Source organism: Diadema antillarum, unplaced genomic scaffold, assembly GCF_040938485.1.
Source record: "Diadema antillarum isolate AM-2024a unplaced genomic scaffold, OU_Dant_1.0 seq00000539_RagTag, whole genome shotgun sequence".
NCBI classification, from domain to species: domain Eukaryota; kingdom Metazoa; phylum Echinodermata; class Echinoidea; order Diadematoida; family Diadematidae; genus Diadema; species Diadema antillarum.
In genome coordinates, this window is record NW_027271487.1 from 706,743 (window position 1) to 778,831 (window position 72,089).

The 72,089-nt window shown below is 39.5% G+C and overlaps 1 pseudogene; it reads left to right on the forward strand.

Moving 5' to 3' along the window:
• The first annotated feature begins 8,580 nt into the window (after positions 1–8,580).
• Positions 8,581–50,233, forward strand: LOC139734679 (uncharacterized; annotated as a pseudogene).
• Positions 50,234–72,089: the final 21,856 nt, after the last annotated feature.

Below are 72,089 nucleotides of genomic sequence, written 5' to 3' on the forward strand. Positions count from 1 at the left end.
CCACCGGAATTCCTTATTCATTGCGGGGTCAAATGTCAGAAGTGGTTAACAGATTTCTATTCTTGCTGTTTCACCAACCAAGTCATCCCTAAGATATGGAGAAAAGCCACTGTAATTGCTCTCCCAAAACCAAACAAACCAGTTGATGACCCCAAGAGCTACAGACCAATCTCCCTTCTCTGTGTCCCTTACAAGATTCTGGAACGTCTTCTTCTGGCGAGGATAGAACCTGTGGTTGACCCACAATTACCAGATGAACAAGCGGGCTTCCGCCATGGTCGGAGTACAGTCCACCAAATTGTCAAGCTGACCAATGACATCGAAGACAGCTTTGAGAAGAATCACAAAGCTGGCGCCATCTTTGTCGACCTCACTGCAGCCTACGACACTGTGTGGCACCAGGGTCTGACTCTAAAATTATTAAAGACAATCCCTGATCGCCACATGGTGAGGTTCCTCTGCAACATTCTAGCCAACAGGAGGTTCGTTCTGAAGACTAGTGATGGACAGTCCAGCAGACCACGCCAACTGCGGAATGGAGTTCCTCAAGGCTCTGTACTATCCCCCTTGCTCTTCAACGTATACATTCAATTCAATTCAATTCAATTCAATTCAATAGTTTATTTATTTCCATCATCACAAAGAAAAGAAAAGAAAAAGTTGACATAATCCAAAGTGATACAATTTTTTTTTTCATTTCTGTTACACTCGTCCGATAAAGGATTTTTTGTCAATACAATATAAATTATACACGAATGATGTCGTAAAAAAGAAACAATGCACTTTGTCATGGCAACAAAAATAGTAAATAATCACAATGATGGAAAACAGTGTTCCACTAAAAAAGCCACGCTTGTAAAACGTGGAACACTGGAACAAAACAACAACAGCACCAATTTGTTATACCAATAAGACATATTCATTTTAAATTCTTATATATACTATTGTACATTTTACTCATTGCTATAATGATGTTGATACTATGAACAATACTTACTAGGATTTTAGGATGCAAACGTATAAACTATATATCATATCACATTTGTGGCACAGACACTATGGGGCCAGGTGTGCCAGGAAAATTGAACTGAAAGGAAGATATGCAATCGGCCACAAAAAAAAAAAAAAAAACATAACGACGACAACAACAACAACAATAACACAATACACAGAAACAACAGAATTTGAGGAAATGCACTCAGACAGATACTGGACAACGAAGAACGAGGAAAAAGGAGCAGGGAAGAATAGAGAAGGAAAAGGAGAGGGATGGAAAAGGTCTGTGGACACACTACAAAATCTCAAGGAAAAGTGAAACATGACGGGTTTTTTCATTGAACAGAATTCAGTGACATCAGTGACATCCCCTTCACAACCTCACGACAGTATGGCTATGCAGATGACCTTGCCCTTCTTCACTCTGACAGAGCCTGGTCAAATGTAGAGAATACCCTCACTGCAGATATGTCGCAAATCGCGAAGTACTTCAGGATCTGGAGACTCAAGATTAGCATGTCCAAGACAACGGTAACAGCCTTCCACCTGAACACCAAGGAGGCTAATCGGCAACTCAGTGTCATTCTTGATGGAACACCTCTTCCATACAATGCTACACCAACCTACCTTGGAGTGAAGTTGGATAGGCAGCTGACCTACAAGGAACAACTCAAGGCCATAAGTGCAAAAGTGTCTTCAAGGAACAACCTCCTTCACCGACTTGAAGGCTCAAAATGGGGTGCCAGTGCAACCACTCTCCGCACTAGTGCGCTAGCACTGGTATACAGTGCCGCGGAATACGTCTCCCCTGCGTGGTGTACGAGCTCTCACACCAAGAAACTTGACTCAGTTCTGAATGACACCATGATATTAATAACAGGATGTCACCGGCCTACACCAACAGAATTCCTACCTGTTCTCAGGCATCGCTCCTGCCCCCATGCGCCGAGAACATCACACACATATGCTGGTAACCATAAGGCCTCCAGCAACCCGGACGACCTCCTCCACGACGTAGTTGAGGGCTCTGTAACTCTGGGTCAGCGGCATCAGCGACTGAAGTCTCGCCGCCCTTTCTCCCGCCATGCATCAACGCTGGGAGGATCAGACTTCAACATCTGCCAGACATGGAGAACAAGCTGGGAAGACACCCAACGACCTGCCCAACTCGTTGTCACGCCCAATACATCTGTCCCCCCAGGAGCAAACCTCCCAAGGAGTGAGTGGGTGTCTCTTAATCGGATTCGAACGGGAGTTGGGCGTTTCAATGCAGCCATGCATCGTTGGGGGCTACGCCCGTCAGCAGCTTGCCAGTGTGGTGCACCAGAACAGACTGCTCAACACATCTTGAGTGAGTGCCCTGATCTCTGCCCTCCTGACAACATGGACCTGACACACCCTACTCCACAGACTGTAACTTGGCTACAACAATTGAGGGACATTATTTAGCTGCTGCTGCCTCATAAGCAAGAAGAAGAAGACTACAGTGAATCGGACTTCTTCGGACTCGGGGAAGTGGGCCACAGCGTAAGCGCTATAAAGAGGAGTCGATAGCGTAGGTCTCTATAGGAAACTTGCGCCGTGCGCCCGCGTACGCATTTGACTACAACACCGGGACCCTGCACCTTTAAAATATACCTTCTACTTCAATAAAGTAGACAACGGCAATGACAATTCATTATCCCCACTGCACCGTGACTGATATTGGGGATTTCCCAAAGGCAAATAAAATTAGCGCGTAGCTGCGCGTAATGAACAATGGGCACTGCGTATGAGCTTTGCTCGCGACCGCGTGATGGACTTTGGTAACGACATGGCACCTGTAGATCACGGGACCAGCTGTTGACCAATCACAGGCTTCTAAACACATAAGCCAAAAACTGAGTTGGCCAGAACCTCTTTATATACGGCACTGGCGGAGGCACTGGCGGAGGCCAGTGACCACTTTTGACCAATCACAGGCTTCAAAACTCATAAGCCGAAAACCGAGTTGGCCAGACTCTGTTTAAAGGGGCACTGAAATCCACAAATTTGAGCTGTGAGAGGGCTAAGATGTGTTTATTCTTTGATATTCTTTCACCAGTTGTTTTTTTTTTTTTTTGCCACCCTGCACATTTCCAAGTTCCTAAGCCCCGCCCCTAAAAACAGTCAACTTTCGACAAACGCGAGTCAGGTGACCGCATACGTCATCTCTAGAATGAAGCTTTAGTATAGCAGATGAGAGCTGACAACATTTAGCCAATGTTCGAGACACCTGTACCGCGTATACCCGGCCTTACCCCGTAGGCCTACGCGTACCCCGCTGTTGCTGTTGTCGTGTGTTGATTGCTCACAAGACGTTGGGTTGTCAAACGTTTGATTGCAAGAAAAATGTTGTTTTAGGAGATCTTAGCTTCACCTTGTAAACCATGCCTAGACGATGCATCGTTGCAGGATGGAGTAACACGGCAAAGGATGGGGTGAGTCTTCACTCCTTTCCCATAAGATCCAATTTTACGGAAAATTTAGACAGCAAGAGTATTAAAGGGTGTGTACAGTTCTGGTGGAGGTGAGGATTTAGCTTTTAACATTTTGCGAGATATTCAGAAACCACTCTATGAGATGTCAAAGAGCATGCAATTCTAAAGGGTATCAACAGTTTATTTGATGAAAATCGGTTTTGAAATGGCTGAGATATCCAAAAACACGGTGAAACAAAGAGATCCTAATAAAGTTGTGGCATGTCGCCTTTTCTTATTATCACTTTTTTTTTTATATCTCAGCCATTTCAAAACCAATTTTCATCAAATAAACGTCGAATCCTTCTTAAAATTACATGCTCTTTCATATTTCATAAGATGTTTCTCATTGTCTGACTTAGAAATGTTCAAAACATGAATCCCTTACCTCAACCAGTACTGTACAGTCCCTTTAACGCTGACGAGGGCCGACTGGGATGGGCCCAGCAGCTCAAGCTTGGTATGCAGTGCCCACTTTCTTCGAAGTGGGGCTGCACACCTAGATTGTTATCAAACGAACGCATAAGAAGGCTGAAACCCGATGCTGCGCCTGTCATTCCAGGCATGGTTTGCAAAAAGTTTATGACAAGTTCACCCGTCAATACTTGCAATGCCGCCCCCCCCCCCATAATGCATGTAATACACTACTAATGTATATCATGTGCCACGTTCCCACGCCTGACTCAGTCCACGCGACGTGCCAAGTTCGCGTATTCCGCTCAAACGCACAAAAACGCTCAGACCAATCGATAAGTCCCCAAATTCCAGTGTACGATGGAATAGTTTCTTTAGATTCTATTCCTGTCACGTGTAGCTTGCATTTTATGTGGTGACTATCAAACGATGTTTCGTACTGGCTTTGTGAGTAAATTCCAGGTTTCTGTTATTTCCAGGTTTCTGTTATTTCCAGGTTTCGCTGTTTTGTGTGCAAAAATCTGTGTCTCTACAATAATGTAACTATTGGTAATTTGAAAGAAAAAAAATCATAGATTTGTCATACAATGTACATCGAATCAAAGCTTTGGATTTTCTGTTTAACTATGTTCATTACATGTCCAGGGTAACTAACACTAATATTAAAAAAGAATAAAGTTACATCAGTTTCAAACAGAATATTTTTCAAAAAGCATGACTACGTTGCAGTCTCAGAATAATGTGGTACACAGGGGTTTTGCACCATGGCATACCGACAAAGAGTTGATAGAAGAAATGCATGTATGTTAATCAATGAAAATAGACGAAGTAAAAAACAAAATGATGATACTAGTATCAATACAGTGGACGTTACTTGTAACAATAAATTGGAATGATCAGATTTTGTCTCTTGTGTTGATATGAATAATTATAAAAAAATCATTACATATATTGCTGAACAAACAAAAATCCACATATAGATCTACACGTATCTTGCTGTAATATTTTCAGAACCAATAAAAGGTCTGATTAAAAACTCTGAAATGAAATTTATTCATATTCCACATAGTGGACATTATATGATAAAATATACAGGGTAAAACACATAGTGGACATTATATCAAAACTATACAGAGTATATTACATGTATATAAAAAAAAATATCGTGATATTCTGAGATAAAAATAACACCATGTACAAATGTGGAGGGGACTACTTAGAAGCACTGCTTGTTAGATGTAGTCCCGCTACAGATTATAGACAAAATAATATCAAGGATAAGGCTGAGTGAAATAACAAACACACCATATATACACTATTTACAAGGGCACATGAACCGTACTATGGATATACAACAAGTCATGTATACGTTACAAAGCACAGGTTTATGTATAAAGTGTTTACAATGTACATTATATACCATTAGAATAATGAATGAAACAGAAGATAACCTCCCAAGTATACTTAATGAAAGTGCTTCTAGAAAACATTGATTGAAATATACATACGTTTTATTACCATAAAACTGTTTATTAATACTTATCAAGAAACAAATTTTTTAGCTTATACTTAAAGGGATCGTATAGTTTTGGTTGAGACCTAATTTCAGGTTTCTAACATTTTTTGGTGAGATAATCAGAAACCTCTTATGAAATATGAAAGAGCATGTAATTCTATGAGGAATTCAACGTTTATTTGATGAAAATTGGTTTTGAAATGTCTGAGATATCAAAAAAGAGCGATTCTACTAAAGTGTGGGACCCACACTTTATCACGATCGCTTTGTTTTACTTTGTTGTTGGATGTTTCAGTCATTCCAAACCCGATTTTCATCAAATAAACTTTGAATTCCTCTTAAAATGGTATGCTCTGTACTATATAATAAGTGTTTTCTTGGTATCTCGCAAAAATTTAAAAGCCCAATTCTCATCTCCACCAATACTGTACTATCCCTTTAAAGCTATTCAAGCTCTGAGCTTGTTTTAGTGAACGATCAAAGGAATTCCAAAGCTTAGGACCAGTAAACATGAAATTTCTGTTACCAAAACTAGTTCTATTTTTAGGAAGATGATAATCATTCGCATACCTTGTTGAGTGATTATGTATAACATTATTTTTTCGAAACATTTCCTTAAATAGAGGGCGCCGTGTCAGCTGCAGCCGTACTTCAAAATGTGTCCTGGATTTGTCTTGGTTGCCTTCTAATATCCAACTTTCTGATACGCAATTTGTGGATGTTATAGTTATGTGTTGTTCCTCGGATCTCGTCGTTCCGCGTAAGTCATCAACATTGTGTTTTCTGACGACTTTTGTTGAAAACTATGTCTTCGCTCATCCCCGCACTAACATTGCTAACAACATACGCATGCCTGATGCTCTGCCTACCCGAGAGCTCCCGGTACTCGGGCCGTTCAGGAACAGTGATGGTTGCCCAGCACTGGGGTCATTCGATTTCAATAGGCCCCGCGACACCAATAAGGTACACAGTAGACCAATTGCACCTATTACGTAACGCATCAAAGCCAAGGCTACCCAATGATGCGTATATAGCAGCAAAGGAATGCGGGATCCTTAGATACCGTGGCCGCCGTGGCGGCTCTAACACAAGGAGACCAATCAAGGTTATACATCTGGACAGACCCCAAAGGATCGCCACAGTGAACAATGATCATGGCTCTTGCTCTTCCTTAATACGTGTCGTGACAAATCGAAACCGGTGTCAGCATGATCTAACATTCCCGTCGGTGCACTTGTGTAACCCGCGGTCACTGAATAACAAACTTGATGAATTCGAGGCTGTTATTAAGGACCTGGATGTGGATTTGTGCGCCGTAACAGAGACATGGTTCAAAGGTGATCAACCGGAATACTCCTATACGATAGATGGTTATGCTGTCTTTACGAAATGAAGAAGTAGCAGACGAGGCGGGGGAGTAGCGATTTATGCGAAGCCCGAATTCAAGCCAGACTCTGTCGGTTTTCTACCAGTCCCACCGGAGCATGAGGTGGTTTGGATACAACTCCGTCCAAGACGCTTGCCTCGTACAGTGTCGTCCATTTTCGTGGCAGCCGTATATTCACCACCGGCAAATGAAAATGAAGAGGAGCTTGTCCGATACCTGACAGATTCAGTGGATGACATAAAGACAAGACATCCCGACGCCGGAGTCATCATACTGGGTGACCTTAATAGACTTGATATCTCGCCACTCGTCCTCGGAGAACTGCGCCAAGTCGTCAACAAGCCCACTCGTGGAGACGCTATATTGGATCAGATCATTACCAATATCTATCAGTGGTACAAGGAACCTCAAATATCATCTCCCCTTGGGCGCGGTGGCGACCATAACGCTGTCGTATGGACGTCAAAGTCACCTATCGCCAACCAGACTAATGCTGTCACGAAGCGGTTGACCAGACCCATGAAAGACTCCTCCATTCGCGGATTCGGCACATGGATTGCGCAGCAGGACTGGGCAAATGTAGCTAAATGTGTTGATACACAACAGAAATGTGATGCATTTTATGAGACCCTAACCCAAGGATTAGATGTCTACTTCCCAACCAGAATTGTCAAACTGCATGGGAGGGACAAGCCATGGATTACTCCACGCGTGAAATCACTGATACAGCGGAGACAAGTTGCCTTCCACAAGAACAAGAACGAGTGGAGAAAACTACGCAACAAAGTCCAACGGGAAATCGTGAGCGCCAAATTGATGTTTTATCGCGATCGCGTACAGAACCTAAAACGCGAGAACCCGTCTGACTGGTACAAATTTCTGAAAGTTATGACCTCCAAAGAGAAGAAGGAGACTATCATAACGGTCCCGGGCATCTCATCCTCAGACAAAGCCGGGATAGCCGATGCCGTCAACTGCCACTTTGCAAATATCGCTGACGATATCCCCGAACTTGATCTCTCCAGTCTTCCTGCGTTTCTTCCCTCGCCTGTGCCGATCCATCGCGTTCAACCCTGGGATGTTGAAAGGGAATTGAAGCGAATCAAGCCTGGCAAATCCGGTGGGCCAGACGATATCCCTGCTCGGATTATTCGGACTTTTTCCGTTGAACTAGCTGAACCATTGTGCGAAGTGCTAAACTCGTCATATGAAACCTGTTACGTACCACACCAATGGAAGGATGCAATTGTGTGCCCAGTTCCTAAAGAACAATCACCAGCACCTGTAGACAAACTCCGCCCTATTTCTCTAACTAACCACTTTGCAAAGATCCTTGAGCTGTTCGTCTACAGACGCGTTATGTCGGAGTTAGCCCTTCATCTTGACCCAAAGCAATACGGGGCACGTGCTGGGCATTCTACTACGCATTGCCTGGTTGACCTGATGGACTTCCTCTACAGGAACATGGAGACCGCCGGCCAAGAGATGTTGTGTCAACTGATTTCAGCCGCGCATTTGATCGGGTCGACCATACAATCCTGGTGAGGAAACTCATAGACTTACAGCTATCCCCATCGATAATTAGATGGATCTGTGAGTTCCTCACTAGACGTAGATGTCGTGTCCGATATCAAGGAGCGTTGTCACCATGGCAACCTGTCACAGCGGGCGTCCCACAGGGTACTCGTCTGGGTCCTGCATTGTTCCTCGCTCTGATCAATGACGCGTTGTGTGGTGATCTTGACAGCAGATAGAAATACGTGGATGACATGTCGCTCGCCCTGTGCTCTGATCGCCGTTGCAACCCATACAACCGCGTGGAGGAGGTCCTCACCTCTTTGGAAGATTGGTGTGACAACAATCGCGTAAAGCTCAACCCCAAAAAGTGCAGCGTCATGAGGCTATCCTTCGGGAAACGAAGCCTCCCAGATTTCGATTTTACACTTTGCAACGAAGTGATGAACGAAGTGACGTCAGTGAAGCTCCTAGGCGTCATGATACAAAGTGACCTCAAGTGGGAATGCCATATCCGTACTATAGTGTCGCGGGCAAACCGTCGCATGTATATGCTCCGAATGTTGAAATCATTCAACATGCCTACTGATGATCTTGTGTCTGTGTATGTTGGATTCATTCGACCGCTTCTGGAATACGCATGCCCAGTGTGGCACTCAGGTCTCACGGTCGCACAGGCAGGTCTACTTGAACGGGTGCAGAAGAGAGCACTGAGGACCATTTTACCGCACTGCAACTACGAGGTAGCACTGGAAACAGCCCAAATCTCCAGCCTAGAAGTGAGACGCGAGGAGTTGTCTATGAAATTTGCGCAGAAATCGGCAAACTCTGTGTACTTCCAGAAATGGTTTGTGCTGAATGCGTCCTCTCGAAAACTCAGACACACAAAGCGCTACATGGAAAAAAAATGTCGCACTAAGCGTTTCGAGAATAGTGCAATTCCTTACCTCACAAGGCTGTTGAATTCTACATCAATGTAAATCATTATGAATTGTTATCCCGGGTTAAGATTACTGACAAGTCTCTGTGTGATGAATGATGACACGCCCCTCATACTCATACTCATTCCTTACAGTCTTTTTTTCCCCCCTCTCTCCTTCAGCCTTTTACTTCTTTCTCTCCTTTTAACCTCCTCCTTTCCTGTTCAGAAAAGGTTATCAAGGTCATCACCTCTATATCATTACCCTATGGCATAATACAAATGAGTTTTATTATGTTATTTTCTTAATGGATTACTTTTCTGATTACGTCACTATTGGATTCCTGAGTAAAGTTGTACATGCATATGGCTGTGTTTGTTTGTATACCTATGTGTGCATACACACATTCACGTAGTCCTTCTTTGTCTCTCCTTCTCCCTCTCTATCTTTACTAGACCCCTCTTTTACCCATTCTACCATGTTCTTCCAATCTGCTCTACCAGGTGAAAGCTTTCATTGACTCTGTTTTTATTTTGATGGGGCCACCTTCCCTATCACGTTGCTGTATCTCCTTATCTTTACAATTTTTATATGTGCGGTCCACGATATGTATGTATTCATTCTTGTGAAAGTTAAATAGGATATAAATTTGTTATTTTCTCATTCTGCACCCCCATACAAACGTCCGTAGTAATGTATGCACATGCATAAGTCTGTGTATGTATGTATGTATGTATGTGTATACCTGTATGATGTATTACATACACATCCAAAATTTGCTAGACCCTCTTTTTTTTTTTTTGATCCAATTTGTTTTGTCCTTCCCATCTCCCCCGGCAGGCGAAAACTTTCACTGATAATGTTATCATTTTTGATGGAGCAACTTTTCTGACTATGTTGCTGTTCATCACCGGGTATCTTTCTATTTTCCCAATATCTATTAACAAATATGTGTGGTTTATGATATGTATCTTACTGAGAAAGCTACGCAGAATATAAATATGTTATTTTTGTAACCCTGCCCCCTTATACAAAGGTTCGCACATGGTATGTGACTACATGCAAAAGGCTGTGTATTTGTGCGTATTGTGCATGATGTAGGCCTATTGTATACACATACTTATTGCCTTTATCTCTCCTTCTCCCTCTATCCCTCTCGTATCTCTATACTCTACATCTCTTCCGTATATTGCTTTGAGAATCACCCCCATAAAGCTATTTTTTAAATAAATCTGCAATTCTAAATGGAGAAATATGACATTTTTATGTATATTTTTATGTATATTTTTGGACAGTTAGAGGAACTATTCTGTGAGTTTGATGTTGTTATTTGGATTATGTTTAAAGAAGAATGTGGGTCACGGGTATTTTTAAGGGGTCGGATGAGAGTGCTAGGGTATATGTTTCATTTGATAATCTAGTCATTAGAATAAAATTTGGTTATGAAATATACAAAAAAAAATCAGTTGATGTAATTATATTGGGGTTGTGCAATCACATTTTTAAATTTTTAAATATTTTATCTTTGGTTATCATCAGTCATGCAAACCTGATGTTTTGTGTATGATGTTTTGTAGTTTTATTGGAGTAGAGGCAAACCAGCCGTCACAGTATTTTTATATAGTTCTGCTTGTTTTGACAAATGTGGAATATGTTCTTATCTTGCATGATATATTATATCGGATAATGCTCAACTTATTGATTTGCATACTTATGATATTTTCCCACTCAATTCTATCACACGTGCAAATGCTTTACTCTGTAACCGTCTGAATGTTTGAATTTGTATGTATATATTTTATGTGATATTATACGCAATTTAGCCCTCGGGCTACGAGATGTGATATGAATAAATAAACCTTTCAATAAATAAAAATAAAAATACAACAGGGTAGCGTTAATTTCTACATTGTACATAAAACAACCCAGCTGAAGACGATATAAATCAGTAATCTTAAGAATACGGTTTTCTTAAAACAAGACATCAGTGTGTCATCTGTAACCAGTATTGCATATAGAACGCATCGCTTTTTTTCTGCAAGAGAAGTACCCTGTCCGTTTTTGTTTGTATTGCATTACCCCATGCCATTACGCCATAATTAAGGTAAGGAAGAATAAGAGTTGAATATAACATAAGAAGCACTGACTTGGGGAGAATCCGTTTAACGTGATTAATAATGCCATTATTTCTTGAAACTATCTTACAAATATTATCAATATGACAATTCCAAGTTAGCTTATTGTCAATTGTATTACCGAGAAATTTTGTAATCTCGACTTCTTTAACGACAGAATTGTCAAATATCACTTGGTCAGGAAGTTGTTTAACAGAGTTACTAAATAACATGTAATTGATTTTTTGTTTGTTTAAAGATAGTTTATTTGCTTTTATCCAATTTGTTACATGTGTAAGTTCTACATTTAAAACTTCTACTAACTTATTAGGATCACTGTGAGTATAGAATAAGTTTGAATCATCAGCAAAAAGGATAAAAGAGAGAACACTCGAAGAACATCGAATGTCATTTACATAGATAGAGAATAACAGTGGACCAAGAATTAAGGCTTCCTTGGGGAACTCCACACGTGATTGGTACTGTAGACGAATTATATCCATCAATGGTTACAAATTGCTTTCTTCCAGAAAGATAACTTTCGAACCATTCTAGAGCCTTACCTCTAATACCATAGTGCGCAAGTTTGTATAACAGAATCTCGTAATTTATAGTATCGAATGCTTTAGAACAAACCGATAGTATGACAGGATTTTTCGATTGAGGCTGATATGGTATTTATCAAACTTAGAATGGAATGAGTTGTGTTATGTTTTTCTCTAAAGCCAAACTGTGAGTCAGATATGATGTTGTGAGACTCAAGGAAGGTAGTTGTCCTTGAATGAACAATTTTCTCTAAGATTTTTGATAACGAAGTTAACAAGATATTGGGCGATAGTTGCTGATACATAATTTGTCTCCGTTCTTGAATATTGGAGTCACCTTTGCGACTTTCATTTTAGATGGTACTTGACCAGATTGTAGTGAAAGGTTATATAAAAACAAAGGATCTGCTATACAATGTATAATGTCTTTGATAAGGACATTGCCAATGTCATCATAGCCAGGGGCTTTGTTTGCTTTGAGCTGAAGTACAATTTTGATTAATTCTTGCCTGTCAATTGGCTTGAAAAAAATAGAGTGGTCGTTCGGTGAGGAAAGAAATTCGTAAAAAATTTAATGATTTATCACTTGAAGTAATAGTTTGTGCTAAATTTGAACCTATTTTTGAAAAGTATGAGTTAAAAATCTCGGCAATTTCAGACTTGTCCTCAGTCATAGGCGCCGGAAGTGGGGGGGGGGGGGGGGGGGGGGCGGCCGCCCCCAATCCAAAAAGTGGGGGGGGGGGGGGGGCAAAACGCATTTTTGCCCCACAAAAAGCCCCCCCCCCCAAAAAAAAAAGAAAAAAAGAAAAAAGATAAATAGATAAATGAATAAAATGAAATGAATATATATATATATAAATAAAATACACATTGGAAAATTCGTTAGCTAAGACTAGTAATTCTAACTCTCATAAATGTTTAGACATTCATTTTTCGTCGCGTGTAAGCAGATTATCTCAACCGCATTCAACGGTAACCGTTGCAGTTTTTAGAGGCCTTTGGCTATGGAAAATCGTGTAAATATCAAAATTTTAGCTTTAAGCACTGGCGGATTTAGAGGCGGGCACAGCTGGCCTATGCCAACCCTCCTTTTGAAGCAACTTTTTAAAAATTCTTCTTTGTTTTGTAATTTTTATACGTGTGCCCCCCCCCCCCCCCGAGAAAAAAAAAATCTTCCATACGTCCCTCTTCCACCGCCAGTTGTTTCTAACGTGACACCTGACGCTCCCGGAAAATAGTTTTAACCCCAGCCCGCACCGCCCCCCCCCCCCTTCTTAATTTCCAAAGCAAAAAATATAGCTACAAACGGCAGTTTTGGGACTGTAAAATGTCAAAATTTTCAAGCTCGCTCGCTTTGCTTGCTCGCATTCAATCGCTATGCCATTCTCTTGATGTTGCTGCCAGTAATTGCCAGCAGTTGCGCCCGGTGCGTCCCCCCTTAATTTCCAAAGCGAAAAAAAAGTATAGCTACAAATGGCAGATTTTTTACTGTGATGTCAAAATTTTCAAGCTCGCTCGCATTTAATCGTTATGCCATTGTAAAAGAGAATGTTACTGCCAGTAATTGCCAACAGTTGCGCCTGGGCCGCCCCCCCCCCTTAATTTCCAAAGCGAAAAAAAAATAAAGCTACAAACGGCAGTTGGGGGACTGTAAAATGTCAAAATTTTCAAGCTAGCTCGCTTTGCTCGCTCGCATTGATATCGTTATGCCATTCTCCTAACGTTGCTGCCAGTAATTGCCAGCAATTGAGCCCGGTGCGCCTCCCCCTTAATTTCCAAAGCGAAAAACGTAGCTACAAACGGCAGTTTTGGGACTGTAGAATGTCAAAATTTTCAAGCTCGCTCGCTTCGCTCGCTCGCATTGATATCGTTATGCCATTCTCCTAATGTTGCTACCAGTAATTGCCAGCAGTTGCGCCTGGTGCGCCCCCTTAATTTCCAAAGCGAGAGATATAGCTACAAACGGCAGTTTGAGGACTGTAAAATGTCAAAATTTTCAAGCTCGCTCGCATTTTATTGTTATACAATTCTCCTAATGTTGCTGACAGTAATTTATCGTTTCACACCGTCATTCCATAATCCATGTAAGGAAAACTTACAATGGTGCTCAATGACTGCGTTGTTGAATGTATCACATTCCGTAATGTATTGTAGTCCCATTAAGTTTGCAGACTGACAGCGCACACACACATGCACAAATATACACCCTCAAAATTACTTTTCCACAAGGTGCCCCCAATATCTCGACCCACGCTACGCCACTGTACATATATATATATATATATGTGTGTGTGTGTGTGTGTGTGTGTGTGTTGTGTGTGTATGTGTGTGTATCTGTATATTGTGTAACATATGTATGGTCTATCGTGAGCCCCCTCCAATATTTGCCCCCCCCCCATCCCAAACTGCTTCCGGCGCGCCTGTCCTCATTATCAACTTGAACTTTAGAAATGGGATTTACAGCCTTCCCTCTGTTTAAAACGGTATTTATTACTTTCCAAGTGTTCTTGATATCACATTTGAATTGACTCAATTGGTCCGCAAAATATTTCTTTATAGCTAATCTGAGTGTATTGGTAAGAATATTTTTGTATGAAATATATTACATTCGAGAGGTTTCGTCACGGTTTTTGATAAAATTAACATATTATAAAGTACTCTTGCGATTTATTGAGCGTAAGAATGTTTTGGAAACCCATGGTTGCTTGGGGATTCGTTTGTAATCCTGTGTACGACACTTCCTTAAGGGAATGCATGCATCTAGGCAATTATTCAAAAGATAGAAAAAATTATCATATGCTTGGTCAATATCTTCATTTGCGTCATACACAATTGACAAGTTTTTCTTGAACTAGAGCGATATTTTCAGGGGTGAATTTACGACGAAATACATGCCTTCGAATTGTACTATGACTCCTTGGTCCAATATCAAAGTGACAAAATATCATAAAATGGTCTGATATATCACTCACCACTATGCCAGATTTTGGAAAAGGTTTAAGGTTAGCAAAAATTTTATCAATAAGAGTAGCAGAATGACCAGTAATTCTTGTTGGTTTAGAAATAAGAGGCAGAAATGAGGCCTGTAAAATGTTATCAAGGAAGTTATCACAGGCAGCATTACTGCTTGACAAACGATTTATATTGAAATCACCCATGATGATGCAATCCTTGTTGTGGAATGCACCGTTTCAACAAATATCGTTCATAGTATTCATAAAATCATCATAACTAGATTGAGGAGGTCTGTATATAACTCCAAGCAGAATGTTTTTGCCCTTACAGACAGAAATTTCAATAAATAATGATTCTATTACATCATTCATATATTTCAGTTCTTCCTTTATAGCGTAATCATATATTCGGGGAACATAATGATTTGATTTGATTTGATTTATTGGTTTCTGTATCATCATTGTACATATACACATTCATGTACAAACATAGATATAAAAGTATATATAAGTATTTTCTTGTTCATTGACGGCGTACAATGTACGGCAAAATTACAACAAAACATAAAACAATGAATAATACAGAGGGGCTACAGCATAAGCGTAGCTTGATTTGCGTGCAGCCCCCGTAGCATAACATGATATTATGATATACATCGGAAGGAGAATAGGAGGGAGGGATGACTTGCATGGAGATAGGATAGTTGAAAGGAGAAAGGGAAAGGAGAGGTTTGTCTGCTTTCACTAAAGGTTTATACAAAGTAAAATCACCTGTATCAATGATTAGCAAGACATGACAACATATTTCCTCACCGAGGTACAGGTGGACAGTTGATACAGGTCATGGTCGGTTACATAATCATTATTATACATAATAGATTAATTGCGTCGATATTTCTACGAAAGAATTTCATGTATAATACATTAACAATGACAATGGAATTACTGATATTCAGATAACAACATTGTTTTTACAGCCTTCCTAAAAGAATACATGGACTCTAAACTTCGAATTTCAGAAGGAAGATAATTCCAAACATCGGGTCCGGTGTGTCTGACAGATTTCAGAGCCATCACTGTTTTGGGATTATACAATGAAACTTATCAGATTGTCTTGTTGGATAAGAATGTATTTCCTTGTTTAATTGAAATAGTGAGTAAAAAGAAGATGGCAACTGACCTTTATGTAAGCGAAACATAAAGAGTGAGTTTTGCAAAAAAATTAATGTAATTTACCTTAAGTGTTCTTAATTCTGCGAATAAAGGATCTGAATGGTCTCGATAACCTGAGTTGGTGCATATACGTATAGCTTTCTTTTGCAATAGTAATATACTATCAATGTGGCTTTTTGAAGTTGCCCATACAATGTTGCAATAAGAAATGTGCGATAATATCAACGAATTATATAATATAAATAAAATATTCTGAGGGATATAATACTTTAACTTCTTACGAGATACTTTATCAGAGATATATCGTACATGAACGTTCCATTTCATATTTTCATTTATATATATATTCCAAGGAATTTAATACTCTCTTTTTGTTCCAATAATACACCATCCACCATGATATTTAAATGTTGCATTTCATTGTTATGCTTGTTGTTGTAGAAATACATAAAATTTGTCTTTTTCAGATTAAGTGATAATCTATTACTCTTAAACCACATAGATAATTTCGGTAATTCAGTATTGAGAGTTCTTAGGAGCGAATGAATATCAGAATTGGAACAAAATACATTGGTGTCATCAGCAAACATAATATATTGCAGTGACTTAGATGAGTTTGAAATATCATTTACATACACTAGAAATTGTGGGGTTCCACATTGTATAGGTAATACTTCAGAGTTAACAGATTCATAGTACACATATTGCTTTCTATTTGACAAGTAATCTTTAAACCATTCAAGTTGAATGCCAGGAACACCGTAAGGACTGCAATTTACGTATGAGGATAGTGTGGTCAAGAGTGTCGAATGCCTTGCTTAGGTCCATGAAAACACCGATGACATGTTTTTGTTCAGCTAAGGCAGTCGACACTCTATCGTATAATTGGGCTAGTGCCATATCCGTTGAATGAAATTTCCTGAAACCATACTGGTCTTCGTTAAATATATCATATTGTGTCAAAAAAATCATGCAATCTGTTGTGTACAAGCCTTTCTATTACCTTAGAAATACTAGGAAGAATAGAAATAGGACGGTACTTTGATACAAGAAAAGAGTTATCTTTTTTATACATTGGAATAACTTTAGCAATTTTACATGCATTCGGAAATATACCAGTTGAGAGTGACAAATTACAAATGTACACTAAGGGTGTCAGTATACTACCAATAATCTGTTTTAAAAAATACATGCTCATTTCATCATGACCAGTTCTATAACTTGATTTTAATGAGTGAACAATGTCAAGAATCTCACCATAATCTGTTGGTTTAAAAAATAATGAATTATCATTTGACGCACCTAAATACTGCGAAAAATCAGTTTGTGCGGGATCTCTTTTTGAAGCTTGACTAGGACCTATATCAACAAAATACTCATTGAAACAACATGCTACATCCCTAGGGTTACAGAGTGTTTGACCGTCACACATGATTTGAAATGTTGACATATTCTTTCGCTTACCAATAACATCATTAATAACTTTCCAAGTGGCTGACATATTTCGAGTAGCATTTTGAAAGGCTTCTGTATAAAACATCCTACGGGAAAGCCTTATAATTTGTATCAATTTATTTCTATATAATTTATATCGATTAACGTTATCATTATTAGGATACTGTAAACTGTATTTATATAACATATTTCTTTTCTTTATTGATCGGAAAATTCCTTTTGTTATCCATGGATTTTTAATCTTTCTATTACTTTTCCTTTCAATTGCGGGGATATGTTTGTTAAAATAAGAAAAAAAAATATTCCTGAACGTATCATAAGCAATATTTGGGTCTGCGCAAAGTAATACATCATCCCATGTTTCCGAGATTAAATCGTCGTTGAGTAATGATATATTTTCTGATGTGAATTTGCGCTTCTTCTTACTTTCTGTTTGCTTGACATGGGAATGTTGTGTCTCGTCACAGATAAAAAATATAGGTAAATGATCAGATATATCACTATACAAAAGACCAGACAATGACAAGATTAGATATAGCAGTTGTGGTTATGCAAATAAGGGTTAAAGCTCATATTTGAAAAGACCAATATTAAAGTCAACATGATCTTTGAAACACTTTATTGTCGTGTTTCAATTTGTTTGTGTCAAGGACGACATGGTACAGATACACTGTACTAAGAAAACCTGTTAATCTATTTAGGCCTACTTGCACACACAGACACACGTACGGGACTTTCCTTTTTGTTTGTCATTGTTATAAACAATTTGATCTTAATTATAAAGGTAAAATCCGACTTTACTAACATTATCATTGCAGCAATATAACTTAAAATCGCTATATATTCGTTGTTTTTGTTGTCGATCACAGATGACCGATAGCTGATGACTCCCAGCGTATCACCTAACTCGTCTTTTACAGTGACGAGTTTCATGTCTCGTTGAATTTTGATGTTGTAAATGGTGCGATTTGATGCATGTTTTAGCGTGTTTTATCGACTTGAAACGGCCCACTTCTTTAAGGTAGCAGGATATTTTGATGTGGATTAATAGTATATTGAACAATATGCCTATATTAAGTGGTAGCATTTAAACAAACTTATTGTATAAATTCTTACAATGAATTTCATGAACGCTGTCAAGCAATCAAACAGAAAAGGCATGCAGACTAGGGTGTACATAAGGGATATTTCTCCTCCCACACGAAGGTGATTCTACATTTTCAGACTTGAAATTCAGCGATCTGGTTCTAACTTTTGGTGCAATACTTGGAATTTTTTCTAGCTCCCCCCCCCGCAAAAAAAAAGAAAATAATTAGGGCTTTTTTTTTCTCAGGGAGAGTGTTAATAGCAAAATCACGGCGTTTAGCTCTTATTCTCCGTGTGCATCTGTGTGTGTGTACAAAGTCTAATGAGGTAGAGGGGGAGGGTGTGGGAGGGGGATACCCCCTCCCTCTCGACGGAGCTTTTGCGTTTTTTTCTTAAATTGACATAAAGCGATCTGAAGCACACTTTTTGTGGGAAATTCGGAAATTGTCATTCCCCAAAGTGTACTAAGTCTATAGAGGGGACTATAGTCGATCAATGGGAGGGTGGCAAGATATCCCTCCCATATTCAAGGGAGCTTTTTTTTTTTTTTTTTTTTTTTTTAAACTGAAATTCAACAATCTGGCGCACACTTCTGTTGGAATATCTGGAACTTTGTCAATCAGAGAAGTGCAAGTCTGTGGAAGGAGACATAGCAGGATGATGCGGGAGGGGATAAGCCCTATTCTCCCTCCTACTTGAGGGAGATTCTGTATTTTCTGATTGCAGTTAAACGTTTTGGTGCACACATTTTGTGGCATGTATTTGGAAAACTCAAAGTGTAGCCAGAGAGAGGAAAGGGTTGATTAAAAGGGGATATTCCCCTTGTACATGAGGGAACTATTGATTTTTCAGAATGTAAGTGATAAGTCTTGTGCACTCAGAATCTTAAAGACCTAATAAAATGGTTGAGGCATTTTTTTCTCAATGATGTAATAATATTAAATGTTAAATTCTAAGTAATTCTATGGTTGTGCGGGTTTTTTTACTGTTCTGAATTTTGTTCTATATTTGTTAACATAATGGATCCAATTTCCTCGGTTTTGGGAAACTTTCTATACTTTCGCCGCATGCGGCGCACTATCACTTCTAAATTGTGATGACGTCTAAGAACGGAGTCGTCGATATTGATTGTCCGACCAGTCTAGGTAGCCAGTGAGCTGGCAAGGCTATGCTAGCGCAGCGCAGCGACAGCCGGCCGGCGGCTGCACTGGCTAGCGCTGGCGGGGGAGCGAGCTAGTGAGCGCATAGCAGGTGCTGCGCTGCACTATTGTCATTGGCCAAGCATTTAGACAAAAGAATATTTAATGAATTGTATCGGTTTTAATACTGCCAATAATACAGATTACAACTGTGGTACGCTTGGATATCCATTATTTTCGGCAAACTCGTGAAATAGGCCCCACCACTGCGCGTAGGACTGTACTAAATAGTAATACTACGGCGACTCGCCTGTTTAAATACTCATGAATTCAGCCCCACCGTGTGGCGTTCATCGGTAGGTAAGCACGGCGGTGGGGCTGCCTTCCACAGTCAATACTCGTGAATGCGGCGAAAATGACTTCATAATATGGCCCTCGACTAATTTAACGGCCAATTTAACCATAAATACGACCCTACCTAACCCTAAACCCTAGGAGGACCTACCCTTGCTTGCTATAAACGCACGGGTACGGTGCACGCGCACTGCGGTGGGACCTATTTCACGATAGCCCCACCACCACTGCGTGTCTGTACTAATACTACGGCGACTCGCCTGCTGTATAGGCCTAGACCTACTCGTGAATCCAGCCCCACCGTGGCATTCATCGGTAGATAAGCACGGCGTTTGGGCTTCCTTCCACAGTATGATTTTTAGCATAAAACAAAAACTACTCGACCAAAACTGACGATCATTCTTGGTATCGTTTTTCTTAGAAAATGGCGCATCTAAATTACTGATAACAAATATTGCAGAAACTATGGGAAACTGGTTAGGCCTTTTTTTTTTTTTTTTGAGCCACGACCCACCCTGTAACAACATAGTTATCCCCCTAACCGTTAATAGGCGTTTAAGAGTGTATAGCCTCTGTACTACTACCACAGATTCTGCTATTACTACTTACTAGTCTACTAGACCTAGTGCCGTAGTGGTAATAGTACTACTACTAGTAGTAGTACTAGTAGACTACTACTAGTAGTAGACTACTATAACTACTAGTAGACTGCTACTAGATCTACTACTAGACTACTACTAGACTACTACTAGTAGTTTAACTTGTAAGCGCCGGCCGACGGGCCAGGCCACGGCCGGGACGCTCCCGCTTGCTTGCTGCGGCCGGAGTAGCCGCTCACTTTGTGAGCGAGCTGGGTCTGTTCTTCTAATCTACTTACTAGACAAACCAGGCCCGTAGCCAGGGGGGGTGCGTCGGGTGCGTACGCACCCCCCCCCCCAAATTCTGAAAGGTCCACTTTTTCATAATAACGGTTTTTAGCAATTCTCAAGATAACAATCCAAATAAATATAAAGACATATTATATGCTACGTAAATGTGGAAGAGTACGTTTAACAATGTTAAAAATAATTGTACGAAACCCTTTTGTTGTATGAACCATCGGATCGTCCCCATGCACACAAACACAAATGTTATGTATCACCTAATTTGTGCGAGCTATCATTATATTGGCACTGCATGCCATGGCCCTTGACGCGTGTGACCGGTGTTTTTTTTCCACTGGCCGCCCGAGTACGTGCGATTCGTGGATGACATTGAGGTTGACACTTGCATTTTTTCACAGGAACAGAGGTAAGTGGATGAAAATCTAATAGCCTCAAGTTTACATATATGATAAAAATTAAAGAAATTTCCTCGAAATTACTATAATCGAAAACCTGAGACATTTTATATCTACGTCTCACAAAGATATAGTATACATGTATATATAAGTACATGTTGGCATGATAATGCCTGGGGATAGATTATTATGTCAACTATTTTCCATTATGCATGCATGCTCCAATCAAATTGTGAAAAGGTGGTCATGAGTTAGCATTTCTTACGAACGATCAGGAGAGACAAAACAAAATGAAAGGCCTGTCTTACTCCAGTTCTCTTGTAACACTCATTGGGCCATTATGCATGCCTAACGAATTATAATAGCTGCTTTTTCTAGCCCTTTTGCTAGTACCAACATTCGAGAAAAGATCATCTATCAAGTAACTGTACGATCTCCGTGCATAATCTAATGCTTTTTACAGTACAAACGATTTCTTGAGCCTGCACCGTTTCAGGCTCTGTTCTGGATACGGCGGTAGAAACTCATTCTTTTTTGTTGTTTATTTTATCATTATTTACTAATCTGTTTTCTAACTTACAGGTAGCGGATTTCTTTGCAGGCCAAATTCGGAAATGTAGTGTTGATTATTACTTATACATTTTCTCATGTTGTGACAGTTCTATTGGTTCTCATTTTAAAGTGAGCCAAAACCTAAGAACATTTTCACTTATAATTTCCAAAGAGTATTATGCAGGCACGCAAACTCATTTTAGTTGTATTTCATTGAAATGTAATGGGTAAAAGGGTATGAGAGAGAATGAAAAGTGCTGAGCTATGAAGTAAAATGGTAAAGTAAAAAGTTTGTCAGATAGTATTACAAAAGAAACTCTTTCTTTTTTGTTTGTTTATTTTATCATTATTTACTTATCTCTCTTCTAACTTAAAGGTAGTGGATCTCTTTGCAGCCCAAATTCGAAAATGCCTAGAGACAGCTAGTAACCAAATATGCTACTATAATTTAATAGATAAGAAATAACCATTCCAGTGTGCACAGTAAGACAGATCAAATCAAATAGGAAAACATCTGAGCACTAAGCCTGAGGTCTGAATTTGCACTCAACTTCTTCCAATGGCTAACGGATGTTTAATTTTTGAATTTCACTGACCTCCAAATTTCACAAAGAAAACCTTCTTAGCATGATGGTTAATATGACATTTGACTGATATTGGAGATGTTTGCGAATCGGATCTACTACCTTTAATATTATTAAATCTAAAATGATTATTTGAAAGTTCGGAAATGCTGGAAATATCCTACCACAAGGAGGCAAAATATAAATGGTTCACATTTACAATAAATTTTTTTTAAAAGTTTTCTTATTTATTTTCGTTTTTGACAAACTCGCATACCAACGGCTGATATACTGTATAGTAAAGTGAATGTTTCATCTTCCAAACAGCATCCAATGGGATGGAAAACTCCAACTGAAAGGTGGACACCGTGACCATACTCGCTAAAGAAAACGCGCAATAGGGGTCGTTTTTTCTCACGGATTAGATGGAAAGTGTGATGTACGAGCGTATCAATGATCAAAGGGTATCAAAAAGGCCGAAATTTGGGAAAATGGTATATTGTTCAATCATGATGAAGTACTTCTTTAGGGTGCAGGAAACATTTAAGGAATACTTGTTTTTAAGGCCCGAAAAAATCATATGATCAATACTCGTTTAGGGGGCATTTTGAAAGTCCATGTATGAGCATGGTGTCCACCTTTTAATTGTCGCTACCCCTCCCGGGACAGTATCAAAGGACCGTTTTGTTAATCAACCCAATCCCCCCTTCCTTTAAAAATCCTGGCTTCAGGCCTGCTAACGCGGGTATACAATAGAAAAAATAAAAGTTAAAACAACACCAGGAAAATCACTATTCTCAATTTTGCGGCGCGCTACGCGCGCAGAGTCTCGAACACAATTAAACTTTGCAACTTCCTGGCAAAATGAGTTTTTACTATTTCCTAGATGAAATACCGTAACGCGATTGCATGCAACAGACAAAAATACAAATTTCCTCGAGACTTTAAAACGTCATTAAAACAGTCAACATTCACAATTTGCGGCGCGCTTCGCGCGCAAATTCTTATACAACTTTTGTAGTTCGGTCGTCCAAATATATATATATATATATATATATATAATTGTGTGTGTGTGTGTGTGTGTGTGTGTGTCATCATTGGTATTGGTACCGAAGGTCCGTTTTTTTTAGTGACCGCACCCCCCCTTGAAAAATCCTGGCTACGGGCCTGACACTTCTCACGTTCAACCCATCATGATTGCTTTCTTTATTTGCTCTGGGCCCAAACAATTCGTATTCAGACTCGTCAATGATTCTCAGTTCCCTATCATCATAATATGATGAATACAATGAATATTATTCATTGTCCTCGTCAAGTGGCTCAACATCATTCCCTGGTTCATCATCACTGACACTGGCAACAGATTCGCCATCAACAAAATCACAGTTATGTACGGCATGATCAACTACCTGGCTATCAAATCCATAGTGGATGCAAACTAGGTGCCAAATGTCTGCCAGGGAAGTTGAATTATTGACAATTGAACCTCGAGAAATGATTGGGCAGAAAGCTGAAATTTGACCTAGCATCAATTCCAACAGTTGAACTTTCTGCGCGGCTGTCTTGCCGCCAGACAAGTCAGAGGAATCATCGACGAAACCGCGCAAACGATTTGCCTTCGACTTCCTTTTCCAAGAAACTCCCTCCGCTAGGAATGGAGAGAATTCAGAGTATGCACGCAGTGTGCTCATGAGACTACTCTTCCACGCTAGGAAGGACTCGGGAGTCTCGTCCCGACATAAGCGCCATTGTGCGGGCGCATCCGCAGCTGACCGCGCCATCGTATGGTATGTATACGTGGGGCTATCAAAGCGTTACCTGTGTGTCGCTAACGCTGATGGAGGTGATGAACAGCCAGTTCAAATCGCAAAAATCACGACAGCTACTGTATCTAACTGTTGATGTGTCAGCCATAATATGTGGCCTGCAAGCCTTGGTTGATGGGTGGAAAACGATCCGAGCGCTGCCACCAGGCCATTACCGTAAAATAGACGAACATAACACATCGGATTTAGGATGCGAAAAGAAACACTCCGCTTTATTGGAGATCCAGGCTGAAACATGGTTATAATACATTTGCCTCTAGATGGCGTCTAAACAACACACAATATATACTGGCGTTGTACCAATGTCAGTATACGTCAGACTTTCGCTGTTGGGCCAATATTGGCCCAACGGTTTATTCAAGTGTGAAAAATGGTTGATATAACAATGGTCTGTCATTGTTCAAAAGTTAGTCAACCGTCAGGCTTTGCCTCTTGGGCCAATATTGGCCTAACCCAAGGCTGTGCCTGCCAACTGTAGCTTTCACTGCAGCCGTGCCAATCATTGCCAATATTAGCCCAATGTGGTTAGCCGATCAAGATCCACCCTTCATCCGTGATAAAAGTAAGATGGTTACCCAGTGTTATGCCAATGTTCCAAATGTAGCTTACCGATTGCGAGCGTGGTGATAATCGCCTACATTGGCCCAATGTAGGCTGGCAAACCAATATCTACCTTAGATTAGTTACAAAAGTAAGACAATGGGCCATGTTGTTCCAACGTAAGCATACTGACTGCGATCATGCCCACAAATCGCCAATGTTGGCCCAACGTAGGATAGCCAACCAATATCCATTTTGCATCAATGACAAAAGTGAGACGGGTGGTCCAACTTTGTGCCGACGTCATCTTACCGGCTGTGCGAAAACAAAAATTGCCAATGTTGGCCGAACGTAGGTTTGCCAAATAATTTCCACCTTCCCTCGAGAACGAAAGCAAATCAATGGCCCAACCTTGTACCGACGTTAGCTTACCGACTGCGACCGTGCCAACCATTGCCAACGTTGCCCCAACGTAGGATTACCAACCAATATCCATCTTGCATCACCGACAAGGTGAGACCGTGGCCCAACGTTGCGCCAACGTTAGTTTACAAATTGTAAACCGTGCCGACCATCGCCATCATTGGCCCAACGTTGAGCCAACGTCATCTCACTGACCGCGACCATGGCGACCATAAAGACATTGGCCCAACGTTGAGCCAACGTCATCTCACCGGCCGCGAACGTGGCGACCATTGCAGACGTTGGCCCAACGGAGAATTGTTATCTGGGATAAGGCCCTTAAAGTTCGTTGACCCCTGCCTGTGACCTTTGACCTTGTGGTGACCATCCACTCCCCAAGGGTCATCTACCATCCAAGTTTGGTCACAAACTGACCTATGGATCAAAAGTTATGACCCATAATTGAAACGTGCCATAAAAACTTAACATTGGGCTCTAAAAGTTCGTTGACCCTGATTGTGACCTTTGACCTTGTGGTGATCATCCACTCCCCAAGGGACATCTACTATCCAAGTTTAGTCACAAACGGACTTATGGATCAAAAGTTATGACCCATAATAGAAACGCGCCATAAAAACTTAACATTGGGCTCTAAAAGTTTGTTGACCCTGCTTGTGACCTTGTGGTGACCATCCACTCCCCAAGGGACATCTACCATTCAAGTTTAGTCACAAATGGAGTTATGGATCAAAAGTTATGACTCATAATAGAAATGCACCATAAAAACTTAACATTGGGCTCTAAAAGTTTGTTGACCCCTGCTTATGACATTTGACCTTATGGTGACCATCCACTCCCCAAGGGACATCTACCATCCAAGTTTGGTCACAAACTGACCCATGGACCAAGTTATGACCCATAATAGAAACGTGCCATAAAAACATAACATTGTTCTCTAAAAGTTTGTTGACCCCTGCTTGTGACCTTGTGACCATCCACTCCGCAAGGGACATCTACCATTCAAGTTTAGTCACAAAAGGAGTTATGGATCAAAAGTTATGACCCATAATACAGAGCTCGACACTAACTTTTATTTTTGGTGGCCCAATCGGGCCACCAAAATCATTAATTTTTATTTTTTGGTGGCCCGAAAGTAAAATCTGGTGGCCCGAAAAAAAATCAAGAAAAACATAAGAAATACTAAATCGGTCCTACTGAACATAGAAAATGAAATATTAAGTATTACTGAAGTGATACATGTACCCATGTCTAAAATAAATGAAGAGAAAATTCAATCATCTTACCGTTATTCTGAGTTCTAAGATTTAGCAAATAGGCTCATAGATTATTATAAAAGTTGATGCCTATTTAGGTGGTCAAAACTTACGTTTGAAACGATAGAGTGGGAGCATTTGCAGACATTTGTGAACATCCGACATCTGTTTTGGCATTATAAAGAGCTGGAAGTTACCGTTATTCATTTCTGATTGTAAAAGCCATTATCCAACATTTACTAGTATTTTAACACCGTACGGAGCCGAATGTTACTATTAATTTTTTTTCAAATGTAAAAGCAAAGAACTGACATTCATTTTAGCATCTTACGGAGCTGAATGTTATCCTTATTCATTTCTGAACGTGAAAGCAAACATCCCCAATTTATTTTAGCATCTAACTGAGCCGATTGATACCGTTAATCATTTCCAAATTTAAAAGCAATAATCTGTTATTCATTTTAGCATCGTACGGAGCAGAATATTACCGTTATTCATTTTAAAATAAAAAAAGCAAACATCCAACATTTGTTTTATTATCGTACGGAGTCGAATGTTACTGCTGTCTACTTCCGAAAGTGAAATGAATTATCTGACAATTTAGCATTTTTTACGGAGCCGAATTTTACTGTTTTTCATTTTTGAACGTCAAGGCAGACATCAGACATTAAATATTTTACCATCAAACGCAGCTGAAAATTACTGTTATTCATTTCGAAATGTAATAGCAAATATCCGACATTCATTTTAGCATCGTATGGAGCAGAATATTACTGCTATTCACTTCCGAACGTAAAAGCAATCATCTGACATTTATTTTAGCATCTTCCTTAGCCGAATGTTATTGCTATTTACTTTCGAAAGTAAAAGCAAACATCCGACATTTATTTAATCATCATTCGGGGTTGAATATCATTGTTATTCATTTCCGAACGTCAAAGTGCAAGGGATCATTCGACATTTATCTTAGCATCTTCCGCAGCTGATCTGTTATTGCTATTTACTTCAAACCTAAACGTGAACATCCGATATTTATTTTACTATCTATATGGAGTTGAATATCATTGTTGTTCATTTCCGAACTTCAGAGCAAAATCAATATCCGACATCTATTTTAGCATCTTCCGGAGCTGAATGTTGTTGCTATATACATTCGAACATAAAAGCAAACATGAGACATTATTCTTATCATTCACCTGAACGTGAACATCCGGTATTTATTTTACTATCTATATGGAGATGAATATCATGTTTATTCATTTCCGAACGTCAAAGGGATCATTCGACACTTACTTTAGCATCTTCTGGAGCTGAATGTTGTTGTTATTTACTTTCCAAAATAAAAAGCAAACATCCGGCATTTATTTTCTCATCGTACGGAGTTGAATGTTATTAGTATTCATTTCCGAACGTCAAAGCTAACATTCCACATTTATTTCATCATCTTCTGGAGCCGAATGTTATCCTTATTCATTTCCGAACGCAAAATCAAACATCCGACATTTATTTTAGTATCATACGGAGTCGAATATTACCGTTATTCATTTCCAAAATAAAAAGCAAACATCTGACATTTATTTTAGCATCTTACGGAGCCGAATTTTACCGCTGTCCATCTACAAAAGTAAAGGCAATCATCCGACTTTTTGGTGGCCCGATTGGGCCACCAAAATCTTCATTTCTGAAATTTTGGTGGCCCGACGCGCGTTTTTGGTGGCCCCGGGCCACCGTTAGTGTCGAGCCCTGCATAATAGAAACGCGCCATAAAAACTTAACATTGGGCTCTAAGTTTGTTGACCCCTGCTTGTGACCTTTGACCTTGTGGTGACCATCCACTCCCCAAGAGACATCTACCATCCAAGTTTCGTCACAAATGGAGATATGGATCAAAACTTATGACCCATAATAGAAACGCGCCATAAAAACTTGAAGACCAAATAAAATGTGACCCTGCTCCTCAAAACAAACAAAAAGTCGCCAGACATGAATTTTTAGATAAGACTATATTCTGAAAGAGCAGACTTTAAGCTTTAAAATGATGTATAACTCAAATCAAATGGACTCTCCTAACCTATATAAATATTGGAAAGAAAGCACAAACTCAGGAAAAGTGTGAACTGAGAAAAGAGGCTCTGAAGTACAGTGTCTATTCAAGCGCTTAATCTTTACTAAACCGTGCTGGCTGTGCGATGAATGGGACAAAAAACAGGAAGTAAACCACCAGAGTAACAACAATGAAGGGATTATCAGATTGAGGTGAAATTAAGCATGCCTCATTAACACATTCTGTCCATAATCAATGCCAACTTTCAAAGCAGTAGCACTATCCTTTCAAAAGTTATTAGAGTTGAAAGTGAAGAGTGTGGACAAGGTTTTTCAGAAATGAAAAAAGGATTCTAAAGACACACATAACCACACTATTCTACCAAAAGTGTTCGAGATAAACTGCTAAAAAACACACTTTCCTGCCCGTTTTATGATACCAAATTTTAGCATAATGTAAAAGAAGACCCGCTCTTTCAGAAAATATGAAAAAGTAAAGTTCGTCTAGGTTGACCTATTTCACTTATTTTCAGTCCTCACGCAAAATCAGTGTGTGCGACTTTATGTTCGTTTTGAGGTGCACAGTCACAAATGGTCTAGACATTTTTTTTTCCTTAATGATGTAATAATATCAAATGTTAAATTCTAAGAAATTCTGTGGTCGTGCGGGGTTTTTTACTGTTCTAAATTTTGTTCTATATTTGTGAAACATAATGGATGCAATTTCCTTCTAAATTGTGATGACGTCAAAGAACGGAGTCGTCGATATCGATTGTCCGACCAGCCCAGCCATAGCCAGCGAGCTAGCAAGGCTAGCGCAGCGCAGCGCAGCGACAGCACCGGCGCCGGCGGCTAGCGCTGGCGGGGGAGCGAGCTAGCGAGCGCATAGCTAGCGCTGCGCTGCACTATTGTCATTGGCTAAGCCTTTGGACAAAAGAATACTCAATGAATTGTATCGGATTTAATACTGGCAATAATACAGATTACAGCTGTGGTACATTTGAATATCCATTATTTTTACTGTAAGGCCATGAAGACTGTGGCGAGAAAAGGATACTTCGCACTCGGACAACGCTAAGCTTACATAGATTTGTAGGCAAACTCGTGAAATAGGCCCCACCACTGCGTGTCTGTACTAATACTAAGGCGACTCGCCTGTTTTACTCGTGAATTCAGCACCACCGTGTGGCGTTCATCGGTAGATAAGCACGGCGGTGGGGCTTCCTTCCACAGTATAATACTCGTGAATGCGGCGAAAAGGACTTCCTAATATGTCCCTCGACTAATTTAGCGGCCAATTTAACCATAAATACAACCCTACCTAACCCTACTAAAACCCTAACCCTAGGACCTACCCTTGCTTGCTATAAACGCACGGGTGCACGCGCACTGAAGTGGGGCCTATGTATAGCCCCACCACTGCGTGTCTGTTCTACTACTACGGCGACTCGCCTGTTAGGACCGATTCAATTTCGATGATCTATTCACCTACCGCCGCTAGCGGCGCTATAACGGTCGCCATAACTGGGGGCCAACGGGGGCTAGCTTCCAGCGAGCTCGCTACTGTACCAGCGAGCTCGCTACCCAACGAGTTGCACTTGCAGCTCAGCAGCCTAGCGTACACATCGCGCATAGTTAGCCGGGCGCGGCCGCTGCGCCGCGCTAATATTGTGATTGTTTACTCACTGTGGAAAAGTCATTCAGCGGCTTTTAATGCCTTCCTTTTGGACAAATTGAGTGATTCAGACATATTGATCTACTTTTAGAGCTTCAAAGGAAGGATCAGGAAAACACATTGTGCAGTTATTGGGTGCATAAAATAATAACAGAAAAAATGGAAATGGAAGCTGCACGGCAGTGTGCGAAATTCAGACACGGCTGACGCATGATAAATTAAAGCAAAATTAAAGACAATTAAGTGAAATACAACGGTATAAAAATGCACAGATTTCGAAACAAACTATGTCTATTAGATTCTCTATTTAATTAGGTTATCACTGCATATTCGTAAAATATGTTGTTCATCTTAGAAGACAAGTTTAGATCAAAGAATTGATAATTCACTGATTTATTATTTTTTTTTAATGCTTGGGTGCACTACTTGCCAAAGTTAGAATACACTTCCTGGCTAGACTCTTTTATTATGACAAACATTTCACAGCCTACACTACAGCTAAATAAATGTTTCATGATGCGTTAAATTCTTATAAATTGTTTTCACTTCCAATGTTCAGCACTGAATTGACCATAGGCCTATTCGATTTTGGCCTGGAACTCTGAATTTGACTCTTGATAAAGTGATACTTATAAATATTAAACCATGGATGGTGGCAAACATCCGTTTCATAATCATACTAAGAAAGTATGATTTAAAAATCACTTTTGTAGATTATAATATTAGGCTTTTATAGCGTGATGTTATGCAAGGTTACTTAGACCTAAAACAGTAGAAGTTTTGGTTGTAGACATCAGGCGACGTAGTTGTAACTTAAGTTTAGGCATATACGGCCTAGAAACGCCTTGATTTAAATTCCGTTTGGTTTACTTAGTTAGGCTTGCCTGAAGTTATCGACAACCGAAAATGATATAGGATGTAGGGTTCTAGAAGTCAATAGGTCTAGATCTAGTCTGGACTCTTACCTATTTCTAGACAAGATCTAACGTTAGATTCTACCCTGCTGGCCCGACACTCCCGAGTAAAGGCAAAAGCCTGCTCTAAAAAGGTTAAGTTAACTGATAGCTTGCAATTTATTGCGCCATATCTACGTCAAGATTCTTATTCATTATTTGTATTCAATTATATCAGTTAACTTGTCAACAGCCTACGCTTATTAGCAAGAAGTCTGCCTGCGCCTAGCAATAATTCTCCCCAGCGGTTTTTATTCTCTTACACAAATGTGAATATACGGGGCTTACACGCGAGTACCCAAGTCATCGCCAAAGAAATAGAGTCTACAAACATTCATGGATCGTACCAATATTTACCTTGAAATTCAAGTTTTGGCTACAGCCGTATGTCATCTACCCATTCGCTCATAGTCGGTATAAGTTGTTTAATTTAATTTTTTTTTTTAAATAAGCTAGCGAAAAAAAAAAATGTAGACTCTAGTTGTCACAAATCCAGATGCGTCGATCGCTGCCAGCGCCAGAGATAGCTAGCTGGCCGGCTGGCGCCGGGTGGTAAAAGCACTGGCTGCCGCTAGCACCCTTGCCACGCACGCAGGGCGCTTGCCGACCCGGCCTGTTTTGGCCCCCAGTTATGGCGTCGTCTTAAGAGGGCGCACTTCCATGAACAGTCGCTTGAATCGGTCTATAGGCCTAGGCCTACTCGTGAATTCAGCCCCACCGTGGCGTTCAAGGGCGGTGAGTTGGCTCAGTCGGTAGCGCGTCTGCCTCACGATCACGCGGCCCGGGTTCGAACCCGAGTCTGGACTGAGCAATGTTGTGTGTAAACATACCGTCCCCTCTAGCAAGAGGCAAAACACTCTGTCCCTCGGATAGGACATAAAATGGAGGTCCCGTGTATGAGAGAGTCACAGCTCATGCACGTAAAAGATCCCGCTTCATTCATTCATCGCAAAGAGCAGGGTGTCTAACCCGGTGCAGGCCCGTAGCCAGGATTTTTCAAGGGGGGGTGCGGTCACTAAAAAAAACGGACCTTCGGTACCAATACCAATGATGACACACACACACACACACACAATTATATATATATATATATATATATATATATATTTGGACGACCGAACTACAAAAGTTGTATAAGAATTTGCGCGCGAAGCGCGCCGCAAATTGTGAATGTTGACTGTTTTAATGACGTTTTAAAGTCTCGAGGAAATTTGTATTTTTGTCTGTTGCATGCAATCGCGTTACGGTATTTCATCTAGGAAATAGTAAAAACTCATTTTGCCAGGAAGTTGCAAAGTTTAATTGTGTTCGAGACTCTGCGCGCGTAGCGCGCCGCAAAATTGAGAATAGTGATTTTCCTGGTGTTGTTTTAACTTTTATTTTTTCTATTGTATACCCGCGTTAGCAGGCCTGAAGCCAGGATTTTTAAAGGAAGGGGGGATTGGGTTGATTAACAAAACGGTCCTTTGATACTGTCCCGGGAGGGGTAGCGACAATTAAAAGGTGGACACCATGCTCATACATGGACTTTCAAAATGCCCCCTAAACGAGTATTGATCATATGATTTTTTCGGGCCTTAAAAACAAGTATTCCTTAAATGTTTCCTGCACCCTAAAGAAGTACTTCATCATGATTGAACAATATACCATTTTCCCAAATTTCGGCCTTTTTGATACCCTTTGATCATTGATACGCTCGTACATCACACTTTCCATCTAATCCGTGAGAAAAAACGACCCCTATTGCGCGTTTTCTTTAGCGAGTATGGTCACGGTGTCCACCTTTCAGTTGGAGTTTTCCATCCCATTGGATGCTGTTTGGAAGATGAAACATTCACTTTACTATACAGTATATCAGCCGTTGGTATGCGAGTTTGTCAAAAACGAAAATAAATAAGAAAACTTTTAAAAAAAATTTATTGTAAATGTGAACCATTTATATTTTGCCTCCTTGTGGTAGGATATTTCCAGCATTTCCGAACTTTCAAATAATCATTTTAGATTTAATAATATTAAAGGTAGTAGATCCGATTCGCAAACATCTCCAATATCAGTCAAATGTCATATTAACCATCATGCTAAGAAGGTTTTCTTTGTGAAATTTGGAGGTCAGTGAAATTCAAAAATTAAACATCCGTTAGCCATTGGAAGAAGTTGAGTGCAAATTCAGACCTCAGGCTTAGTGCTCAGATGTTTTCCTATTTGATTTGATCTGTCTTACTGTGCACACTGGAATGGTTATTTCTTATCTATTAAATTATAGTAGCATATTTGGTTACTAGCTGTCTCTAGGCATTTTCGAATTTGGGCTGCAAAGAGATCCACTACCTTTAAGTTAGAAGAGAGATAAGTAAATAATGATAAAATAAACAAACAAAAAAGAAAGAGTTTCTTTTGTAATACTATCTGACAAACTTTTTACTTTACCATTTTACTTCATAGCTCAGCACTTTTCATTCTCTCTCATACCCTTTTACCCATTACATTTCAATGAAATACAACTAAAATGAGTTTGCGTGCCTGCATAATACTCTTTGGAAATTATAAGTGAAAATGTTCTTAGGTTTTGGCTCACTTTAAAATGAGAACCAATAGAACTGTCACAACATGAGAAAATGTATAAGTAATAATCAACACTACATTTCCGAATTTGGCCTGCAAAGAAATCCGCTACCTGTAAGTTAGAAAACAGATTAGTAAATAATGATAAAATAAACAACAAAAAAGAATGAGTTTCTACCGCCGTATCCAGAACAGAGCCTGAAACGGTGCAGGCTCAAGAAATCGTTTGTACTGTAAAAAGCATTAGATTATGCACGGAGATCGTACAGTTACTTGATAGATGATCTTTTCTCGAATGTTGGTACTAGCAAAAGGGCTAGAAAAAGCAGCTATTATAATTCGTTAGGCATGCATAATGGCCCAATGAGTGTTACAAGAGAACTGGAGTAAGACAGGCCTTTCATTTTGTTTTGTCTCTCCTGATCGTTCGTAAGAAATGCTAACTCATGACCACCTTTTCACAATTTGATTGGAGCATGCATGCATAATGGAAAATAGTTGACATAATAATCTATCCCCAGGCATTATCATGCCAACATGTACTTATATATACATGTATACTATATCTTTGTGAGACGTAGATATAAAATGTCTCAGGTTTTCGATTATAGTAATTTCGAGGAAATTTCTTTAATTTTTATCATATATGTAAACTTGAGGCTATTAGATTTTCATCCACTTACCTCTGTTCCTGTGAAAAAATGCAAGTGTCAACCTCAATGTCATCCACGAATCGCACGTACTCGGGCGGCCAGTGGAAAAAAAACACCGGTCACACGCGTCAAGGGCCATGGCATGCAGTGCCAATATAATGATAGCTCGCACAAATTAGGTGATACATAACATTTGTGTTTGTGTGCATGGGGACGATCCGATGGTTCATACAACAAAAGGGTTTCGTACAATTATTTTTAATATTGTTAAACGTACTCTTCCACATTTACGTAGCATATAATATGTCTTTATATTTATTTGGATTGTTATCTTGAGAATTGCTAAAAACCGTTATTATGAAAAAGTGGACCTTTCAGAATTTGGGGGGGGGGGGTGCGTACGCACCCGACGCACCCCCCCTGGCTACGGGCCTGCGGTGAAGTGGTCCCACCCCACAACCAACTGGACCCCATGGAAGACCAGCTTAGTGTAGCTGAATATGGGCTATCCAGCCATCTTCACAGATGGAAAATGAACAACAACAACAACATCGGTAGATAAGCACGGCGGTGGGGCTTCCTTCCACAGTATGATTTATATCATAAAACAAAAACTACTCGACCAAAACTGACGGTCATTCTTAATCTTGGTACGGTTTTTCTTAGAAAATGGCGCATCTAAATGACTGATAACAATTATTGCAGAAACTGACCTTGGGAAACTGGTTAGGCCTTTTTCTTTTCTTTTTTTTTGAGCCACGACCCACCCTGTAATATACTCTAACCCCCCTAGTTAATGTATGGATAGAGTGTAGCCTCTGTACTACTACCAAAGATTCTGCTACTATTACTACTTACTAGTCTACTAGACCTTGTGGTACTAGTACTACTACTGGCCTAGTACTTTAGGCCTACTACCACTAGTAGAATACTACTAAAGTTAGATCTACTAGTTTAACTTGCTAGCGCCGGCCGACAGGCCAGGCCACGGTCGGGACGCTCCCGCTTGCGGTGGCCGGAGTAGCCGCTCATTTTGTGAGCGAGCTGGGTCTGTTCTTCTACTACTTACTAGACAAACAGTTACAACTTACAGTGTCAATCATGTAGAATACAGTATATCCTTTCTAATGTTAAACTATGGGCGCATAACACACATACCACTCTGTATTTCCCAGGCGATCGTTTCCGTGAGGTCTTATATTCTCGGACTTGGTGCCATGTTCATTCGCTCTTGCACTGGCAGCGGGAAATGCAGCCCCACGATAACGTTCTAGTTCATCGGCTGCCTCTCCCTCCCCATTATCCCCTTCAATTTCATGTGACTCCTCTTCTTCTCCGCTATCGTCAGAGCTGTGCACAGTCTTCATCATCATCATCATCATCATCAATGTCGAAGTTTACCCATATAGGGGAAGACATTATGCTCGAGGTACCAGGTATTTGTGCAAGCTAACTTAGTGATAATGTACGTGGTACTAATGCGTACATGTCGACAGTCAGTGGGTCGATCGGGAGCGCACATCCTGGGCCCGGGCGCCGGGCCTGGCCGGGCTAGCTAACGTGTACGCGCGTGTACCAAGCTAGTAATCTAAGTGCTAGTGCTGAGCGGCGTCTGCTAACTGAGCACACCTCCGTGCTTATACGTCATCAATCGGTTCAGGGGCGTTGGTCACGTGACGTATATTTTCGCAAAAACTGCAACGAGGTCCTCCAAAAATGTGATATTTGGGGGAGTTTCTAGAAGCGATAAAAACCGGAACGACACTGAAAACATATTTACATTGATAATCATGACATATTTGACATTTCTTTTGCATATTAAAAACATTTTGCAAGCATTTTATTAGGTCTTTAACATTGGGCTCTAAAAGTTCATTGACCCCTGCCTGTCAGCTTTGACCTTGACGTGGCCTTCATATATATGTTAAAGACCTAATAAAATGCGTGCAAAATGTTTTAATATGCAAAAGAAATATATGAATATATGCAAAATGTGACGTGACGGAGATGATGTGACAGAGATGACGTTTTATAACCTAATATAGCAAAAACAAATTTAAGGTTACTAGAACTTTAATGCAACTGAACAAAAAACAAATAGCAGTGGTTAAAGGACTTCAATAATATGATAAAAGGGGCCCCGAAATCCACAAATTTGAGCTCTGAGAGGGCTAAGATGTGTTTATTCTTTGATATTCTTTCACCAATTGTTGGTAGAAAGCACCTGTGTGAGAGAGAAACCACTTTTGCCACCCTGATATTGCATATTTCGAAGTTCCTAAGCCTTGCCCCTAAAAAAAGTCAACTTTCGACAAACGTGCGTCACGTGACCGCATACGTCATCTCAAGAATGAAGCTTTCGTAGCAGACGACAGCTGGCTACATCTTTCAGTGCTTCAAAAACGTGCAATACGAATCATTTCCCATGCCTCTTTTCTTGCCCACACCCAACCACTGTTCCTATCCCTGAAGATATTGCGGTTGTACAAATATCAAGCTGGAATTTTTTATGTATTTGTGTGAAAATCGTTTGTTACCAAAGACTCTCTTAGATTTGTTCACTTTTAATAATCAAATTCATAATTATAGTACACGATCCGCCAATGATTGTCACCTACCTCTATCTCGTATACTTCTTTTTATCAAAGATCTATCATTTACATGGTCCTACCCTGTGGAATTCTCTCCCCTGTGCAAATCGTAATGCTAACTCTTTGAATACGTTTAAATCTGGTTACAAAAAAGCTCTTCTCCATAATTACAGCCAAATTTATTAAGGTCAGGAGTATATTTTTTATCCCCTATGTTTCGAGACATCCTGTATTATTGTCATTTTATGTTTTGCTTTGTCTTGTCTTGTCCTGTTCTAACGTTTTACTTTCATTGGAATACATTATATATAATTGAAATTGAATGAATTATTCTATAGGTCAGCTATAAATAAGGGACATCTCCTTTCTGGCTGCTACCTACCATAGCATAACTGTTAACCTATGTACGTGTAATTGTCGATCTATTTATGTATTTTTGTTCCTTTTCACTGTCTTACTGATATGTTTGTAATCATATCCGAATATTGATATATGTAATTGTTTTTAATATGTTCCTTGCTTTGGTGAAATAAAGAAACTTGAAACTTGAAACTTGAAACATTTAGGCAATGTTCGAGGCACCCATATCGCGTATACCCGGCCGTACCTGCTGTTGTCGTGTGTTGATTGCTGACAAGACGGTGGGTTGTTAAACGTTTGATTGCAAGAACAATATTGTTTTAGGAGATCTTAGCTGCACCTTGTAAACCATGCCTAGACGATGCATCGTTGCAGTGTGTAACCTAACACGGCAAAGAATGGGGTGAGTCTCACTCCTTTCCCATAAGATTCAAATTTACGGAAAATTTGGACAGCAAGAGTAAAGCTGACGAGGGCCGATTGGGATCGGTCCAGCAGCTCAAGCTTGGTATGCAGCGCCCACTTCCCGGAGGATGCCTTCAAAGTGCATGGAGCTGCACACTCAGTTTGTTATCAAACGCAATAATTTCGCAGCCGGGCGGGCGGGGTGGGGGTGGGGGCGGTGGCGGTGGCCCCCCCCCCCCTAAGATTTGGACCGGGATTTGGAAGGCGGAAAAAAAAAAGCGGGTCTCCCTTTCAACCTTTTATCAAGATAATATTTTTTTATATTTCACTTAAAGTGTGCACCAGATCGTTGAACTTCAATTCAAAAGTTGCAAAATCTCTCTTGCTTGGAGGGGGTAACCCCCTCCCAACCCCTTCCCCTAGCCGTAGTACACTTTTCAGATTTACCCCCCCCAAAAAAAAAAAAAAAAATCTGAATAATTGTGGGTGCACAAGACTCATCACTTATATTCCGAAAACTCAAAATTTCCCTCATGTACCAGGGGAATATCCCCTTGTAATTAACCCTTTCCTCGCCAAGTTCCCCCAGATCGGTTTTTTTTTTAATTTCCCAAATATTCCATCAAATATGCGTATACGAGATATCTCAATTTCAACTTTAAAATAGCAAAAGCTCCATTGTACGGGAAGGGTGGGGATAGCACTCTCCAACGCCTTCTCCCTGCTCGCCCCCCCCCCCCATGTCTACAAGAGTAGACTATGGCTACACTTTGAACATAGACAGTTTTCCAAATAAGATTATGACACAAAATGTGTGCACCAAACGTTTAACTGCAATCAGAATAGGGCTTATCCCCTCCCACATCCCACTGGCGTAGCCTGGGGGGGGGGGGGGGCAAAGGGCCGTCACCCCCCCCAAAAAAAAATCTAAAAGGCGGAAAAAAGTGAAAGTTGCATGTATCAATGTGAAGTGGGAGCCCTCTAACTTTTTTACTAAGAATGATAATCTTTTTAATGTTAATTCTTTTATTATTTTCTTCTTTCGTCTTTTTTTCCAGAAAAAAAAAACAGTGAGAGAAGGGTGCTCACCCGTGAGTGCGCAAATTAGGATTAGCAGTTTTGCAGACTCTGCGTTTGACACAGCCAAAGCGAGCGCGCGTATGTAGGCCCTATACTTAGATCCATAGGACATGTACACTGTCTTGTACCAACACACAAAGCGTCACATCGCGACGTCACGTGCGACGTATCCTCAGCTCGTTGGCGCAACAGTGCGGGCGGTCGTCAAAGCACCCCAGGTCGAAAAACCAGTAGAAACCAGTAGAAACTAGTAAGCCTTTTTAACTGGTCTTTACTGGTTTTAACTGGTCTTAACTGGTTTCAACTGGTACCAGTTGAAATCAGAAGGCAACTCCAAATTTTCAGTAACAAAATAAGCAATTCTAACTGAAACCAGTTGATACCAGTTGAAGATGTACTGGTACCAGTTGATACCAGTTGAAGATGTACTGGTACCAGCTGATACCAGTTTAATCATACTGGTACCAGTTTATACCATTTGAAGTTGCACTGCTTACCAGTTGAAACCAGTACAAGTCTACCGGTACCAGTTGAAGTCTTACTGGTACCAGTTTATACCATTTGAAGTTGCACTGCTTACCAGTTGAAACCAGTACAAGTCTACTGGTACCAGTTTATACCAGTTTAAGTTTCACTGCTTTGCCAGTTGAAACCAGTACAAGTCTACCGGTACCAGTTGAAGTCTTACTGGTACCAGTTTATACCATTTGAAGTTGCACTGCTCACCAGTTGAAACCAGTACAAGTCTACTGGTACCAGTTTATACCAGCTGAAGTTTCACTGCTTTACCAGTTGAAACCAGTACAAGTCTAGTGGTACCAGTTGAAGTCTTACTGGTACCAGTTTATACTATTTGAAGTTGCACTGCTTACCAGTTGAAACCAGTACAAGTTTACTGGTGCCAGTTGAAGTCCTACTGGTACCAGTTTATACCAGTTGAAGTTGCATTGCTTACCAGTTGAGACCAGCACAAGTCTACTGGTACCAGTTGAAGTCTTAATGGTACCAGTTTTATACCAGTTGAAGTTGCACTGCTTACCAGTTGAAACCAGTACAAGTCTACTGGTACCAGTTGATACCAGTTCATGTCTCATTGTGTACCAGTTGACACAAGCTGAAGTCTACTTTTTGATTAGTTCATCGATTAAAACTGAATTAAAAGGTTAACAAAACTTAGTTAAAACATTAAAATAAAAAGTAAACAAGACACAATTAAACAAAACATTTGACATGATTGAACTTGGACTATTAATGATTTCAACTAAATGAAACTGGAACCAATTAAGATCAGTTGACACTTTAACTGACAGACTGTATTTTGACCAGTTTGTGTGTGTGTGTGTGTGTTTGTGTGTGCTTGTGTGTGTGTCGGTTTGTGTGCAAAGTAGATGACACAAATTTTATACCCATATGTAACTGACTGGGGACTTGCTTACAACTTCATTCCAGATTAAAACCCACTAAATCACTGAAATTCTAATACCAGTTGATACCAGTTGGTTTCTATTGGTTTCTACTGGTTCTTTTGCTCGTGAATGTTCATAAGCTATTCAAATTGTCTTCGTGAAAATGACAAAATATTGTTAAATTTATTTTTTTAAAGATTTAAATAAACTTAGAAATGTCTGAAATGCATTAGAAATTTATCTAACATTATTGCCGTGATATTCACAATTTCAACTTGACCTCTGATGAGGTATTTTTATATTTTTATAATAAAAGTTTAATCTACTTGGTAACCATGTCTTAAATCATTACAGCCATATAGCCCTATATATATATGAATGAAATATCCCTGGTACTAACTAGGTCTAGGATGTAGGCTAAGCCTAAAGGTAGTTGTAAGTATAGGCTTTAAACTAGCTGTAGGATGATGTTAGGTTAGATATTAACAATGTCTTGACATACACGAAACACCCATACATCAAATAATTCAACACAAAATTAATTTTGTCAACTGGATCCCAGCTGATACCAGTTGACAACTGGTACCAGTTGATTCCAGTTGGACGAATACCAGTTGATACCAGTTGAATGAAAACCAGTTGATACCAGTTGATTTCTAGTCACTCATTCCAATTTCCATATTGAAACCAGTTGCCTTAACTGGAATCAACTGGTACCAGTACCAGTTGCCAACTGGTTTTTCGACCAGGGACAGCAAAAGTGGTAGACCGAGGATCTTTGCAAATATTGAGGTAAGTTGATTTACACAATTTCCAGACAAAAAAAAAAGACAAACCAAACAAAGCATTTTCCTTCAAAACAAACTGTCAGAGGTTTGTCGCAAAGTTATTCTAACTTGAAGAAATCAGATCGAGATGTGTCAAATCTGGTGCTACTTACTATTGTGTGGGTTAACAGAATTTTGTTGTTGTTTGTTTACTCACACTCTAACGTTACTGTCGCAGTATCTACAGACCTCCTACAGAACTAATAGTAGTGTATGAATAGATCTGCGGAGTTGCAAGCACAAACACTTACATTGTTACGTGATATGATAAAATCAAAGTAGATTGTTTGTTTGCATTAAATCTGCTTCAACATTTATCCAGTGGAAAAGCTCTGAATTTCACGTTAATTCCGATGTTAATGAGTCTTGGTATGAAACCGGCGCAGTAGAGTCCGATGCAACCGATGATTGAGGCATTTGCCAAATGGTATGGTACATAGCTCTTTGACCTTTCATACTTATATCTTTATGCAATGTGCCAATCACTCATTGAAAATATTGAATATAGTAATCACGTCCAACTCGCACTTGTGACTGTGCATTGTGACGCTACAACGGACAAATTAACACATACGCAGTCATCAGGTCCCAGTGGTTTCAGTCCTGGTAAGGGGAGTAGGAGTATAGATCGTATCACCGGACGCTTTTTTTTCGCGGCTTTGAATTCCGTACTCAGAGGATGAAATTTCGGCTAAAAATAATACCACTTATTTACAGACTCCTGGAAATTACGAATTCAGCCAAATTATGTCAATTGTTCGCTCCAGTTTTTAGAAAATATGCTTCAAACATACCCCTCTAAAAAAGTTGTCTTTTTGCGCGATGTAAAATCGCATTGTATTACCGGACACGATTTTCGCAATGAAATAATCGACGCCTTTCGCACCTAGTCCTTGCACCAGAATCACAATTCAATATCCCACAAATCACCGTACACATTCTCACCGAGCGGATGACAACGACAAAATCGGCAAATGAGGCTCAAATTTCGTATTTTACGGTAAAATGTCTGTCTTGAACATTTCGAACAGTTCACGGAATAAAACCATGTGTTCGAACGCAAAGTAGTCCAATAGCTTACTCAATGCGCCCGAACCAAAGTGTTAGGAAAGTGGGTGCCGTCCAATCCCCTCAATCTGGTGCCAGCAGCAGTTGGCATGAGAAGAATGCTCGTACTCACGCGCAATACGTCAAAACACAGAGAGAGTGGATTTTCTGTTAGGGACACCTGTAGGTACCGGTACTGTATAACCTGTAGAAGTGTGCGAGCAGCACCAGTGGTATGTAGCGTAATCGTTAAGAGATAGAAATAATAACAAAAGCAACAACAAACTCTGGTGGTTGGTTGTTACAAAATGTGCGTTCCTCTGACTCCAGTCCAAAAATAGGCAAGTTTCCTCCACGGAGCTCTCGAACGCTTCCAGTCTGGCATTTTTCGGTCTACTTCTCTCTTGCTTTTGAAAAGATTCTCCGACTATCCTACTTTTACTTCAACTCTCTGGTCAGCCCTGGTGCCGTCTGATGTTATTCTTAACGCTCATCTATTTCTGGGGGGCATTTCATGAAGGAACTTATCGGATAAAATATCTGACAAATCAATTATATCTGACAAGTTTTGAAAAATTCTTTTGTCTGATTGGCTGTGATTTCTCTGAACTTGTCGGATATCATTGACTTGTCGGACATTTTATCCGACAAGTTCCTTCATGAAATGCCCCCCCTGAGCTCCAGTTATTTAAGTTTCAATCTTGTTAAAAGCATATGACAAGATGTGCAAAGAATAAGGTCCAGACAACATTTCAGTCATTTCACACTTTCGAAAATTTAGGGAACAAAAACGAAATTGAAATATGTCATTGTAACTATAAGGGAGGCAATCAACCACTAGCATATCATTACTTAGTCTATCAGTTAGCCAGTACAGCTACTGCAATACTGAAATTACGTGTTAAATTCCACCTTCTGTTATTTTCTTCTTACAGGATTCATACGCAGATTTTTATGGCATCTCCATATAACGTTTGTTATGATATCGCATCATGGATCGCAATAGAAAATATCGTACAATAATTGACCAGTTGTTCACAAAGAAAAAATCATATATATTGAATTGAATTGAATTTATTTCCTCTTCATGGGGTGGAACACCCTGATCAGCAGAGCTGGTTTCCATAGGGGTCCACGGTATGTGATAACTGTCAAATGCTTTTAATGTATGTATATACGGTGTGCGTCTGTGTATACGTGTGTGTGTGTATTTCAAAAAAGGAAGCCTGAAGTTCAATATTAACACTTAGATTAACCGATAATTAACTGCCTCAGCAGTCATTACACGAAATACATGTCGCTCCATTGGTGCCCTCTTGAGTACTGTTTACTGTTATAAATGTAAGGCATATACATAAACACAGCGCGCACACAAAGACACACACACACACACACACACCCAACGGTGCACACACCTGATCTCTCCTTCGCTCTCGTTCTATCTCATACGACCATGTGTCCCCGGAGAAAGAGATGGCTAAATAATCAAACATGTCCCAGTACTCTCTCAATTTGCGCATAGGGATGATACGCATTGAGACAAACTCAAGTTACCTGACCAGTTTGCCTTCATGGATAACAAAGTATCTAACTCTTTTTATCAACTATTTTTTTTGATAACATGATTTATCGCCGATTTATAGCTGCAGTAACATACTTCTAAAACGAGCGTCAACAAGTGATTCAACTCTACCTGAAATTCTAAATCTTATTCTTTTCCCTGTCAAATTTCAGATGATTCGGCAGTAGAGAGTAGAGAAACTAATTCGCCTATATAGTGACAGACCCTCCGCCACAGAAACTCACGTATATAGTGGAGCGGGGGCGCACACCTCTTGTGAAGATTGCCTATAATAGCTGGTTCTTCCTCAAGTGAACTACATCAGACTGTTGAACCTGAGACAGATGTGGATATAATTGGAGAAGTGTTCTCAAAGGGGAAGCAGAATCTCACCGATAGTGATATCTTGTGAGCTTTGCAGAGTCGTTTCATGCCCAAGAAAAGTGACCTACCATTTTCCGTATACAACAAATGCGGAAAAGCTGAAAAGAGATTCTTAGGCAGCCAACACTTGATGAATATCCTTGGCTTACATACAGCAGAGCCGAGGGGTACACGGGGGCTTGGTGTCTTTGGTGTGTATTGTTCAAGTTAGAGTCATCGGGTGGCTTACATTGGGATGTTGGAGTGCAGAAGGTTGGCGCTCTAGTTTCGAAGCCATTACAGACTTATGCCAAGCTGACAGGGAAAGATGGAGTTCTCAGTTAGCATGCAAATACTATCTATCATAAGTTCTCAGCCAGCAAGGTTACAGAACTGCTTGTTCGAGCTCCAGCACAATCACAAAGGGCTGTGCGCAACATCCTAGACAAAGGACGAAGAGAGACGGTCGCAACAAACACAGCAATCATGCGGAGTATTCAATTCAATTCAATTCAATCATAGTTTATTTCCAATCAACGAAAATCAAAAACATAGTACAATGTATACATGTCATTAAATGATATTGTTCAAACGCTTGCAAAAGATTCATGTAATATACGAGACAAATTATAGAACAACATATATGTACAATAATAAAGAGGAACACTGTACAAATACTACGTGGGCGAGCGGAAAATAAATTCGATCATGGAAAATAGTGATCCACTAAAAAGCAAAGCTTGTCGGACGTGGATCGCTAGATAAATAATGAGTGAATGATATACTATTCTATAACAATATACATGTAGTTATTTTGAGATACACAGGTCGGGAAAAAAATATAGAATACCAATGCTATAGTGCCCGGACACTGTTCATTGAACCACGTGTACCGGGAAAATATGACAAGGACAATACATTCGTACACACATTCAATTACCCACATATATACACTGTTGGACGCGAGACAGTACCGAGAGGAGAGAAGACGGTAACAATACAAGTCTACGAAGAACAATAGACAGGAAAGGAAAAGGAGAGAAGAAAGAAGAGAGGTCTGCACACAGAACACGCCAAGTGCTGCGACATCAGGACAGGTGAAAGCTCAAGCATAAATTATAGCAATTTAAATTATCTAAGATTATAAGTAGAAAGTAAATGTTTTCTGAGTTTATATTTAAATGTGACAAATTTGGGGGAATCTTTTAAACTATTATCTAAATTATTCCAAAGTCTGGGTCCGGTATAAAGAAATGTATTTTGGGCATGTGCGGTTCTCATTAACGGAAGATGGAATTCGTCGGATCGTCGCGTGGGATAGTTATGAACATGACTGTTTCGATGAAATAAATCGTGGAATATTTTAGGTAAAAAGGTACTGTTGTAATTAAACATAAACTGACCAAGTTGAAACACATACAAATCATTTACTTTAAATATTTTATGGTCAGAAAACAAAGCATCTGTATGTTCTCGGGTATGTAAATTAAAAACAATTCTAAGCGCTTTCTTTTGCAATAAAAGAAGTTTATCAAGTAACATCTGATATCTATTACCCCAAGCAAGAATCCCGTAGTTTAAATAAGGGAGTATCAAACTAGAATAAAGAGTTAATAATGCAGATGAAGGAAGATAATATTTTAATCTATTCATTACGCCAATGTTACGTGAAATAATTTTACATATATTATCAATATGATTCCTCCATGAAAGCTTGTTATCAACGCAAACACCAAGAAATTTAAAAGAAGAAACTTCTTCTAAGGGAGAAGTATCAAATGTTATATTGCATGGGAGGCTATCTAAAGAATTACTAAAAAGCATAACTTTTGTTTTTTGAATATTTAATGACAATTTGTTTGCGTATATCCATTGTATGACCTTTATCAATTCTTCATTGACTGTTCTTATTAAGATATTTGGGTCAGGGTGGGAAAAAAAAAGATTAGAGTCATCCGCGAATAATATGAATGATAGTTTCTCCGAGGATCTATAAAAAAATCATTAATATAAATAATGAATAACAATGGGCCTAATAAACTCCCTTGTGGAACACCACATGCAATTGTTTTACTTTGAGAGTCAAAGCCGTTGACATGTACAAATTGGGATCTTTCTGATAGGTAACTCGTGAACCACTCCAAGGCCTTTCCACGTATTCCATAATGAGACAGTTTGGCGAGTAGTATTCCGTGGTTAATCGTGTCAAAGGCCTTGGAGAAGTCCAAGAAGATACCTATTGTGTGTGAAAGTGTGTCGAGTGCGTGTGTGACTTTGTCGATGAGGGCAAGTAGTGCGTGTGTTGTGCTGTGATTTTCCCTGAATCCAAATTGAAAGTTTGAAAATATGTCGCAGGTTTTAAGAAAACGTACTGTCCTGATGTAGACTATTCTTTCAAGAATCTTAGAAATAGAAGATAATAAAGATATGGGTCTATAGTTATTGACATCATCCTTCTCCCCTTTCTTATAAATAGGAATTAATTTCGCAATTTTCATGCTATTTGGCACATGGCCAGTTGCAAGCGATGAGTTGATAATATGTACTAAGGGATCCACTATTTGAGGAATTATGTTTTTTATCAAATAGTTGTCAATTCCGTCGTGGCCAGTACTTTTACCTTCTTTCAAATTGGCAACAATCTTTATTATTTCTTCTTTATATGTTGGGTCCAAAAAAAATAGTTTTTGAGTTAGGTGTATCTAAAAAAATCACTAAAAGATTTACTAGAAAGAGGAATATTTTGAGAAAGATTTTTTCCAATTGAAGAAAAGAAGTCATTAAAAATTTCAGCCATGCCAGCGGGAGTGTTGCTGGAGGCATTGCCCCACCGAACTTCAGAAATATTAGATGAATTGTTAGGTGTATTCATAGCATTCTTTAATGTTTTCCATGTGTTTTTAATGTCATTTTTATATTTGCTTATCTGATTAACATAAAAAAATTTCTTCTGCGTACGCAATAATTTGGTGAGTGTGTTTTTGTATGAAACATATTTTTTCTTATTTTTTTCAGTGGGATTACATCTATATTTATAAAACAAATTATTTTTCCTATTTATAGATCGTAATATAGACTGGGTTATCCACGGGAGTCTTGGAATTTGCTTATATCTATTTTTTATGTTACGCAGGGGAATATGGTTATCGATTTCGGAGGTGAGAGTAGATATGAAATAATCATAAGACAAATTGACATCGGTAGTGTTGTATACAGAAGACCAATCGAGTTCTTTTAAACTGTTTTAGAGACTTGTAAGATTATCTGCAGTAATCTTACGACGCTTATAATAATTATTTTGTTTATTCAGTTTAATTGGAACCTGAGCAAATATAGGAAAATGGTCAGTGATGTCTGAGAGGACGATACCAGACTCAGGAAGTGGAAGAACATTACAAAAAATGTTGTCTATGAGGGTAGCCGATTGGCTGGTGACACGGGTAGGCTTGGAAATTAATGGTAAAAACGAAGCAGACATTAATGTTTCTATAAATTCTTTTGAACTGTTTTGGGAGTTACATTTCATGAGATCGATATTAAAATCGCCCATCAGAAATGTATCTTTAATAGATATCATGGGATTTTGTACTAAATCCTGCAAAACTGTCAAAAAATCATTCAAATTCGACCGAGGGGGCCTGTAAATTACACCAATCATAATGTTTTTTTCCATGTGGATTTATCAATTCAATAAAAAGGGATTCGAGTACATCGCTCATAACACTAATCTCCTCATGTATAATATATTTAAATTTTTTCGAGATGTACAAGCCAACTCCTCCACCAACTCTCTCATTTCTATTTCTAAATACAAATTCGAATCCGGGTAAAGAAAATAAATGACTGATATTAGAGTTCAACCATGTTTCTGTTAGCCCTATGATGGAGCAAGATTTATGATCTGGGTTTTCTAAGAGTAAGCGCAACTTATCAAAATTTTTATTGATACTGCGTATGTTAAAGTGAGCTAACAAAAATGTTTCATCAACTGTATTCGTGATCCGATTTTATACTGATTTTCGGTCAAATAAACACACGATGGACTCTGGACTGGATCATTTGAGTCAAAGTTATATTCAAATTCTTGTGCTGAGGTATTGTATTTATCGGATATGTAATCTTCATATAAACTGGAGATAATATTTGCATGATCAGATTCAGAGTGCCTTACTGTGTTATAAAATTCATCATTATTCAAAAAATTAAAAGCAAAATTTATTGTGTCAGCCATGGGTTAGAATATAAAACATTCGGGAATTAATAACTGGCCTCCCGCCTGGTCCTAACTCAGCAGCTACGTGGGGGTATGCAGACCTAAAAGAAGAAAGGAAACCGAAATGCGTACAGAGAAACATGAAACACAGACAAAACAAGGAAACGAACATGAACACAGATGACACAGAATCAACATCGTTGCGGATGGTACACAAGGCCATGGGCTCGTATACAATACCTAACATGAACTTATTTAACAAACAAAGACGTGTGCTACACGTACTAGGCAGCGTCCACGAGCATATTAAATTTCTCGACCACTTAATGACAAAATAAGGAACCAGTTATTGTTGTGGGGTTTTTTTGGTAGTCGGATCGCCTATCCAAAATAACTAATTCTTATACCATTGGGATTTATAATCAGTACGAACAATTATATCAAAGTAATGCAAAAACACATACACACAAAAATGCAATTCCATTGTTATTGTTAAAATTTTCATCAAACTGATATGCAAATACAAACAAAATTGCCCAAAATACGAGTACACAATGTGTAAATACATAAAATGATAGATAGCCCAATCTGTCTCACTAAGTGAGTACCCTAGATAAAAGAGCGAGGGAGGGAGGGAGAGAGAGAGAAAGAGAAAGAGAGAAAGAAAAAAGTGAGTGAGAGGGGGAATGAAAAGAGAATCTAGACAACAAATCTTGACGAACTGTTGACACTACTCTAAATACTTGCGACTGCCAGAATATTGCTCTCAGGGGTCACAGAGATTCTGTAAGACTTGGACAAGAAGAACCTGAGGAATACGATGGAAACTTTCGAGCGTTGCTTAGAATGAGAATTCGTGCTGGAGACCAAACTCTACAAAAACACTTAGGGCCTGGAAGTGCAAAGTATATCAGTCCCGATATACAGAACAATTTGCTTCATTGTGCATCTAAGATAGTAAGAGAAAGGATTCGGGACAAAGTGAGAAAAGCTGGTGTCTCAAGCATCCTGGCCGACGAGACGATGGATTGGAAGAAGAGAAAACTATCGCAGTGCGATGTCGAAGAAGATGATATGGGCAGAATGACGATCCAAGAATCTCCCATTTGCATTGTGGATATCCTGGATGAGATGATTAAAAAGGAAAAGATAGACCCATCGGTTGGTGATGAGCTAACAATGAGTGGAAAGAACATCACGTCTGTAATACTAGCCAAGCTGAAAGACTTCAATCTAGATTTAGAGAAGCTTGTAGGACAAGGTTACGATGGTGCCAGTAGCATGGCAAGTCAGCGGGTTCGAGTAGCTGCAAAGGTTCGGGAGCAAGCTCCTCATGCCGAATACTTTCACTGTGCCATGCACATGCTCAACTTATGTGCTACCAAGACAACTGAAGTTGTGCCAGTTACAAACTGTCTAGATACAATCCACCAACTAACTGCCTTCTTCAACAGTAGTGCCAAACGAGTAAAGCATCTTGAAGCAGAGATAGACAAAGCAAGAATTGAACACCACCAAAGAACGCGTTTGAAAACTCTTTGCCAAACACGATTCCTTATAAGACGCGAAGTAGATAATCTCTCCCTCCTGCCACATATCATCTCTACACTAGACCAAATGTCAGCATGGCAAACGTCCGACGCACGACGTGGTGCACTCTCTCTGTCGCGAGCGATAGCATCGTTTGATTTCGTGATGTCCTTCCACGTGCTTGCCAAAGTGTCCAGTATTCTCCTCCCAGCTTCAAGAGGGGTGCAAACAGTCAGTATGGATCTGTTGGAAGCACTAGATCTGGTTTCATCAGCTCAAGAAGTCGTGCAAGCTTGGAGGGATGATGGCACATACGACTCTCTCTTCAAGATGCTGTCAAGGTGGCAAATGCAAGTAATGTGCCAGTGGAACTACCATGAACGGCTTCCCGGAGCGTATACCGACCAAACAATACAGGCACACAAGGACAAGGAAATCCCACCTCTGAATACTTCAGACTAAATGCGTTTCTGCCTCTCATAGACAACATCTCAACTCTCAACACACCTGAGCGATAGATTCAGTGTAACGCAGAGAAAGATAATGCATCCGAGGCGAATCGTCCCTGCTTTCCTAGACAACAATAAGGACGTCTTCTCCGCTGCAGAAATGTATCAGGACCTTGTCGAAACAAGCCTACTTGAAGGTGAGGTGGACATTTGGCGGCAGAGGTGGAAAAAAATTATGCATTCGTCACCGAGAGGGAACTAGTGAACACCGCTCTCAAAGCGCTAGACAGGCAGACCGCAGCACCCGATAATTCGCTCGTATTTATTCAACTCATATGCAAGCCCGCTCGAGGCTTGCATACGTAATGAGCTGCGTAAGGGAATTTTGTCCTTGGGGCTTTCGGCAACAAAAATACACCTTATATTTACAAATTTGGTATCAAATTCAAGGAAAATATCGTCTGTTGAGAATGAGAAGGGCTTTAAGTCTTCTCGAACACTATGGGTTTTGTCACTTAACGCCCTTATCATTCTCAACCGATGATATGTAAGTTATCGTCACATGCTACTCAAATTATTGTAAATGAAAAATATCATAGCGTAATTTGAGCTTGAAAAATGATGAAAAAAAGTAATTCGTGTAGTACATGTTCAAGACGTCAAAAGAATATCAAATTCACCTTGCGTCCCAATGAAAATGCATTATTTGGTAGTCCATCTCTTAATCTTTGTATCCATGTAAATATCTTGACAATTTGTTGCTTAATCCGGTCAGGAACCAGTAAAATATACATCGATGTCAGGGCTGGTCAGCTTGAAACCGTGCAATCTCAAGAGTAAGCTCTCTCATTTGACAGCGCTTGCATTCAGCGCTTGCATTACGTCATTACGCTGCTACGGTTTCATGCCACGTGCGTGCATAGCGCATGCTTGCACAGGCACGCGTGTAGATTTCTGACAGAAGCTAGAAGCTAGAAGCAGTGGTTACAGCGCGCGCTGAATGCAAGCACTGTCCAATGAGAGAGCTCTTTCGCGCCACTGTACACTTTGTATGGAGCATACTTCCGGCTTAGGAGTGAATTTTACAGACATTTCAAAACGGAAAAACTAGTATAAATCATGCTTGCGTCTCCTTGACTCCAATATATGATGAGCATCTACGTTTCCTCTCTACGAAAAAGCCAAAATCGGAAACAACAGTTCCTTAATCCGGTCAGGAACCAAAAACGAACTTTAGACGACAAAATCTTCCGTGAAAAGCAGGTAAAATTTACGCAAATTCAACTGATTATATCGTCATGATAAGAACCGATATTATACGCAATTTTAGTATCAAAATAAAGATCAAAGTCTGGAGAACAATTTATCGTGACTTGTAGTCATGATGAATGCATGTACAAGTTGCTACACTGTGAAAACCATAGCCCTGTCAAACTCTCGCAAAATCTCGCACGACGAGACAGCTTTCGAACGCAAAGATCGTCAACGAGAGTGCTGAATAAATCTTGCCGGATCGGCTCATTAGCATACGTGCTGCGGTCTGACTATATGTAGAGTGTTACCCGCAGACAACTCTGCCAAACATCAACTTACTCCTGAGAATTCTCGCAACACTTCCTGTAACAACCGCCACGGCGAACGCACCTTCTCCAAGGTTGAAAGGACGGCATCTGCCGTCAGAGCCTCCATGGGTGGGCTATACTTCGTTTCTTCGGGTGATCGCGTTCGGGTCGGGTGGTCGCGATACACGACCTTTCGTAGATTATATGCCCTCATATACGAAGGGTCGGGTGGAGCATTTGAGAATTAGACCCCTATTATTTACGAAGTATCGGGTACAGCTTATTCGAATCTTCGAAAAAAAGCCAGTGCAAATTTTTCGAACGTTCGCGTGTTTTACAGAGGTTTGCGCGATGGTATTCCTATGTTGTTACTCTGAAAAAATTATCACAAGAGTTTGTATACAAGGCTAGCAGCACAGTACTGTTCAAATGCTCGCCGTGCATAAAGAGTATAGCATACTCTTAACTATGGCAAAGCGATACGCTCTCGCGTGCGATAAAGTGTTATAAAATGGGTTCAAGAACGTAGCCAATAGGAAGCGCTGAAATGAGTCACGTGGGCTTTGATTACTTTGGTACCATTGCACTGCAGTACCAGTGCGCACTCAATCAGTTGTTACAAGTGCGTCGCGCGTTTTACTATACGCGCTGTCAATCCTGTAAATTTAACAACTTCTAGTTCGGGCTGCCGGCCGGCCTTTCTTGTGTGCATAACATATGATGTGGCGTACGTATATAGTACTCTCATTCGTACAGTACTTACATGTGCGGGATTTCCGAGTGCGACGAGCTTGACTCGACTCTCTCGAGCGAGTGCTACATGTAGCTGACTGGTATTGACCCACAAAGGTACGTGAAAAATGCTGTTAGTTTTCGACCCGTTTTATAAAACAAATGATGCACAGGATTATTTCGTGGCGTTAGTGGAGATGCAGCTCACGCTCGGGTATTTACAATGTAGTGTAACATGCACTCGGCTTCGCCTCGTGCATGTTTCACGATTGTAAATACCCTCGAGTGCGCTACGCCTCCACTAACGCACTCTATCCTGTGCATCATTTGTATAATAATTCATGTTTCAATGGACGGCCATCCATATTATACAGTATGTGCGGCGAAGGTTTTAGTCGTCTCGATTCGTGGATTACAACGATCTGGTCCTTCCTGTTCTATCTGAACGTCTTGACAACATTGTTATCGGCATTATCGTGGTTTCTGTCTCCACTCATTTCCTCACTGCTGGTGACAGCTAGCTCATACCACCTAACGCTCCATGGCTTGTGCCGAAAGGGTGGGTTGGGTGGTGGTGCGTCGCGTTAATGGGAACACCACCCTTCGTCCAAAGCCCCCCCCCCCTCCCCCGGTTTTGCCGAAAGGGTGCGTTGGGAGCGTTGGATCGCGTCGCGTTGACTGGAACCCCACCCTTCGTCCAAAGCCCCCCCCCCCCCGGTTTTGCCGAAAGGGTGCGTTGGTACTTTTTCTCATGTAATATCAACCCTATAAAGCCCAAGCTATTTTGACCCTTCCCAGGCCCAAGAGGGGGGGGGGGGGGGGGGGCACAATGCCCCCTATCTAACTTTGTTATTGTTTGATGTTTCATCGTCACATTTGGTACATGGGTAAAGCAACTCATAGTCTACATGACAAGGTCACACATAGAGGGCGCTATTTACCAAAATATAAAGAAATACATAGGAAATATGCTAAAAACATGATTTTTCTGTATAATTTCTTTATCCCCAGTATATATGTCTTATCATAGACCAATATTTTTCATATTTGCCACAAATGATCTGCAAGTCAAAGCTCACTATTTTTTATGGTTGACACTTCTCAAGGTCACCACATGGGGACGCTATTCTTAACAAAATAAAGAAATACATTATGAGACCCGTGATGTATTGTTTGGGATAGGTACATGCACAGTTATCATATTTCATATTCCCATAATATCGGAATTTTAAGTTTGCAGATTTATAATGTGATAAACAAATGATATCAGAGGTATAACTTGGGTGAAGGAATCAAAATGACACAAAATAGAATGGCAATCTTTGGAAAATACTGTTATTTTCAAGTATCTCTATTATATCTATTGTTTTATGGCATTGTCACAGAAAAACAAAGGAAATAACAGGAAAAACATTTCAGGGCCATAATTACTTCACATTTTGCTCCTTCAGCAAATTTCAGCCTAGAAACGCCCATTTTATACATTATGATATGGTTAATTGGAATTGGAACAGAAAAATATGCAAAATCTGACTGACATGGTTGTCAGTTTATTGTTGCCATGGCAACCAGCAATATCAAACATAGCTAAATTATATATCAAACATAGCTAAATTATATATCCAAATGTTCGGAATAAGATTTTAGGAAAAGTCACCAAATTTGGCTAAAACTGGATTAAGGGCGAAGGAGTGGCGAATGAAAATCTGGTAGGGGGCACAATGTTCGTGCCCCCCCCCCTTGGTCTTTATAGGCTTAAAAGACGAGTTTTGAATTTATATTTAACCAACTGATATTAAACAACAAATAACAATTAGACCAAACAGTAATTGGACGAAATGATGACTAGACCAACTGGTTATTAGACCAACTGATATTAAGCAGTCTATTAGACCAACTGGCTGTAGACCAAGTGGTAATAGAGTGTAAACCAATCCGGATGATAGCCTCTTTGAAATGGTTGTTTGAAGGTTGAATATAAATTCAAAACTCGTCTTTTAATATTACATGAGAAAAAGTACCAACGCACCCTTTCGGCAAAACTGCGGGGGGGGGGGGGCTTTGGACGAAGGGTGGGGTTCCAGTCAACGCGACGCGATCCAACGCTCCCAACACACCCTTTCTGCAAAACCGGGGGGGGGGGGGGGGGGGGGCTTTGGACGAAGGGTGGTGTTCCCATCAACGCGACGCGCCACCACCCAACCCACCCTTTCGGCACAAGCCGCGCTCCATGGACTTTATTGGGCTGAATCGTGATATCGGTCCCCTCTGTGCGTGTGCGTCTTCACCATGTGCAAAGTCTATGGAGGTGGATCGCAGTCACCGGCTCCACTATAACGAAATACAAACTAGAAAAGCACTCTGAGAGCGCAGACCTCCGCCAAGCATGCAGCTCATTACACCACTGATCTTGTTCTTCCATAGAGATATCAGTGATTTCCACTATGCTGAAAGTCGCCCGATTTCCCAATAAAGAAGCCTTCGTTACGTCATAAACCCTCAGCTGCACGGCGCGCCTCGCCCTAGCAGAAACTAGAGCACGCACCAAAGACAAAATAATAGCCGGGTTCACACGTACAAAATAGCGGGATGACACATGACACGATGCACATGCCGAGTTTTTTTTTGCGAGCGTCCACACGTACCAAATTAGCGGGATAGCGATCGCGATCGGTATCCCGCTAATTTGGCGAGCGTCCACACGTACCGAATTATCCCGTTAATTGCCGATAGAGATAACAGCAAAGCCTGCAAACTGGGTCACGCAGCGCCCTTCTCTATCACTGCCTGCGCGCACTTACCTTTGTCCATTGTCTTTTACGCGTCAGTGGTGTGGTTCGCGCGCTGTTGTTGTGCTCCAAAGAGGTGAAGGACCTCTTCGCAGAGGCCTCGCTGTTGTGATGTGCGCATTGCATGATGGGATGTAAAAACTCGAGATTCTAATCCCGACCGTTCACACGTACCAGCGCGGGGCCAATTATCCCGCTAATTGACGAACCAGCGCAAGATTTCTTGGGATTAGCATCGCGATGCTTATCCCGCTAATTTTCGGGTTTTTTCTGTCCACACGTGCAAAAAACTCGGGATGACGATCGCGATGCAAATCTCGAGATTTGTATCCCGCTAATTGGTGTACGTGTGAACCCGGCTATTAGTCGGGTTCACACGTAGAAAACAGCGGGATGACGATCGCGATGCACATCCCGAGTTTTTTGCGAGCGTCCACACGTACCAAATTAGCGGGATACCCATCGCGATCGCCATCCCGCTAATTTGGCGAGCGTCCACACGTACCGAATTATCCCGCTAATTGCCGATAGAGATAACAGCAAAGCCTGCAAACTGGGTCACACAGCGCCCTTCTCTATCACTGCCTGCGCGCACTTACCTTTGTCCATTGTCTTTTACGCGTCAGTGGTGTGGTTCGCGCGCTGTTGTTTTGGTGCGCCAAAGAGGTGAAGGACCTCTTCGCAGAGGCCTCGCTGTTGTGGTGTGCGCATTGCGTGATGGGATATAACTCGAGATTCTAATCCCGACCGTTCACACGTACCAGCGCGGGGCCAATTATCCCGCTAATTGGCGAACCAGCGCAAGATTTCTTGGGATTAGCATCGCGATGCTTATCTCGCTAATTTTCGGGTTTTTTCTGTCCACACGTGCAAAAAACTCGGGATGACGATCGCGATGCAAATCTCGAGATTTGTATCCCGCTAATTGATGTACGTGTGAACCCGGCTAATAAGACAGGAAAGTGCGCGCTAATCCTGTACAAAACAAATGGACAGCGCGCGGTCCTCAAGCGTACTACGCACTGGAAATAATATGCCTATCACGCCTTCTCAATATCGAGACCGACACCGACCTTCTTCTTCTTCTGACTAAGTCTGCCTCCTTCAATAGACTGAAGATTCTTGCAGACTGGTGCTATTTACATTATAATACAATTTATTTACAGATATTTACAAGCACATAGAAAATTTGACGAAAACAACTAGCCACTGTGATCAACCGTTAGACGGTTTCGAAATGATTCCACAGATGGCGCTGAAACAATGTCTGACGACAGGGAATTCCAGTTCCTTACAGTTCTTGGGAAGAACGAATGGCTATGCGATTCAGTTCTCGAATATGGTACCTGATAGGAGTGTGGTTGCGAGGCTCTCGTTAACTGAGTAGCCTGTTTGATAATATAATCCTGTGCTGAAAGAGGAGTAAGATTATTGTGTATTTTGTACATCATAATTAGCCTGTCATCATAATTAGCCTGTTTGATAATATAATCCTGTGCTGAAAGAGGAGTAAGATCATTGTGTATTTTGTACATAATTAGCCTGACCTTGAGGACGACCTCATCGAAAAGGACTTGGGTGCGATATACCCTGAGCTAAATCCGGTTATAGTCCGCCATTTTGTCCTCACCCGCACCCGCATTGTACTTGAAAAGGACAATGACATTTCTACTGCCAGCGACCAGTCGTCTCACAACAGTTCAGTTCACCAGCCGAGAGATCGCCTTTGTCAACTGTGCGCCCTTCCCCGTGACTCTTCTGGCCCTCTTTGTATGAAATGCAAATGCCTGCCTCAAAGAGTCGACGACCTAACAATGGAATTACGTAAAGTGCAGCACGCCATTGATGCCCTGTTGGACATCCCCAAGACTTCTGCATCAGCCGCACCCCGAACTGCACCCCCCTCAAGTGAACCACCGACACCTCCAGGAACCCTATACGAACAGATAAACAAAGTCTCCATCAAAATCCGTCAACTTCTCGTCAGATGCCCCCAAATCGTCAACCACCCCCAGCCGCCATCTCGCCACAGCAACAACCACGCCCCCACTCGGCAATGGACCTCCCAGTCAACCGAGCTCGCATCCATACTATCCTCACCCCAACCTACCCCTCCGACAACAACGGTTCGATTCCCACCCGCCTCCCCAAGGTCCTCCTACCCACGGCCCATCCAACCATCACATGTATCATCTCAACCAGCCACCCCACCCCACGACGTCTCGCGTGTACCATCCCACCCAGCCGCGATTTTTTTTTCCGTAACCCTAACGCGTCGAAATTGCCAATTGTGTCGCTTGAGCAAAGACTATCAGTGTACTGGCTGGTTTTGTACGCTTGCGCTTGGACGTTATGGGTAGTGTACTGCTATACAGTATGTACACATATACCAGTGGCATGGTCGTCTGCTAACACAGAATCAGATTCGAATGTAAATGGCACGCCCTTCAAACATAACAACGGGTTTGTGTGTAGGTGTGTGTGTGTGTGTGTGCGTGCGTATGTGTGTGTGTGCGCGTGTGTTTATGTGTGTGTGTGTTTAAAAAAGAAGGTGATTCAGCAGCACAAGTATGTGCGTAAGGCAGATATGGATTGGCTTGAAGTTACTAAGTAATCAGAAAGCCTTTTCTGAGACATTCATGCAGAACTCTATGTCAAGTAATACACTACGCATGGTATGATTTGTATATAGGCCTATATTGTACTGTGGGTTAAGAAAAATATGATTTAGAAGCACAAGAGATAAGAATTCAGCTGCTTATTTTTGTTCAAATTAATTTCATTGTAAACATGGGCCTGATATCGATGAAATTCTAATAAAGAATATCATTTCTAAAAAGTTTTTTGGTGTATTATTCTGTTCGCACTGCAAGTATACACTCAACAGTAACACGTTCCCATTAATCGAAGTTCAAGAGGAAAATGAGAAGTGAGGACACAAATCGTACATGGTTATTGGAGCTTTATTCGAAGATGTTTAACATGAGCAAGCCGTTTAGCAAGTATATCATTTTACAAAACTCAGCACTCGGTGTATCGTTTACAACATAAGCAGGGAGGTGACTCGCCTTGCTGGTATATTAGCAGGGAGGTGAGACTAAAATTCTCTCACCTCCCTGGTACACGGGAGGGTGCCTTTTTCAATCAAAGTTACAAATCACTGGCCACTTTCACCGACAGCGATCACTTGCGTTCAGATTATTTATGGGCTGCCTTACGCGGCAGCCTCAAAAGTGGAGTGAGCGTCAGGTGGTGTCCGTTGACAAGCCACGAATGATTTTTTTTTTTTTTTTCTGGGGGGGGGGTTAGGATAATAGTGCTGCTTCATATAATGATGTGTACATAGGCCGTGAGGTAAAAGAAATTTCATTTCAATTCAATTCAATTCGATTTTATTGTCCGTTTCTGGAAATTTGTTTTGTTAGCATGCATACAAGTTACATATCGATATATACAGACATATACAGAGCACACGTTTAACATGGATACATAGACATGATAAGCACACAAGAGATATACAGCAATACAATGTCAATGTCATTTTCAGAAATACATAACATTAAAGAAATATTAATCTGTATAAATCAACGTTGTGTTGGGACGTGTGGTGTGCATTAACATACACAAGTGTGTAAATATGTATCAGATTTATAATAACTATATAAAACTTTTAAACAATATACATTAATACATCTTTACGTCTAGATAAGTGATTGCACGTATAAAGATCTCGAAGGCTATTTACGTGCGTGTGTGTGCGTGTATGTGTATACGTGTGTGAACGTTAAAAATGTAAGTCTATGTTTTTTAACAAAACCGTATAAATTACATCCATACGGATGTTTTGTTTTTGTTTTACAACAGCTAAGATACTATATGATATAGTAATTTGCTAGTCAACTACTAGTATTAGGATGGCGTTAACAGCTGTCTGTGAAGGGTTAGTATAGGATCGCATTGATGATGGTATAACATCAAAAATCTACGGTTTAAAGATGTTAAAAGCAATGACAGTATTCAGTGAAACATTGTGCCAACATCCATGTGACGTTTTCATGAATGGTTAGTCCAGCGTGGCACGACATAACTATGTGCATGTATAAGGTTGAGCCAACATTGGTTCGAAACCAAGATGTTGACTCCACTAGGAATTAATCACCTACACAGTGTTCAAAAATTCATTCTGCCCCCTCCCCCGCAGAAAAGTGGTGTTTTGATGTGCTCGTCACTTAATTTATGAAGAGTATTTTGATAATTTTCTCCTTCGCAGGCATTTGTAAAGATATAATTGAGAAATTTATCTAAAATGTATTTTCCATGATGTTTTGATGAAGTAATAGAACTGATGTCACAGAGGTTATTTTGTGAAATATTTGGAGTGATTACTATAGAGGGTGAATTTAAAATGGAATACAAACATGTATTTTAAAGGTCCTGTTTACCGTTGAGAACAGTGATTTAAAAAAATGTTCAAGATATCTCCTTAGATGCATATTATGTGTAGGTCATTTCGTTGTATCACAAAACATCCCACCATATAAAACGTTTTCAATAAAGCATGAAATATAAGGAGATATCACTATTTTTCTCAGTAAACCATAATTGTAGACGGTTTAATGTGGAATCATTTTCATTATAACTATTGTACACATTTTGTATATCTAAAAATACATAAAATCGATAATAATGGTTCAAATATTAATGGTTGTTTCTATCCCTAACGCACATTTAGGAACTATTTTAAAGCACCAATGCTTGGTTTTTGTTTCATATGCAAAAAGAAAATGATGCCTTTTCGTTAGAATATGAAATTTTGCATACTTGTACTTTCTTTTCTCTTATCTTGTATAGGAAGTCACTGGAAACGTCATAGATTGCCTGATTTTCTTGATCGATTATAAATTGTTGAAAATTAGAATGATGCCTTTCTTAAGAAAGTTTTCCTCAAACTTTAACCAATAGTATTTTCTTATTTGCCAAGGGTTTTTTTTTTAAAGAAGTTATCTTTAGTTTTGACTTCCCCTTACTTTAGGTTCCAAACATAGACGTGTAAATTCATCTATTTCAACGTTTGACGTTGTATCTTAGATCAGCAAAAGTTGTCGATTTCTACAGCCTGGGTGCATTAGGATGCGTGCAGAAAATGCACAGAAATTGGTTAGGAAAAACATATAGCACTAATACTAAAGTAGTCATATGAGCGGTTGAATTGGCAGAAAGGGATGGAACAAACTTTATGAACATCCCAGCTAGCAGACGGAGGTCAAAAAGACGTCTCAATTTGGTAGCAACTACATGGTCAAAGTTGTCGCAAGTCTGAAAATGACCAGAAAATGACGTGATTTCAACGTCTCTTAGAAACGAATTTATCACGTCATGTTATGGACCTCCTGATGTGTTACGTCAGTTTCCGACATATTTATTACCTAATATTGGTGACATATTGATGACGTAAAATTTACGTTAATTGTGCGACGTAATTTTTACGTCATAAACACGTATTAATGACGCAATCTACGTTGGTTTGCAACATATTCATAGCGTTATAAATGACGTCTTAATACCGTAATATATATACTCTGTTTTACAACGCATTTATGACGTCATATGAGCGACGTATTAACGTGAAATTTTCTTCAGTTTTGCGACGTATTTATGACGTCATATTAGCGACGAACTAAAGAAGTAGAGTTCAAGTCAATTTTATGACGTATTATTCACGTCGTATTTACGACGCATAAGTGAAGTAAAATGTACGTTGCTTTGCAACGTATTTTTCACGTCATATTAAATGCTTTTATTATGATATTAATGATATAACGTGAAATTTAGGCTACATTGTTTTGTGACGTATCTATGACGTTATATTAGCGACATATGAACATTATGTTCCCGTCAGTTTTGCGACGTCTTTGTGACGTCATATAATTAGGCCTACGAATTATAGAGTTTTATAGTTATATCAGTTTGCTTTGCAACGTGTTTATCACGTACGTCATATCAATGACGTATTATAACGTTAAATTTACGTTGTTTTGCGACGTATTTATGACGTTATATTAACGACATGTGAACGTTATATTCACGTCAGTCTTGTGACGTCTTTATGACGTCATATAATTAGGCCTACGAATTATAGTTTTGTAGAGTTATATCAGTTTGTTTTGCAACGTATTTATCACGTCATATTAATGACGTATTATAACGTGAAATCTAGGCTACATTGTTTTGGGTCGTATTTATGACGTTATATTAGCGACATATGAACGTTATGTTCACGTCAGTTTTGCGACGTCTTTATGACGTCATATAATTAGGCCTACGAATTATAGAGTTTTTATGACGTTATATTAACGACATATAAACGTTATGTTCACGTCAGTTTTGCGACGTCTTTATGCCGTCATATAATTAGGCCTACGAATTATATTTTTGTAGAGTTATATCAGTTTGTTTTGCAACGTATTTATCACGTCATATCAATGACGTATTATGACGTTAAATTTACGTTGTTTTGCGACGTATTTATGACGTTATATTAGCGACATATTAACGTTATGTTTACGTCAGTTTTGCCACTTCTTTATGACGTCATATAATTAGGCCTACGAATTATAGTTTTGTAGAGTTATCTGTTTGTTTTGCAACGTATTTATCACGTCATATTAATGACGTATTATGACGTCAAATTTACGTTGTTTTGCAACGTATTTATGACGTTATATTAGCGACATTTTAACGTTATGTTTACGTAAGTTTTCGACGTATTTATAACGTCATATAATTAGGCCTACTAATTATAGCGTTTTATAGAGTTATATCAGTTCGCTTTGCGACATACTGTCGTCAGAATGACGACATTTTTTACGTCATTACTGTCGTCAGAAAGACGTCGAAACTGTCGACAATAAGAAGAATTTTTGCTCAAATGGAAGATATAAAATTGACGTTATTATTTAGACTTCAAAAAGGCGCAATAAATGTCGTTTGTTTAACGTAATAAGCAAAGAGAGCTGACATCATTTAGACGTCTTAAACTGACGCTAGAAAGTCGTATTTCTGCTCAAAGGATGACGTCTAAAAAACGACAATTTTGACGTCTTTCTGACGTCTGGGTTGTTATACAAAGTCGTCATAAAGACGTGTAAATTACTAATTTAAAGACGAGAATGACGTCAAAAAAGTCTTTCAGACGAAAATAAAGATACTGGACGTCATATAAACGTTTCAAACTGACGTCAATATGCCGTATATTTGCTCAAATGGAAGTTGTCCAAAAGACGTCATTGGTGGTCATTTAAGAGTCGTCTTAATGACGTGTAAATCACAATTCTATAGACAAGATGTACGTCAGAACGTCATGAGCACTTCGTTTACACGTTATTCATGACTTTTTAACGTATATTGGAAAAGAAAACAAGGAATACATCTGAAAGACGCCTTTTCTTCAAGATCAATTAGGGAAATGGACATGATTTTGATGTCATTTTGAAGTCATGGCCAGTTGGTTTATCAGTATTTCAGTTTAAGATCTAATAAAGCGCTTGTGAGCACCTCAAGGTACAATCATGATAAAAATCTAACCTACCCTACTCCTGCAAATGTCCTTAGCCTTATATCTACGTCTACCACCTATTCATATATATAGTTACTGAGCTATTGTATCACGTTTAAGGGGGAAAATTTGTAATGCTTTATGACATGGTTACTAAACTTAGTCACAGCAGGCTCAATCTTGAAATATATAAATATGTGTTCATAAAACACGCTGAAGTTTGAATAACAAACATTTTTTTAACAATAGAGTGCACAATTTCTTACACTTTTATGATTATGACCAGAATGTTTACTTTTTTAGACGTGAACAACGACCAGCTGTGACCTCGCTTTCATTTTCTTTCAAAATAACTCTTGATTACGTTTTTTTTTACGTTAGCATACACGAAACTTTGCAAGTAACGATATACTGCACACCTACCACACCCACACAAACACATAAACACACAAACACACACCACACATTGCACGCACTCGCACATACACACAAAGACACACACACACACAAAATGCATGGAAGGTGCAATCAGTGCACTTTCAGGCGCCCGCCCTCGCGTTTTCGGTGCAAAGAAAACACACACACACGTTGCAACATTGCTGATAGATTTCGTACTTTTGTCCAGGCTTGGTATGGAGCTATATAGGACACCATAATATGATGGCTATCATCGTGTAAACGTATAGTGATATATCAGTTTCCTATAAATGCATATTATAAAAACGCGTAAGTAGCGTCTGTGACTCTGAACAGATGCTTGATGTTCCAACTTAATGAAAAGACCTTAAATTTGGCTAATATCGGGTAGATTGATTTTCTTTTGGTTATCCTTCACCATTAGAATAAATGAAATTGTGCCAAATAACAACACATTTTATATAAAACGTTCTTTTCAAGTCGCTTCCACAAATGTGTATTACTCATAAACTCATGAACTCACCTGGGAATCTGAGACCAGTTAATGAAAGGTGATTGTTTCTATAATATATCGATCATGAAGTTTCATAAAAAGTTACGAGTATAACAAGAACTCGAGTTTTGGAGCGCGCTCGGTAACCAGCTAACACGTGTGAATGCGGCTAGTGTTCTTACAAACAAACAAACAAACAAACAAACAAACAAACAAACAAATGAGTGTTTTAATATTCAATCATTTAACGTCATCGTTTCATTGAATCGACTTACAATAAGGGTGCTAGGCCATGTGGGCATTGAAGGGAGGGATCGAGTTGGAATATAGTCGCAATGCTTATTTAGACTGATGATAATGATGAAGCTGAAAATATGCAAGAGATTTCATGAAGTTGTTGATGGATTGGTGACATGAAAAAAAAAAGTATTGATAGTGCGATATGGTGGGGGATAGATTGCTTGTGGTACATTGTAATTTTATGTAAACGATGGTAATACGAGTAGCAATCAAGGTGATGATGATGATAAGATGATATCCAGTAGTGAAATGATAGTAATGATGTTTATGGTCGATCCCACAGAACTCTTTTCTGTCATCGATCCCTCAGTTTTATAGTAATTGAAGCAATGATGGTAGTAATGATTGCTTGATATTAAAGGAAACCAAAACCCAAAAGAGCAATTTGAATTATGGATTGAGTGAACGCAGCAACATTAGTGAAAGTTTGAGAAAAATCCGACAAAATTATTCATTTGTATAGTTTTGGTGTTGTAATCACTGGATAAGGAGACTACTAGATGTAAAGAAAACATGAAGAGAATTCCACAACGAAATCATTTTTCATGAAAATTACACATTCCATCAACTTAATTGATGCTGACATGTTATGTTAGAGGCAGTAATCATTCCCCCTACTTTCTGAAAGCGGTTTTTATAGTCAAATGTTAATACGCAAGAAAAGTGAAAACATGTTTTATGATTTTCTTTATATTTATGTTGTTGTCCACACATTAATGATATCATGCATGAACTCAAGTATCCCCTTATCCAGTTGTACCAACATCAAAACGTTAAAAATGCATAACTTTTGCACCTTTTACAATTGTGCGATTTTGTCTCACCTCCCTGCTTTAACTGTCACTGATGTGTTTTACTAATGTTGCTGCTTTCACTCAATTACATTTCTCTTTGGGTTTGGGTTTCCTTCACTGATGGTCGTTTTGGTAGAGGTAACGAGGTACTTGATGAGGAGAACTATAGGGTTGGCAATGATAAAGTGAACATCAAAAAATATAGACCTATATATTTATATTGATAGATCAATTCAAACCGTACGTGATATTAGAATTTGAAATGAAAATGAGGTGCTCTTTGCTTTATAAATGCTGTTTCAAAATGCCTTTATAAAGCTGTTTAAACTAATATATTAATATTGAGATTTTATCGATCGAAATCGATGATTATAGTCTCCCCCAGCTTCTCTTCCCTCCCCCATCTTCATCTTGGATGTTAGTGCATGAGAATGTAATCATATATCTTGATCTACATGAACCTGAACTAAAAAGGAGCCTACTACGCCTTTCTGAATCATTTTTTTAAGCACAATCATCGTGAGGTTGGAGAAGTATAAACCCAAATTAATCAAGTAGTGTATTCCTGTTACCCAATTAGACCTAATGCCCACTTCGAATCTGATTCTACGTGGCTTGATAAACATGATCAATGTTAACAATAGCAATTGCTGCAGTTGTACGTCTATATAGGCCTATCAATACTTCATTCCAAGCTTAGATTTCCAATTTACTTTTGCAAGTTATTGATGAAAACTTCGAGTTTGCATCTTAACAACAATTTGTACTCCATGACTGAATTTCTCTTTTCTAATTTTTTCTTCGAGACGCTCAGCGCTTAAAAACAATATAATAAGCGCTTTATAAGTTATATTTATTATTATTATTAACAACGCAAGTCTTGCGAGACAAAGGAAAAGTGTCAGCAGACGGCGAACAAAACCACAGGAATACCAGTAGTGTATAAGCAGACGGCAAAGCAGAACGCGATGCCGATGGTGAAGTGGAAACACGCACACACACACAACACACACACACACACACATACACACACACACACACACACATACACACACACACACAAAGTGTTACGACAGTTTCACAAGGCGGCGAGCCATTCTCACATTCTAATCTGATTCTGTGGTTAGCAGACGACCATGGTACTGTATACAAGAAAGCAACACAAGTATCGCAACCAACTACTGTAGTACACTGATAGTCTTTGCTCAAGTGCCACAATTGGCAATTTCGACGCGTTAGGGTTACGGAAAACAGGGAGGTGAAAATCGCCACCCGGCCACTCCAAAAGCGCACAAATACCGACATCCAACGCCTCCCTTACAGTTACGCTCTCGACAGACCATCGTACGCATCAGTGCTCCGTGCCCCACCCCTTCAGTTGTATCCCAGCTACTATGGAGTCCCGCTCGGCTGTCAAAATTGCGGAGAGCCCAATCACAGGTCGCAGTCATGTCGCCATGGTATGCAACTTCAGTGTAGTCGATGTATGCAATATGGACACAAAGCGAAACTTTGTCCATTCTAAATTAGATTGTCGGCCAAGAAGAGAGTGCCCGTCAGACTGTTCATGGGTCATGCTATGCACGGCATGAGGGTAAAGACAGAGAGACAGGCAGAACAGATAAAAGTATGAAATGTTTCAGTTCTGATAAGTGTAGATATAATGTTGATCAAACCTTGAAATGTATATCTTTGAATGTGAGAAGTGTTGTTAATAAGATGGAAGAATTACAGGCAATCATAGAAATTGAAAATCCCGATGTTATGTTTTGTACTGAGACGCACTTGGGGTGTGACGTTATATCAGCTGAGATTTTTCCACAAAATTACAGCGTGTTAAGGAAAGACAGAAATAGACGTGGTGGTGTACTTATTGCTCATAAGCAAGAGATATGTGTGACGCATCGCCAAGATTTAGAAACAAATTGTGAAATACTCTGGTGTGAAATGTCTTCTCCAAATAAGAAATCGTTGTTTTTAGGTGTATTCTACAGACCACCAAATAGTTGTATGATCAATATGTATGAATTAGAAAAATCTCCGTCACATATAACCGAAAATGGTGAGAGAAATAAGCAAATTATTCTGACAGGAGATTTTAATCTCCCACAGTTAAAGTGGTCAGATGGGTTTGTTACTGATTTGGACAATTCTCAGTTGACTGATCAAATGTTACATATAATAGAAATGAATTCTTTTTATCAACACATCTCGGAACCAACCAGAATTACAATAACATCTAGTAATACACTATATATAGATTTGTTATTTTCAACTGATCCAACTATTATATGATAAGTGATGTGAAAATTATTTCAGGTATAAGTGATCATGATGCTATTGTTTTTAAGATTCTTTGTAACACACAGATAATGAATCAGAATCATAGGATGATTTATCTTTACTCAAGAGCTAACTTTGATTCTTATAGAAATGATCTGTTACAATCGCAAATGCACGGTGAATCATGTAATGACATTGAGTCCGATTGGAAAATATGGAAGAGTAGCCTACTAGATGCAGTTGAGAAAAACATACCTAAACGCAATGTAACTATTGGTTCTTATGTACCATGGATTGATAAAGAAGTGAAGAAAATATTTAAAAAACGTAAGAAGTTATATGATATTGCTAAAACAACGAACGCTAAGAATGACCGTGAAAAATTTTCACAAATAAGACGGGAAGCTAAGAAATTGTTGAAACAAAAATATAAGAATTATTTGTGTAATACCTTATGTGAGGACATAAAGCAAAATCCGAAAAGATTTTGGAAGTTTGTTAAATCAAAGAAGATTGAACAAAAGACGATATCATCATTGATAGTAAATGGAACTCACGTAACAGATGATAAATGATTGCACATATTTTGAATACACAGTTTCAGTTTACATTGAATGATTCCCAGTTTACTAATCCCCGACTGAACGATTTGTTTTCTTGTGTTCCAGTCATGGAAAGTATTGTTTGTGATGTCGCTGAAGTACGTAAATTATTACAGAATATTGATGTCAGTAAATCCCAAGGACCAGACGGCTTGCCAGCAAAAATATTGAAAGAAGGGTCTGAACAATTAGCCAGTTCCTTATGTCAATTATTCAATGAATCTTTGTCCTCGGGAAAGCTGCCCGTTGACTGGCGAAGAGCTAACATTTGCCTTATATTTAAGAAAGGTGAGAAAAACGACCCAAATAATTATCGTCCATTTTCTATGACTTCTATTGTGTGCAAATTACTTGAAAAGATTGTATGTCGTCGACTTGTTAATCACCTGTCAGTGAACAATATATTGTGTGACGGTCAGCACGGTTTCCGTGAAAAGCGCTCATGGGAGACACAATTGATCGAAGCTATACACGATTGGTCAAGTGCGATGGACTCAGGCTCCCAAGTGGATATCGTCTTTTTAGATTTCGCCAAGGCGTTTGATAGTGTTCCGCACAGTCTTTTAGAAATTAGATTACAAAGGTACGGTGTAGTAAACTCCAATCATGAATTTTCTAGAACATAGAGAGCAGAGGGTTGTGCTCAACGGGGAATGTGCCGACTGGGTTGATGTTAAGTCTGGTGTCCCGCAGGGAACCATCCTTGGTCCGATTTTGTTCTTATGTTTCATAAATGATATTACTAATCATATATCTTCTAATATTCGTCTTTATGCAGACGATTGCATTTTGTATAGGTGTATTAATTCACTTGAAGACTGTGACGATTTACAAGGAGATCTTGATGCTTTGGGTAAATGGTCTAAGACATGGCATCTTGACTTTAATGTTAATAAATGTAAGATTATGAAAATGTCACGGAAAAGAACAAAATATGATTATGATTATGTTTTATGTGGAAAGAAATTAAGTATAACTCATTCAGAAAAATATTTAGGAATAATTATCAATGAAACACTCAACTGGAATGATCATTGTAATGAAACGTATGTTAAATGTAGTAAAATTATTGGTGTCATAAAAAGGAATTTTTTACATTGTCCCTTACATGTTTTAATCAGTTTATGTAATTCTCTTATACGTCCATGTTTAGAATATTGTGCTGCTGCATGGGATCCATACAGATTATCTCACATTAACGTACTTGAGCGTGTTCAGAAGAGGTCTGTTAGATTATTGTTTTGTGACTGGGAAACAGGTAATGATACGTTGTTGCAAAAGATACATTTCTCGAAATTAATTACAAGACGTAAGTATTTCAGACTTATAATGTTTTACAAAATGATAAATGATATAGTGAACACTGGACAACAAAGAATTACACGAGAGAACAGATTTTGTAGAAATGATCATAATAAGAAAGTATATATCCCGTTTGCAAGAACTGATCATTTCAAATGTTCTTTTTATCTCAAGACTTCACAAGAATGGAATTCATTGCCAAGTAACATTGTAGCCAGTACATCTCTTTCTCGCTTTAAATATTTGTTAAGACAGTTTTTATGTACGTGAATTCATTCTACAATGCATCATGTATAACATATGTCTCATTTGATGAATTTTAACCTTACTCTGTCTGGTGCAATATTAATGTGCATATACTATGATGTAGACTTTTTTTTTTAATGTATTCGTCCATGTTTTAATATTCCGCTAGTATACCCTGCAATATATATATGGTTTGTTGTCTTAGATGATTATTCCTCTCTTGCGATATCACTTATTTACATTTTATCCTGGTTACCCATTTTTTGTGCAATATATTGCTGTTCTGAAGGCCAGAGTTTGATTTCATTGTCATTTTACAATAACTGTATTATATTTGTACCTATATGTATTTAGATTTTTGTATTTCAATGTACCAATCATAATTTTTTATTTGTTTAATTTTGTGATGTACTCCAGGGGTGCAGACATGCATGGGTATTCGTACCTTTTTTTGCACCCCTAGACATGTTGTTTTTGATTTGTCTGAATAAATACAATACAATACAATACAATACAATACAATACAATACAATCACCTGAGACGCGCTGCCTTGACGCTTGATAAGCAACAGCAGCGGCTTCAGGGACAGCGCGTCTCAGGTGATGTGTGTGTCTTTGCCTGAGACGCGCTGTCTTTGAAGATGTTGTTGTTGTTTGTCAAGTGTTTTGATTGTGAGATCATGTTGTTGCCAAATTTTTACCTCCACGAAATAATCCTTATTACTCTAAAATCTCTGTCTTTAAAATAATCCCCTTAATCGAAAAAAAGCTACGACTATAATTTTTAAATCTTTTTAAGATAATAAAAATACCACTACCTTTGGAAATGAATGATGTTCCTAGGTGTACTGAGTTTGTACTTAGCTCTCTTTTGTATCGTCATGTAGGGTAGCCATGCACCCGGCGTTCAGACGATCCCCCTCTTCGCGGGGAGAGCGTAGAGAGATTGTATCTTTTTTACGATCGACCGTCCACACGTGTCTTGATATCCCCCGCTGAACGGGGGACAAAAAAAATCACGGCTAGGCACCGTATGCGCGTACAAAATAATAATAATAATAATAATATAATAGTGAAACTCTTGTAGAGCGCACATTTCTACCTAAAAAAGATACTCAAGGCGCTATAGAACAGAGTACATATTGTGTCACGTTACAACAGTATCACAGAAAATAATAAGACAATAAACCAACAAACAATATATACGTACACATACATTACATACAGGCATACAATATTGTCAATTCAAATTAAAAATATACGTCTTGAGATTCTTTTTGAAACTATCAATGGAAGATGCTTCTCTAAGAGATTTTGGTAGGCCATTCCATAGTTTTGGGCCCATATATGAAAAAGCTCGACCCCCCCAATTATGCTTGATTCGAGGTACCTGTAATTTTAGCGAGTTTGATGAACGGAGATTACGTGGTGGTTGGTGAAGATGAAGAGTATTTTGAAGGTAGACAGGGGCAAATTTGCGCAATGTACGGTAAACAAGAAGAAGAATCTTGAAGTTAATACGTTTTTCAAGAGGAAGCCAGTGTAGGGACCGAAGTATTGGGGTAGTATGCACAGTTTTCTTCTTGAAAGTAAGTAATCTAGCGGCACAATTCTGAAGACGTTGCAGTTTACTGAGTTCTTTTTGTGGAAGACTGCAAAACAGAGAATTGCAGAAATCTAGACGAGACGAAATAAGAGCATGCATCAGTTTTTCTGCTGCTGATCTAGTTAAATATCTCCGAATTGAGCCCAGGTTACGCAAATGAAATCTTACAGATTGGGATACATATGAAATGTGGTCTTTGAATGTCAGATTTGCATCATAAACAACACCAAGATTACGAACTTTGTTCGAAGGCTTGATATTACTATTGCCGATTCTAACAAAACATGTATCAGAATTCACCTTAGACAACATCTGTTTGGATCCTATCAGAATAAATTCTGACTTACTGTCATTAAATTTGAGACCATTTCTTTCCATCCATGCCTTAACATCATCAATACATAATTCCAATCGTTTTACAGCTTCAGTGAGTTCAGTCCTGGTTGGTGAAAAGGATACAAATATTTGTATATCATCTGCATAACAGTGATACTGAATGTCGTGTCTTTCAAAAATGTGTCTAATCCTTGAAAGATATAGTGAGAATAGAAGTGGTCCACCTACAGACCCTTGCGGGACTCCGCAAGTAAGTGCAGCCGGATCAGAGTTACTGTCATTGATCTTAACATATTGTGAACGGCTCGCAAGGTAAGATTGAAACCACTCTAATGCAAGTCCTGTGACACCAACAGATCTGAGAGTCTGGGTGAGAATGGAATGGTCAACAGTATCAAAAGCTGCCGACATATCAAGTAAAACAACAGCAGTGATATTCCCAGCATCCATTTGTCTCAAACATTGATCAGTTAGGTCAGTAAGTAATGTCTCTACACTACGATCAGGGCGATACGCTGATTGGTGGCTATCAAGAAAATCATTCTCCTGCAAGTTGTCTCGTAGGCGTGAAAAGGAAACACGTTCCATAACTTTGCTAACAAATGGCAGGTTTGAAATTGGTCGATAATTGTTTAACATGTTCTTATCTAAATGAGGTCTTTTGAGGGTTGGAAATATCACCGCTGTTTTCAATTCATTTGGCACAACACCTGCTGCAAAACTGCCATTTATTATGCTCGTAATGGCAGGGGCAGTCACTGATACACATTTTTTTATCAGATCCGTACAAAAAGGGTCTAATTCACATGACTTATTTGGAGACTTCATAATCATATTCTTAACCTCAGTTAC